Source organism: Syngnathus scovelli, chromosome 1 (genome assembly GCF_024217435.2).
Source record: "Syngnathus scovelli strain Florida chromosome 1, RoL_Ssco_1.2, whole genome shotgun sequence".
Taxonomy (NCBI): Eukaryota; Metazoa; Chordata; class Actinopteri; order Syngnathiformes; family Syngnathidae; genus Syngnathus; species Syngnathus scovelli.
The window spans coordinates 310,602-361,268 of NC_090847.1; the positions used below are offsets into that span (position 1 = coordinate 310,602).

At 48.9% G+C, this 50,667-nt stretch overlaps 1 protein-coding gene and 2 long non-coding RNA genes across 3 annotated transcripts; all 3 read left to right on the forward strand.

Moving 5' to 3' along the window:
- Positions 1–20,689: 20,689 nt before the first annotated feature.
- On the forward strand, positions 20,690–23,036 carry LOC125989924 (uncharacterized). The gene is made up of 4 exons (XR_007488751.2): positions 20,690–20,832; positions 21,010–21,180; positions 21,326–21,403; positions 22,931–23,036. It is a non-coding gene; the product is annotated as an uncharacterized lncRNA (long non-coding RNA).
- Positions 23,037–36,878: 13,842 nt separating this feature from the next.
- Positions 36,879–38,152, forward strand: LOC125989811 (janus kinase and microtubule-interacting protein 3-like). Its single transcript, XM_049756155.2, has 2 exons — positions 36,879–37,313; positions 37,393–38,152. The coding sequence occupies exons 1-2, from the start codon at positions 37,086–37,088 to the stop codon at positions 37,507–37,509; spliced, it is 345 nt and encodes a 114-aa protein (XP_049612112.1). The 5' UTR covers positions 36,879–37,085; the 3' UTR covers positions 37,510–38,152.
- An 852-nt stretch (positions 38,153–39,004) lies between these two features.
- On the forward strand, positions 39,005–41,351 carry LOC125989930 (uncharacterized). The gene is made up of 4 exons (XR_007488753.2): positions 39,005–39,147; positions 39,325–39,495; positions 39,641–39,718; positions 41,246–41,351. It is a non-coding gene; the product is annotated as an uncharacterized lncRNA (long non-coding RNA).
- Positions 41,352–50,667: the final 9,316 nt, after the last annotated feature.

Below are 50,667 nucleotides of genomic sequence, written 5' to 3' on the forward strand. Positions count from 1 at the left end.
GCGAAGGTTTCATCTGAAAATCGCTGAGCTCAGCGCAGTCATCAGGAAACTGGAGGATCGAAACGCCCTGCTTTCTGAAGAGCGCAATGAACTGGTAATTTATTGACGGCACGCTTGAAGGTTTGCGCTACGTTTGATGCGCGCCATCCAGCGAGGCACCCATTGCGCTTGCTTATTAGTTGAGCGGCGCGGCGAGTCGGTTGCCTGGTAGATGTCTTTTATTGGGAGCCAAAGCCACGATTCCGTTCAAACCGATGCAAAAGGAATGGATACGTTCTGGCCCGCGTGTTGTGCGTCTTTCGCATCCCGCACTTCATGCTTGCAGCTTAAGCGACTGAGAGAAACAGAAAGCCAGTTTCTGCCACTCCTGTACAAAAACAAACGCCTGAGCAGGAAGAATGAAGAACTCTCACTGGTGCTGTGTCGCCTTGAAAACAAAGTGCGCTTTGTCACCCAGGAGAACGAGGAGATGGCAAGCTTGGTAAGTCGACGCGGACAACGGCGGCGTGCCAACAGAGTCCACTGCATTTGTGTTCCACAGAGAAGGCCTAGTTCGCTCAATGACCTGGAGCGCGGTTGCGGCCAGCAGGACGGTGAAATGGAGTTCCTTCAAGTTGTGGAGCAGCGGCACATCATCGACGACTTGTCCAAGGTCTTCAGGCAGGTGACTCGGTGCACGTACGGCAGCGCCGCGCTCGCTCGCTGTCGCCAGGAAACCTTTTCCGTCCAAAGCTTGGCCGGCGGCCGCCATCCAAAAAATTGGCCCCTTAAACTCCGACCTTTCAAGCAGGAGCATTGTGCGCACGCGTTTGAACACGCTTTAGACTTGTTTTGCCGTTTTCAGCAGCTCAAAGCTCCCGTTTTGTCAGCGCCTTTGCCACTCGCTGTGCGCTGAAAACGACGGACTCGCCCGGCTGCTCAGCCCGTCAACCATGAGCCGCGAGCGCGACGTCATTGTCCGTAGGCAGCTAGTGGCAAAATGCACCCTGTTAGAGTTGCGCTCGCTCCAACTTATTTTGCAAGAACCACACGGGAGACAAGTAAGTTCTTTTGGACACCTGCAGGTGGAGAGTCCATCCGTTGTACGAATGAAGTCTGACTCTCGGCTCCCGCACGAGCATTTTTATTAAGAGAAACAGGGTGGGTGTAAGAGTGGATTGAATAGAGAAAGCCCTTGACCTCTAGTCAAAACATAGCAAGGGATGTTTTACGACTTTGTGTAGGAAGGGATAAGCGATAGGGATAAATAAGGGATAAATAATATTATTTATTACAGGTTGCAGTCAAAGTCAAAGCAACATAATCATACGATAAAGATAATCTGGAAAACCCTGACACACCCTGTAGTTGTCACTTTTGGAAAAGACGAGCGTCCCTCCAATCATCGCCGGTGACGGGTTTTTCAGGCTCTGGAGACAGGAGCTCATGTCAGAAATGTCATCGTGAGTCGCGTTTGTTTCTGCGCCGGAGCCGTTCGTTCCCTTTGCATCCAAAGAATCTCAAAGGCGGATTATTTGTGTCGACAGGAGAGAGATTTGCTGCTACGATACCGACATCGAGAATCTCTGAGGAGGAACAAAGCGTGAGGTCCTGCAAGGTGAGTCTGTTTGTTTGCGGCTGCTTGGTGTTGCGCAAGATGAAATGGCCTTTTTCTCGCTATCGTTCCTCTCGTCGATTCATCGTGAGGTGTCGCTTCAGTTTGTTCAGAGAGATGTTTGCTTCCGCGCCCGCAGGTCATCGAAACATTTTACGGCTACGACGAAGACGTGTTGGTGGACTCGGACGGATCGTCCTTGTCTTTTCACACCGACAGAACCCCCGACACGGAACCCGAAGAGGTAGCCCGCCATTTCTGCCAGCGTATTGGCGCCAAACATTCCTCTTCAGCCTGGAATCGGACTCGTCTTTGCGTCGCGGGTGCTTTGTCGCCGGTCTGACTGATTCTGGTACTAGTGCTGTGTTGCATTGGTGTGTGCATGAGGAGGCGGAGCTTCGCTACCGCCAGCTGACGCAAGAATATCAAGCGCTGCAACGAGCCTACGCTCTGCTAGCCCAGACCAGCGGAGGGGACTACGACGCCGAGAAGGAGATCAAGGTGGCGCCCCTTCCCGCAACCCCCGGCCGGGTCGCAGCCTCCCCGTTCTCACCCAGCCTCGGGTGTTCTCTGGTCTGAAAGGAGGAGGAGGAGCCTCCCTCCTCCTCCTTTCAGACCAGAGAAAAGCTGATGGTAGTGTCAAACGCACCTCTTTCAATAATCACTCTTCCCTTAAATATCTACGAAAGTTATTTAATTCTCTAACATGTTCGGAGTTACTTTTTACGCGGCCCGTCAAAAGGGGAAACGGGCCTGCGCCCTTCAAATAATTAAATTACTTTCAGTTCTACACCAAACCGATAATCCGATTCAAACACTTCCGTTAATTTATTCAGACGAAGCAAACTTTCAAACGGATTGAAATTCACTCGTGTCTCAAATAACTACGAAAGTTATTCAATTCTCTAAAATTGTCTGATGTTACTTTTATTTATTACGGTCCTATGTTATACCATAATAACCCCCCGCACATTAATCAAATTGTCAAATCAACCCCGAACCATCGATTGTACATTCAGTACAAATCAGCGCACAACAAAGTAGATGAATATACACAACACATTTATTGAAGAAACATGAAATAGAATTACAAATCTTAATCACTCCAGAAACCGAACAATTTCACCCACTGATACCCGTGTTAATAAAATCATTCAATCCCAGAACAATTCGATTGCAAAACACAGTTCATGAAAGAGGGAATCAATTTTTAGCCAAGCAAAGAAATCAAGAAGTAAAAATCACATTTGTGCTTCTCCAAACAATTTATGTCACGCCACTATTCTCATAGTGACGGGTCCCTTGATCGAATTGACTAACAATATTGCTTTAAGCTGTTACAGAATACATTTTTAGCCAAGCAAAGAAATCAAAAAGTAAAAATCACATTTGTGCGTCCATGCGTGACTCACAATCCGACACCGTGTTCCTGTTTTATTTCTATTTTAACTTGCTTAGCTTATTTTGGCCCCTTTTTTGGTCTCATGTTTTGGTCTGGCGCCATCTTTTGGACAAATTTGGAATTTCAGCTCTGCCAATTTATTCCTGTGAACAATCCATATTTTACCATTTGCACCATCTCTTCCCCCCATGTTACATGACAGTAGAAATGGGTCACTATCAAAGCAGAGTAGCAGATCTGGAGTCAGCGCTGAAGCAACAAGGACAGGTAAGCTTATCAATGAGCACACCTTTTTCTCAGACAAAATAGCTACATTCTTCAGTCACTCATTCGTCTGGCATTACTGGACCAACAACCCCCCCCCCCCCCCCCCCCCTGAACGTGGCTGGGAAAATGTGGAGAAAAGCAAATGTCATTTTCCAGTCAACCAAAGAATTTGTGGATGAAAATGACACAACATTCCAAAGCTGTCCACGCGTTTGTCTCTTCTAGAATGTCAAGTGGGTGGAGGAGAAGCAGCTGCTGCGTCAGAGCAATCAGCAGTTGGCCGAAAAGGTGACGGAAAGAAAGGCGCTGGGCGGAGTCGCTTGGCGTCACACCCGTCCGGAAGCCCCGCAGATGAGGTCTGACTGTCTTTTCAGGTCAGGCGGATGGAGGCGGAAGAAGCGCGTCTGAAAGAGCACATCCAGGATATCCGAGACCAAAACGAACTGCTTGAGTTCCGCATCCTGGAGCTGGAGGTGGGAAGACTCGCACAAGCGTTTTGAGGCCAGAGATGTGACGGACGGACGGACGGACGGACGGATGCATGCCTCTGCCTTTCAGGAGAGGGAGTGGCGCTCCCCCGTCTTGAAGTTTCTGCAAGTCCGTTTCCCAGACGGCCTCAGCCCTTTGCAGATCTACTGCGAGGCCGACGGCGTGAGCGTACGTAAGGCGTCCCTCGCAACCCTAACCTTAACCTGAGGTCCCAGAACACCTTACATTGCTCCTTGCGCCTTTCCCCAGGACATCGTCATCAGTGATCTGATGAAGAAGCTGGACATCCTGGGCGATAACGCCGTAAGTGTATGTCGAACTCCTTATGTTCGCACTCCACGAGACTCGGCGGCTCAAATGTGACTTTTGGAAGGCTTTGCGCTGAAAGAACCTTGTTGACGCTGTGCCTTTGGGCTCTTGCAGAATCTCACCAACGAGGAGCAGGTGGTCGTGATTCACGCCAGGACCCTTCCCACCCTAGCCGAGAAGGTAACGCGCACGTCCACGCACGCTCTCGCATTCTGCTTATGTGACAGCAGCCTTTCCTCAGTGGTTAGAATACATCAAAGTGACCAAGTCAGCACTTCAACAGAAGATGTTGGACATTGAAAGTGAGAAGGTAGACAGACACGCGACATCAGCCAAGGGGAACTCGGGGCAATGTGCCCCAACAATTCTGACCTTGAGCTGTGCTAGGATATGTTCTGCAACCAGAAGGGCTACCTGGATGAAGAGTTGGACTTCAGGAAGCGTTCCATGGACCAGGCTCATAAGGTAAGCCGCCCTCAAATCTCCCGCCGGACTACTGATGGACGAGGATTGCGGCCCAGAGGATCATGGAGCTGGAGGCCATGTTGTACGAGGCGCTACCGCAGCGGGACTGCCCCGCCACGGACGGCGAAAAAGCCAGCCACGCTGGCGTGAATGACGTGCTGACGGCGGATCAGAGACAAGAGCTTAGGAGCGCCGTGGACCAATGGAAGCGAGCCCTGATGTGGGAGTTGAGGGAGCGCGACGCTTGCATCCTCCAAGAGAGAATGGATCTGCTGCACAGCGCGCAACAGGTAAGGGCCCAAAGCCAGCCCGGCACTTACTTGCACGCTTACTGGCTTTTGAAGGCTACTTTCCATTTGTCCGTCCTAGAGGAACAAAGAGCTGAAAGAATTCATCGAAGCTCACAAGAGACAAATCAAACAATTGGAGGAGAAGTTTCTGTTTCTCTTTCTAGTCTTCTCCTTGGCCTTCATTCTGTGGCCCTAACACCAGCTGGTGAGTGAGCTCCAGCGGCACCGCACTCGACACCTCCGATACACTGCCAGCCGGTCTCAGACGTTGGCAGACGCTCCGATGCCGACGTATACCCCCCGCCACGGTGACAGAGGCACCGCGTCACACCGGCGCTCATCCAATCAGAAGGCAGGAAAGGCAAATTCACATGCAGGGCACTCTTGAACCAGAAGAGAGCGCCACAAAAAACGGTTGTTGCCCCAAACGCGCACTAAAAAGGGTCAGAATAACAAGAGTCCCACCGGCCAGCCGGGGCCACCCGTCCATCCATTTCTTCAGGGGGGGAAAAAATTGGAGTCACCGGTGAGTACATTTTGCATTTAGCTCTGCTTTTCTGCTTCTGTCTTCAAGTGTGTGGCATCCTGCGACCAAAGATTCAGCCAACCCCAAAGCGGTTGACCTCAACGTCCCACCACCATTCCTACCAGAGCAGGTGACGTGATGCTTTGGACATCCTTCCGTCTCAGATGCCCAAAAGTACTCTTTGCCACATCTGCGGCAATACGGTGTCTTTTCAAAGGTGCAAATAAATCCAGCGTGGGCGGAACACGCACGTCTTCGGTTTTTCCCGCTTTGTTTGTGTGACAGCTGTTGTGAAAATTTTACACAAATAAAGTTGTATAGTACAGGTTTGGCCAAGCCGCAACTCCCGAACCGCATGCGGCTCTTTTATGTTCATATCAACATTTGTGTGTGTGTGTGTAGGTGTGTGTGTGTGTGTGTGTGGGGGGGGGGGGGGGGGGGTTGTGCGTGTTGGCTTCACTTGAGTTCAATTTAGTATTTTCGTCAAAAGCGCATGTGGTGAAATTCCACAAAGTAGGATGGGCAAACACATTCCAGTAAACTATTAGTGTCAATTGGGCTCTCGAAATGGCAGGGAAAAGATGCACAGCAAAACGAAAATATGTAGATGAACACAGGACGTTTTTATCAGAGTGGGAAAGTTTCTATTTTTTGTTGAACGTGATGGCAAACCATTCTGCCTGATACGTCAGACCTCAGCGCATTTCAAAGATTCAAATCTTCAGCGACATGCACTTCAGCTCACTCCATGCTAACATTGATCAGGCGTCGAACCCGCAACATCATGCTTAAGAGGTGGACATGCTAACCAGTGCGCCATTATGTCAACGCATAACAACTGTAAGAACTTCCGCCGGAATTCAAATCCGCGGGGAGAGTTAACTTGTTTAAAAGGGAGTGGGCAGAAGAATTATTTAATTTATTTAAATCTATTTGGAGTGTGCGCCATTATGTCAATGCATAACAACTGTAAGTCTACTAAACAAAACAGCGGTTGCTATATGACGTCTGCCACGTCGTGGTCACGTGACGCGGACGTGACGTCGACGCCTACTTTACATCCCACCGATCACAGGACCCCTCGGCTGCATAACCGCGCCCCCTTCCCAACCAATCGGATTTGCTATACGCGAAAACGACGCCAATGGGCGGGCTCTTCCGCCAGAATTTAAATCCGTGGGCGTGGCTCGCAACAGGAAGTAGGAAAATGGCGATGTTGACAAAGACACAGCGGATGGTAACATACGACTAACGAGAGAAATATTTTTATTTTCTGCTTGCAACTGGACCGTCCAGAGCGTACACGGTAAGTACAACTCATCGTTTTTAAAAAGAAGTACTTTTGTTGCCCTGAAAAGCGAGTGAGTGTGGCGTTTGGGGGGAACGTCGAATTTCGACGATTCTTTCTGGTCAACGGTTGTAAATGATTGCGTTGATTAAAAAAGAAAACTTGATGTAACTCTACTTTTAACTGCCGTTTCAGATAAACGGGTATTACGTCGCAGTCATGTGCCGCGGATATGACGTAATTGGCTGAACTTCCACCAAAATTCAAATCTGTTGGCGCGATGGCCGTGAGCCACTGAGCAACGACGACTATCAACAGAAATATCTTTATTTTCTGCTTGCAACTGGACCGTCTACAGCGTACACGGTAAGTAACACTCATTGTGTTTAAAGAGATTTACGTTTGTATTAGCAACGTGTAGCTGAGGCGCTAGCAGAAGTGTAGCCGCGTTGCGTTGTACGTGTGAATATTGGTCCAGGCGAAATGTTAATGTTTAATTTCATTCCTTTAGGTTCCACGGTGTTTGTTGGCTGCAAGTTTTCCACTGCAAGAAGAGGCTCGTATCATTGACCAGGAGCGAGCTACAACGGTGAGTAGCCATAACATTTATGTTAAACACTTCCTATTTCATGTCTAACAGTACTTGATTTAACAAATAACCATAAATAAATACAGTGTGGGCACTGAAGTTAACATATGTGATTATACTGGCTAATCTGTCACCGAGTATATTGTTGCAAAGTAATATAAGATCCAAAGTTGTAATTCAGAATAGTTTTCAAAAGAAGGCCATTAGAATTATATACAAGTCTGATTACCCTGAACATAACAACAAGCTATTAATTAAATCACAAATTCTTCAATTCAAAGATTTGGTAGATTATCAGAATAATAATGTCTAACAGTAATTGATTTAACACATCACGATAAGTAGATTGAGTGTGGGCACTCTCAAGTTAACATATGTGATTATACTGCCTAATCTGTTACAGAGTATGTTGTTGCCAAGTAATGTAGAATAGATCCAAAGTAGTAATCCAGAATAGTTTTGAAAAGGCCATTAGAATAATAAACAAATCTGATTACCTTGAACATAATAGTTAAGTGTTGAATATGTCCTATGAAGTCAAAATTTGGCACCATCATGTGGTGAAATTTGGAATTGCATCACATCCAATTTTGCCTGGGAACAAACAGATTAAATAAATCTTAGACTTAAATAAGCCACTCCTTCTCAAACAAGTAAACTCTGCCCATTTTGCGCAGTAGATGGTCTGTTAATATCTAGTATTTAGACAAAGTCATAATTTAAATTGCTTTTAACCTTCATTCATCGCTTCAACCAACATTACTCGCTCTTATTACCAACTTGTATCGATTTAACTGAGCGTTTAATACTTCCTATCAGGTCTCAAGTCAAGATTTGGCAAAATACAATTTCAGCAAATCCAATTTTGCCAGGCAACAAAAAGAGATTAAATAAACTAAATAAGTCTTCTTCCCATTAAATAAATCAGAAAAGTCTGTCTTGCAACCAGTCCTCTTCAAACAAGTAAAGTCTGCCCGTTTTGTGCCGTAGATTTTGTGTCTATGCCTAGTATTTATACAAAATCATAATTTAAACGACTTCATTCCTTCATTCACTTTGGAAATTTGGAATTGCAGCAAATCGAATTTTGCCAGGGAACAAAAATAGATCAATTAAACTAAATAAGTCTTCTTCCCATTAAATAAATTAAAAAAGTCTGTCTTGTAACCAGTCCTTTTCAAACAAGTAAAGTCTGCCCATTTTGTGCCGTAGATTTTGTGTTTATGCCTAGTATTTATACAAAATCATAATTTAAAGGATTTCATTCCTTCATTCACTTTGGAAATTTGGAATTGCAGCACGTCAAATTTTGCCTGGGAAGAAAAGTAGATTAAATAAATTTAATAAGTCTTACTACTTCCCAATAAATAAATTAAATACGTCTTACTTGTTCCCACTCCTTTTCAAAAAAGTAGTTTAAAACGAGGGCCCTTCACTCAACCTTTAACCTCAACACCGCACGTCACATTGTGTTGTATCTGTGAATGTTGGTTGTGGCCAAATGATAGTTTTCTTTCATTCGTTTAGGTTCCACGGTGTTTGTTGGCTATATGTTTTCCACTGTCAGAAGGATGAAAATACAAAGTACAACGCTTGGACGTGGGCGACGACGTCACCGGTGAGTCCTTCCTTCCTATTTATTTACCTTCTAGGTGCTAGGTGCCGCACTGAACAACATTATGCCGCACTGAACAACATTATGCCGCACTGAACAACACCATGCCGCACTGAACAACACCATGCCGCACTGAACAACATTATGCCGCACTGAACACCATGCCGCACTGAACAACACCATCCCGCACTGAACAACACCATCCCGCACTGAACAACACCATCCCGCACTGAACAACACCATGCCGCACTGAACAACACCATGCCGCACTGAACAACACCATGCCGCACTGAACAACACCATGCCGCACTGAACAACACCATGCCGCACTGAACAACACCATGCTGCACTGAACAACACCATGCCGCACTGAACAACACCATGCCGCACTGAACAACACCATCCCGCACTGAACAACATTATGCCGCACTGAACAACATTATGCCGCACTGAACAACATTATGCCGCACTGAACAACATTATGCCGCACTGAACAACATTATGCCGCACTGAAAAACACCATGCCGCACTGAACAACACCATGCCGCACTGAACAACACCATGCCGCACTGAACAACACCATGCCGCACTGAACAACACCATGCCGCACTGAACAACACCATGCCGCACTGAACAACACCATGCCGCACTGAACAACACCATGCCGCACTGAACAACACCATGCCGCACTGAACAACACCATGCCGCACTGAACAACACCATCCCGCACTAAACAACACCATGCCGCACTGAACAACATTATGCCGCACTGAACAACATTATGCCGCACTGAACAACATTATGCCGCACTGAACAACATCATGTCGCACTGAACAACACCATGCCGCACTGAACAACACCATGCCGCACTGAACAACACCATCCCGCACTGAACAACACCATGCCGCACTGAACTACACCATGCCGCACTGAACAACACCATGCCGCACTGAACAACACCATGCCGCACTGAACAACACCATGCCGCACTGAACAACACCATGCCGCACTGAACAACACCATGCCGCACTGAACAACACCATGCCGCACTGAACAACACCATGCCGCACTGAACAACACCATGCCGCACTGAACAACACCATGCCGCACTGAACAACACCATGCCGCACTGAACAACACCATGCCGCACTGAACAACACCATGCCGCACTGAACAACACCATGCAGCACTGAACAACACCATGCAGCACTGAACAACATTATACCGCACTGAACAACATTATGCCGCACTGAACAACATTATGCCGCACTGAACAACACCATGCCGCACTGAACAACATTATGCCGCACTGAACAACATTATGCCGCACTGAACACCATGCCGCACTGAACAACACCATCCCGCACTGAACAACACCATCCCGCACTGAACAACACCATGCCGCACTGAACAACACCATGCCGCACTGAACAACACCATGCCGCACTGAACAACACCATGCCGCACTGAACAACACCATGCCGCACTGAACAACACCATGCCGCACTGAACAACACCATGCCGCACTGAACAACACCATGCCGCACTGAACAACACCATCCCGCACTGAACAACATTATGCCGCACTGAACAACATTATGCCGCACTGAACAACATTATGCCGCACTGAACAACATTATGCCACACTGAACAACATTATGCCGCACTGAACAACATTATGCCGCACTGAACAACACCATGCCGCACTGAACAACACCATGCCGCACTGAACAACACCATGCCGCACTGAACAACACCATGCCGCACTGAACAACACCATGCCGCACTGAACAACACCATGCCGCACTGAACAACACCATGCCGCACTGAACAGCACCATGCCGCACTGAACAGCACCATGCCGCACTGAACAGCACCATGCCGCACTGAACAACACCATGCCGCACTGAACAACACCATGCCGCACTGAACAACACCATGCCGCACTGAACAACATTACGCCGCACTGAACAACACCATGCCGCACTTAACAACACCATGCCGCACTGAACAACACCATGCCGCACTGAACAACACCATGCCGCACTGAACAACACCATGCTGCACTGAACAACACGACGCCGCACTGAACAACACGACGCCGCACTGAACAACACCATGCCGCACTGAACAACACCATGCCGCACTGAACAACACCATGCCGCACTGAACAACACCATGCCGCACTGAACAACACCATGCCGCACTGAACAACACCATGCCGCACTGAACAACACCATCCCGCACTGAACAACACCATGCCGCACTGAACAACATTATGCCGCACTGAACAACATTATGCCGCACTGAACAACATTATGCCGCACTGAACAACATCATGTCGCACTGAACAACACCATGCCGCACTGAACAACACCATGCCGCACTGAACAACACCATCCCGCACTGAACAACACCATGCCGCACTGAACTACACCATGCCGCACTGAACAACACCATGCCGCACTGAACTACACCATGCCGCACTGAACTACACCATGCCGCACTGAACTACACCATGCCGCACTGAACAACACCATGCCGCACTGAACAACACCATGCCGCACTGAACAACACCATGCCGCACTGAACAACACCATGCCGCACTGAACAACACCATGCCGCACTGAACAACACCATGCCGCACTGAACAACACCATGCCGCACTGAACAACACCATCCCGCACTGAACAACACCATCCCGCACTGAACAACACCATGCCGCACTGAACAACATTATGCCCCACTGAACAACATTATGCCCCACTGAACAACAATATACCGCACTGAACAACATTATGCCGCACTGAACAACACCATGCCGCACTGAACAACATTATGCCGCACTGAACAACATTATGCCGCACTGAACACCATGCTGCACTGAACAACACCATGCCGCACTGAACAACACCATGCCGCACTGAACAACACCATGCCGCACTGAACAACACCATGCCGCACTGAACAACACCATGCCGCACTGAACAACACCATGCCGCACTGAACAACACCATGCCGCACTGAACAACACCATGCCGCACTGAACAACACCATGCCGCACTGAACAACACCATGCCGCACTGAACAACACCATGCCGCACTGAACAACACCATGCCGCACTGAACAACACCATGCCGCACTGAACAACACCATGCCGCACTGAACAACACCATGCCGCACTGAACAACACCATGCCGCACTGAACAACACCATGCCGCACTGAACAACACCATGCCGCACTGAACAACACCATCCCGCACTGAACAACATTATGCCGCACTGAACAACATTATGCCGCACTGAACAACATTATGCCGCACTGAACAACATCATGTCGCACTGAACAACACCATGCCGCACTGAACAACACCATGCCCCACTGAACAACATTACGCCGCACTGAACAATATTATGCCGCACTGAACAACACCATGCCGCACTGAACAACACCATGCCGCACTGAACAACACCATGCCGCACTGAACAACACCATGCCGCACTGAACAACACCATCCCGCACTGAACAACACCATGCCGCACTGAACAACACCATGCCGCACTGAACAACACCATGCCGCACTTAACAACACCATGCCGCACTTAACAACACCATGCCGCACTTAACAACACCATGCCGCACTTAACAACACCATGCCGCACTTAACAACACCATGCCGCACTTAACAACACCATGCCGCACTGAACAACAACATGCCGCACTGAACAACATGCCGCACTGAACAACAACATGCCGCACTGAACAACAACGCCGCACAGAACAACACGACGCCGCACAGAATAACGCAATACCGCACAGAACAACACCATGCCGCACAAACAGTTTTAGATAATATTACGTCGCAGTCATGCGACGCGGACATGACGTCAATAGGCGGAACTCATGCCAAAATTATAATCCGTGGGCGTGGCTTGCAACAGGAAGTAGGAAAGCGGCAATGCTGGCAAACAAGACACAGCGGTTAGTAACACGACGACTAACAAGACAAATATTTTTGTTTTCAGCTTGCAACTTGACCGTCTAGAGCGTACAAGGTAATTACAACTCATTGTTTTGAAAAATATGTTTTTTTGTTGGCCTGAAAAGCGAGGCAGTGTGGCATTTGGGAGGAACGTCGAACTCGGCGTCTGCTTCCAGCCACAGACGCCAAATTTCGACGATTATTTCGACTGGTCAACGTTTGTAAATTATTGCGTTGATTAAAAACTTTATTTAACTCTACTCTTAACTTTGCCGTTTCAGATATGCGGGTATTACACCGCGGAAATGACGTCAATAGGCTGAACTCTGGCCAAAATTCAAATCTGTGGGCGCAATGGCCTTGAGCGAGACAACGGATACAAACACGACGATTATCAACAGAAATATCTTTATTTTCTGCTTGCAAGTGGACCGTCTAGAGCGTACACGGTAAGTACAACTCATTGTGTTTTAAAAGATTTATGTTTGTGTAGTTTGCGTTGCGTTGTATCTGTGAATGTTGGTTGAGGCTAAATGTTAATGTTTAATTTCCTTCCTTTAGGTTCCACGGGTCAACGGCCTGATGTGGCGCAATGTCTGCTCAGGTGAGGAGCGGGGGCGCTTTGCTGGCGGAAGTGGAGGAGACGCGGCGGTGTCGGGAGACCGAGCGGTGTCGCCTCCACCAGGAGCGCGGAAGAAGCCCTGGCAGCGGCCCAGCAGGCCTGGCAGTCCCGAGCGGCCGAGCTCCGATCGGCTCATCACCAGCATCGGGAGGAGCTGAGCCGAACCAAGAGAGACTGCGAGAGGGAGATCCGCCGACTGGTAGGACTGATCAGATGCGCGGTGCGTGGCTATGTTCCCAATTTCGTTGTATACCTGCAGTGCAATGACACCTAAGGCATTCTATTCTATTCTATTTCACAAGAAGAAAACGTCCGGTTGCTCGCTTCGCTTTTGTCACAGCAATGGTGTTCTAGTCGATTCAAGATAAAAATTGGCCGGTTGCTCTCTTTGTTTTTGTCACAATTCTGGCAAATGAGTTTGCCCGCCTGCCTGAGCGCTCCCCGTTTGTACATCCAGATGGATGAGATCAAGCTGAAAGACAGAGCGGTTAGTGTTTTGGATAAATCCCTGGGGCCGGCCACGTCCACCGCCTTCAGCTGCAGACTCAGGCTGCCGAGCAGCAGATCGCTGCCCTGAGGGATTCCCAAAGGGCGGGCCTAAACTACCCTGGAAGTGGGGTCAACGGCGCTACTAGCAATCCTCTTCATAGCGTAAGCCACCTCATCACACACTTGCAGTACGCATGACTTAGTTCGTTGCTGGAGGAAGGTAGCACAAAAACAGTTTTGAACTTTGAACGAGTGGTTGTGTGTGTGTGTTGCGGGGCGTTTTCAGTCTCAGGAGGATCGGGACACGCGAAGGTTTCATCTGAAAATCGCTGAGCTCAGCGCAGTCATCAGGAAACTGGAGGATCGAAACGCCCTGCTTTCTGAAGAGCGCAATGAACTGGTAATTTATTGACGGCACGCTTGAAGGTTTGCGCTACGTTTGATGCGCGCCATCCAGCGAGGCACCCATTGCGCTTGCTTATTAGTTGAGCGGCGCGGCGAGTCGGTTGCCTGGTAGATGTCTTTTATTGGGAGCCAAAGCCACGATTCCGTTCAAACCGATGCAAAAGGAATGGATACGTTCTGGCCCGCGTGTTGTGCGTCTTTCGCATCCCGCACTTGCAGCTTAAGCGACTGAGAGAAACAGAAAGCCAGTTTCTGCCACTCCTGTACAAAAACAAACGCCTGAGCAGGAAGAATGAAGAACTCTCACTGGTGCTGTGTCGCCTTGAAAACAAAGTGCGCTTTGTCACCCAGGAGAACGAGGAGATGGCAAGCTTGGTAAGTCGACGCGGACAACGGCGGCGTGCCAACAGAGTCCACTGCATTTGTGTTCCACAGAGAAGGCCTAGTTCGCTCAATGACCTGGAGCGCGGTTGCGGCCAGCAGGACGGTGAAATGGAGTTCCTTCAAGTTGTGGAGCAGCGGCACATCATCGACGACTTGTCCAAGGTCTTCAGGCAGGTGACTCGGTGCACGTACGGCAGCGCCGCGCTCGCTCGCTGTCGCCAGGAAACCTTTTCCGTCCAAAGCTTGGCCGGCGGCCGCCATCCAAAAAATTGGCCCCTTAAACTCCGACCTTTCAAGCAGGAGCATTGTGCGCACGCGTTTGAACACGCTTTAGACTTGTTTTGCCGTTTTCAGCAGCTCAAAGCTCCCGTTTTGTCAGCGCCTTTGCCACTCGCTGTGCGCTGAAAACGACGGACTCGCCCGGCTGCTCAGCCCGTCAACCATGAGCCGCGAGCGCGACGTCATTGTCCGTAGGCAGCTAGTGGCAAAATGCACCCTGTTAGAGTTGCGCTCGCTCCAACTTATTTTGCAAGAACCACACGGGAGACAAGTAAGTTCTTTTGGACACCTGCAGGTGGAGAGTCCATCCGTTGTACGAATGAAGTCTGACTCTCGGCTCCCGCACGAGCATTTTTATTAAGAGAAACAGGGTGGGTGTAAGAGTGGATTGAATAGAGAAAGCCCTTGACCTCTAGTCAAAACATAGCAAGGGATGTTTTACGACTTTGTGTAGGAAGGGATAAGCGATAGGGATAAATAAGGGATAAATAATATTATTTATTACAGGTTGCAGTCAAAGTCAAAGCAACATAATCATACGATAAAGATAATCTGGAAAACCCTGACACACCCTGTAGTTGTCACTTTTGGAAAAGACGAGCGTCCCTCCAATCATCGCCGGTGACGGGTTTTTCAGGCTCTGGAGACAGGAGCTCATGTCAGAAATGTCATCGTGAGTCGCGTTTGTTTCTGCGCCGGAGCCGTTCGTTCCCTTTGCATCCAAAGAATCTCAAAGGCGGATTATTTGTGTCGACAGGAGAGAGATTTGCTGCTACGATACCGACGTCGAGAATCTCTGAGGAGGAACAAAGCGTGAGGTCCTGCAAGGTGAGTCTGTTTGTTTGCGGCTGCTTGGTGTTGCGCAAGATGAAATGGCCTTTTTCTCGCTATCGTTCCTCTCGTCGATTCATCGTGAGGTGTCGCTTCAGTTTGTTCAGAGAGATGTTTGCTTCCGCGCCCGCAGGTCATCGAAACATTTTACGGCTACGACGAAGACGTGTTGGTGGACTCGGACGGATCGTCCTTGTCTTTTCACACCGACAGAACCCCCGACACGGAACCCGAAGAGGTAGCCCGCCATTTCTGCCAGCGTATTGGCGCCAAACATTCCTCTTCAGCCTGGAATCGGACTCGTCTTTGCGTCGCGGGTGCTTTGTCGCCGGTCTGACTGATTCTGGTACTAGTGCTGTGTTGCATTGGTGTGTGCATGAGGAGGCGGAGCTTCGCTACCGCCAGCTGACGCAAGAATATCAAGCGCTGCAACGAGCCTACGCTCTGCTAGCCCAGACCAGCGGAGGGGACTACGACGCCGAGAAGGAGATCAAGGTGGCGCCCCTTCCCGCAACCCCCGGCCGGGTCGCAGCCTCCCCGTTCTCACCCAGCCTCGGGTGTTCTCTGGTCTGAAAGGAGGAGGAGGAGCCTCCCTCCTCCTCCTTTCAGACCAGAGAAAAGCTGATGGTAGTGTCAAACGCACCTCTTTCAATAATCACTCTTCCCTTAAATATCTACGAAAGTTATTTAATTCTCTAACATGTTCGGAGTTACTTTTTACGCGGCCCGTCAAAAGGGGAAACGGGCCTGCGCCCTTCAAATAATTAAATTACTTTCAGTTCTACACCAAACCGATAATCCGATTCAAACACTTCCGTTAATTTATTCAGACGAAGCAAACTTTCAAACGGATTGAAATTCACTCGTGTCTCAAATAACTACGAAAGTTATTCAATTCTCTAAAATTGTCTGATGTTACTTTTATTTATTACGGTCCTATGTTATACCATAATAACCCCCTGCACATTAATCAAATTGTCAAATCAACCCCGAACCATCGATTGTACATTCAGTACAAATCAGCGCACAACAAAGTAGATGAATATACACAACACATTTATTGAAGAAACATGAAATAGAATTACAAATCTTAATCACTCCAGAAACCGAACAATTTCACCCACTGATACCCGTGTTAATAAAATCATTCAATCCCAGAACAATTCGATTGCAAAACACAGTTCATGAAAGAGGGAATCAATTTTTAGCCAAGCAAAGAAATCAAGAAGTAAAAATCACATTTGTGCTTCTCCAAACAATTTATGTCACGCCACTATTCTCATAGTGACGGGTCCCTTGATCGAATTGACTAACAATATTGCTTTAAGCTGTTACAGAATACATTTTTAGCCAAGCAAAGAAATCAAAAAGTAAAAATCACATTTGTGCGTCCATGCGTGACTCACAATCCGACACCGTGTTCCTGTTTTATTTCTATTTTAACTTGCTTAGCTTATTTTGGCCCCTTTTTTGGTCTCATGTTTTGGTCTGGCGCCATCTTTTGGACAAATTTGGAATTTCAGCTCTGCCAATTTATTCCTGTGAACAATCCATATTTTACCATTTGCACCATCTCTTCCCCCCATGTTACATGACAGTAGAAATGGGTCACTATCAAAGCAGAGTAGCAGATCTGGAGTCAGCGCTGAAGCAACAAGGACAGGTAAGCTTATCAATGAGCACACCTTTTTCTCAGACCAACAACCCCCCCCCCCCCCCCCCCCCTGAACGTGGCTGGGAAAATGTGGAGAAAAGCAAATGTCATTTTCCAGTCAACCAAAGAATTTGTGGATGAAAATGACACAACATTCCAAAGCTGTCCACGCGTTTGTCTCTTCTAGAATGTCAAGTGGGTGGAGGAGAAGCAGCTGCTGCGTCAGAGCAATCAGCAGTTGGCCGAAAAGGTGACGGAAAGAAAGGCGCTGGGCGGAGTCGCTTGGCGTCACACCCGTCCGGAAGCCCCGCAGATGAGGTCTGACTGTCTTTTCAGGTCAGGCGGATGGAGGCGGAAGAAGCGCGTCTGAAAGAGCACATCCAGGATATCCGAGACCAAAACGAACTGCTTGAGTTCCGCATCCTGGAGCTGGAGGTGGGAAGACTCGCACAAGCGTTTTGAGGCCAGAGATGTGACGGACGGACGGACGGACGGACGGACGGATGCATGCCTCTGCCTTTCAGGAGAGGGAGTGGCGCTCCCCCGTCTTGAAGTTTCTGCAAGTCCGTTTCCCAGACGGCCTCAGCCCTTTGCAGATCTACTGCGAGGCCGACGGCGTGAGCGTACGTAAGGCGTCCCTCGCAACCCTAACCTTAACCTGAGGTCCCAGAACACCTTACATTGCTCCTTGCGCCTTTCCCCAGGACATCGTCATCAGTGATCTGATGAAGAAGCTGGACATCCTGGGCGATAACGCCGTAAGTGTATGTCGAACTCCTTATGTTCGCACTCCACGAGACTCGGCGGCTCAAATGTGACTTTTGGAAGGCTTTGCGCTGAAAGAACCTTGTTGACGCTGTGCCTTTGGGCTCTTGCAGAATCTCACCAACGAGGAGCAGGTGGTCGTGATTCACGCCAGGACCCTTCCCACCCTAGCCGAGAAGGTAACGCGCACGTCCACGCACGCTCTCGCATTCTGCTTATGTGACAGCAGCCTTTCCTCAGTGGTTAGAATACATCAAAGTGACCAAGTCAGCACTTCAACAGAAGATGTTGGACATTGAAAGTGAGAAGGTAGACAGACACGCGACATCAGCCAAGGGGAACTCGGGGCAATGTGCCCCAACAATTCTGACCTTGAGCTGTGCTAGGATATGTTCTGCAACCAGAAGGGCTACCTGGATGAAGAGTTGGACTTCAGGAAGCGTTCCATGGACCAGGCTCATAAGGTAAGCCGCCCTCAAATCTCCCGCCGGACTACTGATGGACGAGGATTGCGGCCCAGAGGATCATGGAGCTGGAGGCCATGTTGTACGAGGCGCTACCGCAGCGGGACTGCCCCGCCACGGACGGCGAAAAAGCCAGCCACGCTGGCGTGAATGACGTGCTGACGGCGGATCAGAGACAAGAGCTTAGGAGCGCCGTGGACCAATGGAAGCGAGCCCTGATGTGGGAGTTGAGGGAGCGCGACGCTTGCATCCTCCAAGAGAGAATGGATCTGCTGCACAGCGCGCAACAGGTAAGGGCCCAAAGCCAGCCCGGCACTTACTTGCACGCTTACTGGCTTTTGAAGGCTACTTTCCATTTGTCCGTCCTAGAGGAACAAAGAGCTGAAAGAATTCATCGAAGCTCACAAGAGACAAATCAAACAATTGGAGGAGAAGTTTCTGTTTCTCTTTCTAGTCTTCTCCTTGGCCTTCATTCTGTGGCCCTAACACCAGCTGGTGAGTGAGCTCCAGCGGCACCGCACTCGACACCTCCGATACACTGCCAGCCGGTCTCAGACGTTGGCAGACGCTCCGATGCCGACGTATACCCCCCGCCACGGTGACAGAGGCACCGCGTCACACCGGCGCTCATCCAATCAGAAGGCAGGAAAGGCAAATTCACATGCAGGGCACTCTTGAACCAGAAGAGAGCGCCACAAAAAACGGTTGTTGCCCCAAACGCGCACTAAAAAGGGTCAGAATAACAAGAGTCCCACCGGCCAGCCGGGGCCACCCGTCCATCCATTTCTTCAGGGGGGGAAAAAATTGGAGTCACCGGTGAGTACATTTTGCATTTAGCTCTGCTTTTCTGCTTCTGTCTTCAAGTGTGTGGCATCCTGCGACCAAAGATTCAGCCAACCCCAAAGCGGTTGACCTCAACGTCCCACCACCATTCCTACCAGAGCAGGTGACGTGATGCTTTGGACATCCTTCCGTCTCAGATGCCCAAAAGTACTCTTTGCCACATCTGCGGCAATACGGTGTCTTTTCAAAGGTGCAAATAAATCCAGCGTGGGCGGAACACGCACGTCTTCGGTTTTTCCCGCTTTGTTTGTGTGACAGCTGTTGTGAAAATTTTACACAAATAAAGTTGTATAGTACAGGTTTGGCCAAGCCGCAACTCCCGAACCGCATGCGGCTCTTTTATGTTCATATCAACATTTGTGTGTGTGTGTGTAGGTGTGTGTGTGTGTGTGTGGGGGGGGGGGGGGGGGGGGTTGTGCGTGTTGGCTTCACTTGAGTTCAATTTAGTATTTTCGTCAAAAGCGCATGTGGTGAAATTCCACAAAGTAGGATGGGCAAACACATTCCAGTAAACTATTAGTGTCAATTGGGCTCTCGAAATGGCAGGGAAAAGATGCACAGCAAAACGAAAATATGTAGATGAACACAGGACGTTTTTATCAGAGTGGGAAAGTTTCTATTTTTTGTTGAACGTGATGGCAAACCATTCTGCCTGATACGTCAGACCTCAGCGCATTTCAAAGATTCAAATCTTCAGCGCCATGCACTTCAGCTCACTCCATGCTAACATTGATCAGGCGTCGAACCCGCAACATCATGCTTAAGAGGTGGACATGCTAACCAGTGCGCCATTATGTCAACGCATAACAACTGTAAGAACTTCCGCCGGAATTCAAATCCGCGGGGAGAGTTAACTTGTTTAAAAGGGAGTGGGCAGAAGAATTATTTAATTTATTTAAATCTATTTGGAGTGTGCGCCATTATGTCAATGCATAACAACTGTAAGTCTACTAAACAAAACAGCGGTTGCTATATGACGTCTGCCACGTCGTGGTCACGTGACGCGGACGTGACGTCGACGCCTACTTTACATCCCACCGATCACAGGACCCCTCGGCTGCATAACCGCGCCCCCTTCCCAACCAATCGGATTTGCTATACGCGAAAACGACGCCAATGGGCGGGCTCTTCCGCCAGAATTTAAATCCGTGGGCGTGGCTCGCAACAGGAAGTAGGAAAATGGCGATGTTGACAAAGACACAGCGGATGGTAACATACGACTAACGAGAGAAATATTTTTATTTTCTGCTTGCAACTGGACCGTCCAGAGCGTACACGGTAAGTACAACTCATCGTTTTTAAAAAGAAGTACTTTTGTTGCCCTGAAAAGCGAGTGAGTGTGGCGTTTGGGGGGAACGTCGAATTTCGACGATTCTTTCTGGTCAACGGTTGTAAATGATTGCGTTGATTAAAAAAGAAAACTTGATGTAACTCTACTTTTAACTGCCGTTTCAGATAAGCGGGTATTACGTCGCAGTCATGTGCCGCGGATATGACGTAATTGGCTGACCTTCCACCAAAATTCAAATCTGTTGGCGCGATGGCCGTGAGCCACTGAGCAACGACGAATATCAACAGAAATATCTTTATTTTCTGCTTGCAACTGGACCGTCTACAGCGTACACGGTAAGTAACACTCATTGTGTTTAAAGAGATTTACGTTTGTAATAGCAACGTGTAGCTGAGGCGCTAGCAGAAGTGTAGCCGCGTTGCGTTGTACGTGTGAATATTGGTCCAGGCGAAATGTTAATGTTTAATTTCATTCCTTTAGGTTCCACGGTGTTTGTTGGCTGCAAGTTTTCCACTGCAAGAAGAGGCTCGTATCATTGACCAGGAGCGAGCTACAACGGTGAGTAGCCATAACATTTATGTTAAACACTTCCTATTTCATGTCTAACAGTACTTGATTTAACAAATAACCATAAATAAATACAGTGTGGGCACTGAAGTTAACATATGTGATTATACTGCCTAATCTGTCACCGAGTATATTGTTGCAAAGTAATATAAGATCCAAAGTTGTAATTCAGAATAGTTTTCAAAAGAAGGCCATTAGAATTATATACAAGTCTGATTACCCTGAACATAACAACAAGCTATTAATTAAATCACAAATTCTTCAATTCAAAGATTTGGTAGATTATCAGAATAATAATGTCTAACAGTAATTGATTTAACACATCACGATAAGTAGATTGAGTGTGGGCACTCTCAAGTTAACATATGTGATTATACTGCCTAATCTGTTACAGAGTATGTTGTTGCCAAGTAATGTAGAATAGATCCAAAGTAGTAATCCAGAATAGTTTTGAAAAGGCCATTAGAATAATAAACAAATCTGATTACCTTGAACATAATAGTTAAGTGTTGAATATGTCCTATGAAGTCAAAATTTGGCACCATCATGTGGTGAAATTTGGAATTGCATCACATCCAATTTTGCCTGGGAACAAACAGATTAAATAAATCTTAGACTTAAATAAGCCACTCCTTCTCAAACAAGTAAACTCTGCCCATTTTGCGCAGTAGATGTTCTGTTAATATCTAGTATTTATACAAAGTCATAATTTAAATTGCTTTTAACCTTCATTCATCGCTTCAACCAACATTACTCGCTCTTATTACCAACTTGTATCGATTTAACTGAGCGTTTAATACTTCCTATCAGGTCTCAAGTCAAGATTTGGCAAAATACAATTTCAGCAAATCCAATTTTGCCAGGCAACAAAAAGAGATTAAATAAACTAAATAAGTCTTCTTCCCATTAAATAAATCAGAAAAGTCTGTCTTGCAACCAGTCCTCTTCAAACAAGTAAAGTCTGCCCGTTTTGTGCCGTAGATTTTGTGTCTATGCCTAGTATTTATACAAAATCATAATTTAAACGACTTCATTCCTTCATTCACTTTGGAAATTTGGAATTGCAGCAAATCGAATTTTGCCAGGGAACAAAAATAGATCAATTAAACTAAATAAGTCTTCTTCCCATTAAATAAATTAAAAAAGTCTGTCTTGTAACCAGTCCTTTTCAAACAAGTAAAGTCTGCCCATTTTGTGCCGTAGATTTTGTGTTTATGCCTAGTATTTATACAAAATCATAATTTAAAGGATTTCATTCCTTCATTCACTTTGGAAATTTGGAATTGCAGCACGTCAAATTTTGCCTGGGAAGAAAAGTAGATTAAATAAATTTAATAAATCTTACTACTTCCCAATAAATAAATTAAATACGTCTTACTTGTTCCCACTCCTTTTCAAAAAAGTAGTTTAAAACGAGGGCCCTTCACTCAACCTTTAACCTCAACACCGCACGTCACATTGTGTTGTATCTGTGAATGTTGGTTGTGGCCAAATGATAGTTTTCTTTCATTCGTTTAGGTTCCACGGTGTTTGTTGGCTATATGTTTTCCACTGTCAGAAGGATGAAAATACAAAGTACAACGCTTGGACGTGGGCGACGACGTCACCGGTGAGTCCTTCCTTCCTATTTATTTACCTTCTAGGTGCTAGGTGCCGCACTGAACAACATTATGCCGCACTGAACAACACCATGCCGCACTGAACAACACCATGCCGCACTGAACAACACCATGCCGCACTGAACAACACCATCCCGCACTGAACAACATTATGCCGCACTGAACAACATTATGCCGCACTGAACAACATTATGCCGCACTGAACAACATTATGCCGCACTGAACAACATTATGCCGCACTGAAAAACACCATGCCGCACTGAACAACACCATGCCGCACTGAACAACACCATGCCGCACTGAACAACACCATGCCGCACTGAACAACACCATGCCGCACTGAACAACACCATGCCGCACTGAACAACACCATGCCGCACTGAACAACACCATGCCGCACTGAACAACACCATGCCGCACTGAACAGCACCATGCCGCACTGAACAGCACCATGCTGCACTGAACAACACCATGCCGCACTGAACAACACCATGCCGCACTGAACAACACCATGCCGCACTGAACAACACCATGCCGCACTGAACAGCATTACGCCGCACTGAACAACACCATGCCGCACTTAACACCATGCCGCACTGAACAACACCATGCCGCACTGAACAACACCATTCCGCACTGAACAACACCATGCTGCACTGAACAACACGACGCCGCACTGAACAACACCATGCCGCACTGAACAACACCATGCCGCACTGAACAACACCATGCCGCACTGAACAACACCATGCCGCACTGAACAACACCATGCCGCACTGAACAACACCATGCCGCACTGAACAACACCATGCCGCACTGAACAACACCATGCCGCACTGAACAACACCATGCCGCACTGAACAACACCATGCCGCACTGAACAACATTATGCCGCACTGAACAACACCATGCCGCACTGAACAACACCATGCCGCACTGAACAACACCATCCCGCACTGAACAACACCATCCCGCACTGAACACCATCCCGCACTGAACAACACCATGCCGCACTGAACAAATCCATGCCGCACTGAACAACACCATGCCGAACAACACCATGCCGCACTGAACAACACCATGCCGCACTGAACAACACCATCCCGCACTGAACAACACCATCCCGCACTGAACAACACCATCCCGCACTGAACAACACCATTCCGCACTGAACAACACCATGCCGCACTGAACAACACCATGCCGCACTGAACAACACCATGCCAAACTGAACAACACCATCCCGCACTGAACAACACCATCCCGCACTGAACAACACCATCCCGCACTGAACAACACCATCCCGCACTGAACACCATTCCGCACTGAACAACACCATGCCGCACTGAACTACACCATGCCGCACTGAACTACACCATGCCGCACTGAACAACATTATGCCCCACTGAACAACAATATACCGCACTGAACAACATTATGCCGCACTGAACAACATTATGCCGCACTGAACAACACCATGCCGCACTGAACAACATTATGCCGCACTGAACAACATTATGCCGCACTGAACACCATGCCGCACTGAACAACACCATCCCGCACTGAACAACACCATGCCGCACTGAACAACACCATGCCGCACTGAACAACACCATGCCGCACTGAACAACACCATGCCGCACTGAACAACACCATGCCGCACTGAACAACACCATGCCGCACTGAACAACACCATGCCGCACTGAACAACACCATCCCGCACTAAACAACACCATGCCGCACTGAACAACATTATGCCGCACTGAACAACATTATGCCGCACTGAACAACATTATGCCGCACTGAACAACATCATGTCGCACTGAACAACACCATGCCGCACTGAACTACACCATGCCGCACTGAACAACACCATCCCGCACTGAACAACACCATGCCGCACTGAACTACACCATGCCGCACTGAACAACACCATGCCGCACTGAACAACACCATGCCGCACTGAACAACACCATGCCGCACTGAACAACACCATGCCGCACTGAACAACACCATGCCGCACTGAACAACACCATGCCGCACTGAACAACACCATGCCGCACTGAACAACACCATGCCGCACTGAACAACACCATGCCGCACTGAACAACACCATGCCGCACTGAACAACACCATGCCGCACTGAACAACACCATGCCGCACTGAACAACACCATGCCGCACTGAACAACACCATCCCGCACTGAACAACACCATGCAGCACTGAACAACACCATGCAGCACTGAACAACATTATACCGCACTGAACAACATTATGCCGCACTGAACAACATTATGCCGCACTGAACAACACCATGCCGCACTGAACAACATTATGCCGCACTGAACAACATTATGCCGCACTGAACACCATGCCGCACTGAACAACACCATCCCGCACTGAACAACACCATCCCGCACTGAACAACACCATGCCGCACTGAACAACACCATGCCGCACTGAACAACACCATGCCGCACTGAACAACACCATGCCGCACTGAACAACACCATGCCGCACTGAACAACACCATGCCGCACTGAACAACACCATGCCGCACTGAACAACACCATCCCGCACTGAACAACATTATGCCGCACTGAACAACTTTATGCCGCACTGAACAACATTATGCCGCACTGAACAACATTATGCCGCACTGAACAACATTATGCCGCACTGAAAAACACCATGCCGCACTGAACAACACCATGCCGCACTGAACAACACCATGCCGCACTGAACAACACCATGCCGCACTGAACAACACCATGCCGCACTGAACAGCACCATGCCGCACTGAACAGCACCATGCCGCACTGAACAACACCATGCCGCACTGAACAACACCATGCCGCACTGAACAACACCATGCCGCACTGAACAACACCATGCCCCACTGAACAACATTACGCCGCACTGAACAACACCATGCCGCACTTAACAACACCATGCCGCACTGAACAACACCATGCCGCACTGAACAACACCATTCCGCACTGAACAACACCATGCTGCACTGAACAACACGACACCGCACTGAACAACACGACGCCGCACTGAACAACACCATGCCGCACTGAACAACACCATGCCGCACTGAACAACACCATGCCGCACTGAACAACACCATGCCGCACTGAACAACACCATGCCGCACTGAACAACACCATGCCGCACTGAACAACACCATGCCGCACTGAACAACACCATGCCGCACTGAACAACATTATGCCGCACTGAACAACATTATGCCGCACTGAACAACATTATGCCGCACTGAACAACATCATGTCGCACTGAACAACACCATGTCGCACTGAACAACACCATGCCGCACTGAACAACACCATCCCGCACTGAACAACACCATGCCGCACTGAACTACACCATGCCGCACTGAACTACACCATGCCGCACTGAACTACACCATGCCGCACTGAACAACACCATGCCGCACTGAACAACACCATGCCGCACTGAACAACACCATGCCGCACTGAACAACACCATGCCGCACTGAACAACACCATGCCGCACTGAACAACACCATCCCGCACTGAACAACACCATGCCGCACTGAACAACATTATGCCCCACTGAACAACAATATACCGCACTGAACAACAATATACCGCACTGAACAACATTATGCCGCACTGAACAACACCATGCCGCACTGAACAACATTATGCCGCACTGAACAACATTATGCCGCACTGAACACCATGCCGCACTGAACACCATGCCGCACTGAACAACACCATGCCGCACTGAACAACACCATGCCGCACTGAACAACACCATGCCGCACTGAACAACACCATGCCGCACTGAACAACACCATCCCGCACTAAACAACACCATGCCGCACTGAACAACACCATGCCGCACTGAACAACACCATCCCGCACTGAACAACACCATGCCGCACTGAACAACACCATGCCACACTGAACAACACCATGCCGCACTGAACAACACCATGCCGCACTGAACAACACCATGCCGCACTGAACAACACCATGCCGCACTGAACAACACCATCCCGCACTGAACAACACCATCCCGCACTGAACAACATTATGCCGCACTGAACAACATTATGCCGCACTGAACAACATTATGCCGCACTGAACAACATCATGTCGCACTGAACAACACCATGCCGCACTGAACAACACCATGCCCCACTGAACAACATTACGCCGCACTGAACAATATTATGCCGCACTGAACAACACCATGCCGCACTGAACAACACCATGCCGCACTGAACAACACCATGCCGCACTGAACAACACCATGCCGCACTGAACAACACCATGCCGCACTGAACAACACCATGCCGCACTGAACAACAACATGCCGCACTGAACAACAACATGCCGCACTGAACAACACGACGCCGCACTGAACAACACTACGCCGCACAGAACAACACGACGCCGCACAGAATAACACAATACCGCACAGAACAACACCATGCCGCACAAACAGTTTTAGATAATATTACGTCGCAGTCATGCGACGCGGACATGACGTCAATAGGCGGAACTCATGGCAAAATTATAATCCGTGGGCGTGGCTTGCAACAGGAAGTAGGAAAGCGGCAATGCTGGCAAACAAGACACAGCGGTTAGTAACACGACGACTAACAAGACAAATATTTTTGTTTTCAGCTTGCAACTTGACCGTCTAGAGCGTACAAGGTAATTACAACTCATTGTTTTGAAAAATATGTTTTTTTGTTGGCCTGAAAAGCGAGGCAGTGTGGCATTTGGGAGGAACGTCGAACTCGGCGTCTGCTTCCAGCCACAGACGCCAAATTTCGACGATTATTTCGACTGGTCAACGTTTGTAAATTATTGCGTTGATTAAAAACTTTATTTAACTCTACTCTTAACTTTGCCGTTTCAGATATGCGGGTATTACACCGCGGAAATGACGTCAATAGGCTGAACTCTGGCCAAAATTCAAATCTGTGGGCGCAATGGCCTTGAGCGAGACAACGGATACAAACACGACGATTATCAACAGAAATATCTTTATTTTCTGCTTGCAAGTGGACCGTCTAGAGCGTACACGGTAAGTACAACTCATTGTGTTTTAAAAGATTTATGTTTGTGTAGTTTGCGTTGCGTTGTATCTGTGAATGTTGGTTGAGGCTAAATGTTAATGTTTAATTTCCTTCCTTTAGGTTCCACGGTGTTTGTTGGCTGTATGTTTTCCACTGCAAGAAGAGGCTCGTATCATTGACCAGCAGGAGCTACAATGGTGAGTACCCCTTTCGTCGTCCATTTATGTTAAACACTTCCTGTTTCATGTCTAACAGTACTCGATTTAACAAATAACCATAAATAAATACAGTGTGGGCAGTCAAGTTAACATATGTGATTATCCTGCCTAATATGTTTATCACAAATATGTCACTAATATGTTTATTTGTTTATCACAACACCTTTGGACCTTCAGCAATCGATTATTTCCCTTCATCTACATAGAGACAGAACAATGGTGTCTTAAACATCTCATTCATTTCACCAAATAACTTCACGCAGGTGGATAACGGCCGTCTCGGTCACGCTATGTTGCGTGATGCAGTTTTGAAGAACCAAATGCATTTATTCAATGAATAAGTCAAGCTAGATCTATGTTTATGATGTTGTACGTTACGGTACCGATTGAAGTTGAGTCCGAAGCCAGTGGAAAACAGCGCTGCGTTTGTGCTCTCCAGGTACAAATGTTGTGATCTCTGACTGACGACCGGGCGAGACTCGAGTAAGAGATGTCCAAACGAGCTCCGGCAGGGCGGGTCAAGGCGGAGCGAACGGACGCCTTTCAGGCCGCCAATGACGAGCTGAGAGCCAAACTGATGGACGTCCAGTTAGAACTTCAGCAGGAGAAGAACAAGGTGAAAACCTCAACAGACAGACACTGCCTTCCTCCCTGCCTGCTTCCCTGCCTGCCTCCCTGCCTGCCTCCCTGCCTGCCTGCCTCCCTGCTTGCCTCCCTCCCGCCCTCCCTCCCTCCCAGTTTCCCCGATGTAGATTTGACATGCGTGTGCCATGACTGTGTCAGCCTACGTCAACAAATGCACCGAGGACGTCAGCACCACTAAGAATATCATCACCCGGGGCAACCAACGACCCTGGATGACTGAGGAGGTACGTCAAACGCTACGAGCGCGGAACTCTGCCTTCAAGTCTGGCGACAAGGAGACACTGAGGACAGCGAGAGCCAACTTGAACCGTGCCATCAGGGTAGCGAAGCGAGACCACAGTCGAAAAATTCAGGATCGTTTCCACGACGCCAACAACACCAGGAGTATGTGGCAAGGCATACGGGCGATTACAGACTACAACTCACCCTCCCCCCCCGGTGGGTGAAGTTGATGCTGACTTTCTAAATGGTCTAAATAACTTCTTTGGGAGGTTCGAGGCACTAAACGGCACTCCAGCAGTTAAAACTGTCCCCCATCAGGAAGAGGAGGTACTCTGCCTTGACTCCGCCGATGTGTTGAAGACCCTGAGGAGAGTCAACCCCCGTAAGGCCCCTGGCCCCGACAACATTCCTGGGCGTGTGTTCAGGGAATGTGCAAGTCAGCTGGCTGGGGTCATCACAGACATTTTTAAGACCTCGCTGGGCCAAGCCACAGTGCCAGCGTGCTTTAAGACTGCCTCCATCATTCCGGTGCCGAAGAAACCTCAAATCACCTCATTTAATGATTACCGGCCTGTTGCACTGACTCCGGTCATGATGAAGTGCTTCGAACGGCTGCTTAAAGATCACATCGTTTCCAGACTCCCCCCATTATTTGACCCGTTCCAGTTTGCCGACCGGCAAAACCGCTCCACTCAGGACGCCATCTCCTCCGTTCTTCACCTGAGCCTGGCTCACCTGGAGGAGAAGAACACCCATGTTCGGATGCTGTTCCTGGACTTCAGCTCAGCGTTTAACACCATCATCCCACAGCATCTAGTAGGAAAATTGGAACACCTGGGCTTCAACACCCCCCTTCGCAACTGGCTGCTAGACTTCCTCACCAACAGACCTCAGTCAGTCCGGGTCGGACAGAACACCTCTGATGTCATCACCCTCAGCACAGGCTCCCCTCAGGGCTGCGTCCTGAGCCCCCTGCTGTTCACCCTGATGACACACGACTGCGTCCCCAGGTTCACCACCAATCACATCGTGAAGTTCGCAGACGACACAACGGCGGTGGGGCTCATCAGAGACAACAACGACCTGGACTACAGAGAGGAGGTGGAGCAGCTGGTGGGCTGGTGCAGAGACAACAGCCTGATCCTGAATGTGGAGAAGATGAAGGAGATCATCGTCGACTTCAGAAAAAACCAGCCTCACCACGCTCCACTGATCATCAACAGCTCAGCTGTGGAGGTGGTCAGCAGCACCAAATTCCTGGGGGTCCACATCACAGAAGACCTCACCTGGACTATGAACACTACGGCACTGATCAAGAGGGCACAGAAGCGCTTGTACTTCCTGCGGAGGATGAGGAGAGCCCACCTGCCCCCACCCATCATGAGGACGTTCTACAGGAGCACCATAGAGAGCATTCTGACAAGCTGACTCTCTGTGTGGTGTGGAGGCTGCACCGCCTCCGATTGGAAGAACGTGAGGAGAGTGGTGAGGACAGCAGAGAGGATCATAGGGGCTCCTCTTCCCTCCATTCAGGACATTTCATCTCAGCGCTGCATGTCCCGTGCCCGTAACATCATCAATGACCCATCACACCCCCACCATGGACTGTTCTCCCTGCTGCCCTCTGGGAAGAGGTTTCGCACAATCCGCTGCAGGTCCACCAGGTTCTGCAACAGCTTTTTCCCTGCTGTCATCAGACTGTTGAACATTAGAACTGTTGAGCTCTAAACTGAACTCTGCATCACACATTCACAGAACTGTACTTTATGACACTACGGACCTCTATCTTGCACTATCTCGCACTACCAACTTTACTGAACTTGTGTAAACCCTTTAAATAGAAGTTTAATACATGGTTTAGCATTCCTCTGCACACTCTTGAATACTGTTTTGCCTACTTGCACTATTGCATAATTAGCACTGCTGCACTTTATACTTATTTGTAATATATATATATATACAGTATATGTATATATATATTTTCATAGGATATGTTACTTCTATTCAACTGCAATATCACTACTTTGTTGTAAGCCGTGTGCAACGAAATTTCGTTTTGTATGCACCATGTGCAGACAAGATGACAATAAAGTTTGTCTAAGTCATGTCAGGTCAGCTGTCTGGAGAGAGAGAGAAGTCAGGACCTGCGGGCGGAGCACCACCGTGCCACCGCCGCCATGACGGAACTCAAAAGCAAACTCCATGAGGAGAAGCAGAAAGAGTTAGCCGTTACCAGGGAGACATTACTGCGGCAGCATGAAATGGAGCTGATGAGAGTGATCAAAATCAAAGATGGAGAGATCCAGCGACTGAATGCCTTGGTCCTCAGCCTGAGGGACGGCTCCATGGACAAGGTGATCCGCTCAATCCGTGTCTGACTATCCGCACGCCACGTCGGGCTCCGATGCGGCCGCTACCGTATTGTGTAGCTTGTCCTCAGTAAGCGTCGCGGCGCTCCGTTGCGGTCTCAACGGCCCGATGTGGCGCAATGTCTGCTCAGGTGAGGAGCGGGGGCGCTTTGCTGGCGGAAGTGGAGGAGACGCGGCGGTGTCGGGAGACCGAGCGGTGTCGCCTCCACCAGGAGCGCGGAAGAAGCCCTGGCAGCGGCCCAGCAGGCCTGGCAGTCCCGAGCGGCCGAGCTCCGATCGGCTCATCACTTGCATCGGGAGGAGCTGAGCCGAACCAAGAGAGACTGCGAGAGGGAGATCCGCCGACTGGTAGGACTGATCAGATGCGCGGTGCGTGGCTATGTTCCCAATTTCGTTGTATACCTGCAGTGCAATGACACCTAAGGCATTCTATTCTATTCTATTTCACAAGAAGAAAACGTCCGGTTGCTCGCTTCGCTTTTGTCACAGCAATGGTGTTCTAGTCGATTCAAGATAAAAATTGGCCGGTTGCTCTCTTTGTTTTTGTCACAATTCTGGCAAATGAGTTTGCCCGCCTGCCTGAGCGCTCCCCGTTTGTACATCCAGATGGATGAGATCAAGCTGAAAGACAGAGCGGTTAGTGTTTTGGATAAATCCCTGGGGCCGGCCACGTCCACCGCCTTCAGCTGCAGACTCAGGCTGCCGAGCAGCAGATCGCTGCCCTGAGGGATTCCCAAAGGGCGGGCCTAAACTACCCTGGAAGTGGGGTCAACGGCGCTACTAGCAATCCTCTTCATAGCGTAAGCCACCTCATCACACACTTGCAGTACGCATGACTTAGTTCGTTGCTGGAGGAAGGTAGCACAAAAACAGTTTTGAACTTTGAACGAGTGGTTGTGTGTGTGTGTTGCGGGGCGTTTTCAGTCTCAGGAGGATCGGGACACGCGAAGGTTTCATCTGAAAATCGCTGAGCTCAGCGCAGTCATCAGGAAACTGGAGGATCGAAACGCCCTGCTTTCTGAAGAGCGCAATGAACTGGTAATTTATTGACGGCACGCTTGAAGGTTTGCGCTACGTTTGATGCGCGCCATCCAGCGAGGCACCCATTGCGCTTGCTTATTAGTTGAGCGGCGCGGCGAGTCGGTTGCCTGGTAGATGTCTTTTATTGGGAGCCAAAGCCACGATTCCGTTCAAACCGATGCAAAAGGAATGGATACGTTCTGGCCCGCGTGTTGTGCGTCTTTCGCATCCCGCACTTCATGCTTGCAGCTTAAGCGACTGAGAGAAACAGAAAGCCAGTTTCTGCCACTCCTGTACAAAAACAAACGCCTGAGCAGGAAGAATGAAGAACTCTCACTGGTGCTGTGTCGCCTTGAAAACAAAGTGCGCTTTGTCACCCAGGAGAACGAGGAGATGGCAAGCTTGGTAAGTCGACGCGGACAACGGCGGCGTGCCAACAGAGTCCACTGCATTTGTGTTCCACAGAGAAGGCCTAGTTCGCTCAATGACCTGGAGCGCGGTTGCGGCCAGCAGGACGGTGAAATGGAGTTCCTTCAAGTTGTGGAGCAGCGGCACATCATCGACGACTTGTCCAAGGTCTTCAGGCAGGTGACTCGGTGCACGTACGACAGCGCCGCGCTCGCTCGCTGTCGCCAGGAAACCTTTTCCGTCCAAAGCTTGGCCGGCGGCCGCCATCCAAAAAATTGGCCCCTTAAACTCCGACCTTTCAAGCAGGAGCATTGTGCGCACGCGTTTGAACACGCTTTAGACTTGTTTTGCCGTTTTCAGCAGCTCAAAGCTCCCGTTTTGTCAGCGCCTTTGCCACTCGCTGTGCGCTGAAAACGACGGACTCGCCCGGCTGCTCAGCCCGTCAACCATGAGCCGCGAGCGCGACGTCATTGTCCGTAGGCAGCTAGTGGCAAAATGCACCCTGTTAGAGTTGCGCTCGCTCCAACTTATTTTGCAAGAATCACACGGGAGACAAGTAAGTTCTTTTGGACACCTGCAGGTGGAGAGTCCATCCGTTGTACGAATGAAGTCTGACTCTCGGCTCCCGCACGAGCATTTTTATTAAGAGAAACAGGGTGGGTGTAAGAGTGGATTGAATAGAGAAAGCCCTTGACCTCTAGTCAAAACATAGCAAGGGATGTTTTACGACTTTGTGTAGGAAGGGATAAGCGATAGGGATAAATAAGGGATAAATAATATTATTTATTACAGGTTGCAGTCAAAGTCAAAGCAACATAATCATACGATAAAGATAATCTGGAAAACCCTGACACACCCTGTAGTTGTCACTTTTGGAAAAGACGAGCGTCCCTCCAATCATCGCCGGTGACGGGTTTTTCAGGCTCTGGAGACAGGAGCTCATGTCAGAAATGTCATCGTGAGTCGCGTTTGTTTCTGCGCCGGAGCCGTTCGTTCCCTTTGCATCCAAAGAATCTCAAAGGCGGATTATTTGTGTCGACAGGAGAGAGATTTGCTGCTACGATACCGACGTCGAGAATCTCTGAGGAGGAACAAAGCGTGAGGTCCTGCAAGGTGAGTCTGTTTGTTTGCGGCTGCTTGGTGTTGCGCAAGATGAAATGGCCTTTTTCTCGCTATCGTTCCTCTCGTCGATTCATCGTGAGGTGTCGCTTCAGTTTGTTCAGAGAGATGTTTGCTTCCGCGCCCGCAGGTCATCGAAACATTTTACGGCTACGACGAAGACGTGTTGGTGGACTCGGACGGATCGTCCTTGTCTTTTCACACCGACAGAACCCCCGACACGGAACCCGAAGAGGTAGCCCGCCATTTCTGCCAGCGTATTGGCGCCAAACATTCCTCTTCAGCCTGGAATCGGACTCGTCTTTGCGTCGCGGGTGCTTTGTCGCCGGTCTGACTGATTCTGGTACTAGTGCTGTGTTGCATTGGTGTGTGCATGAGGAGGCGGAGCTTCGCTACCGCCAGCTGACGCAAGAATATCAAGCGCTGCAACGAGCCTACGCTCTGCTAGCCCAGACCAGCGGAGGGGACTACGACGCCGAGAAGGAGATCAAGGTGGCGCCCCTTCCCGCAACCCCCGGCCGGGTCGCAGCCTCCCCGTTCTCACCCAGCCTCGGGTGTTCTCTGGTCTGAAAGGAGGAGGAGGAGCCTCCCTCCTCCTCCTTTCAGACCAGAGAAAAGCTGATGGTAGTGTCAAACGCACCTCTTTCAATAATCACTCTTCCCTTAAATATCTACGAAAGTTATTTAATTCTCTAACATGTTCGGAGTTACTTTTTACGCGGCCCGTCAAAAGGGGAAACGGGCCTGCGCCCTTCAAATAATTAAATTACTTTCAGTTCTACACCAAACCGATAATCCGATTCAAACACTTCCGTTAATTTATTCAGACGAAGCAAACTTTCAAACGGATTGAAATTCACTCGTGTCTCAAATAACTACGAAAGTTATTCAATTCTCTAAAATTGTCTGATGTTACTTTTATTTATTACGGTCCTATGTTATACCATAATAACCCCCTGCACATTAATCAAATTGTCAAATCAACCCCGAACCATCGATTGTACATTCAGTACAAATCAGCGCACAACAAAGTAGATGAATATACACAACACATTTATTGAAGAAACATGAAATAGAATTACAAATCTTAATCACTCCAGAAACCGAACAATTTCACCCACTGATACCCGTGTTAATAAAATCATTCAATCCCAGAACAATTCGATTGCAAAACACAGTTCATGAAAGAGGGAATCAATTTTTAGCCAAGCAAAGAAATCAAGAAGTAAAAATCACATTTGTGCTTCTCCAAACAATTTATGTCACGCCACTATTCTCATAGTGACGGGTCCCTTGATCGAATTGACTAACAATATTGCTTTAAGCTGTTACAGAATACATTTTTAGCCAAGCAAAGAAATCAAAAAGTAAAAATCACATTTGTGCGTCCATGCGTGACTCACAATCCGACACCGTGTTCCTGTTTTATTTCTATTTTAACTTGCTTAGCTTATTTTGGCCCCTTTTTTGGTCTCATGTTTTGGTCTGGCGCCATCTTTTGGACAAATTTGGAATTTCAGCTCTGCCAATTTATTCCTGTGAACAATCCATATTTTACCATTTGCACCATCTCTTCCCCCCATGTTACATGACAGTAGAAATGGGTCACTATCAAAGCAGAGTAGCAGATCTGGAGTCAGCGCTGAAGCAACAAGGACAGGTAAGCTTATCAATGAGCACACCTTTTTCTCAGACAAAATAGCTACATTCTTCAGTCACTCATTCGTCTGGCATTACTGGACCAACACCCCCCCCCCTGAACGTGGCTGGGAAAATGTGGAGAAAAGCAAATGTCATTTTCCAGTCAACCAAAGAATTTGTGGATGAAAATGACACAACATTCCAAAGCTGTCCACGCGTTTGTCTCTTCTAGAATGTCAAGTGGGTGGAGGAGAAGCAGCTGCTGCGTCAGAGCAATCAGCAGTTGGCCGAAAAGGTGACGGAAAGAAAGGCGCTGGGCGGAGTCGCTTGGCGTCACACCCGTCCGGAAGCCCCGCAGATGAGGTCTGACTGTCTTTTCAGGTCAGGCGGATGGAGGCGGAAGAAGCGCGTCTGAAAGAGCACATCCAGGATATCCGAGACCAAAACGAACTGCTTGAGTTCCGCATCCTGGAGCTGGAGGTGGGAAGACTCGCACAAGCGTTTTGAGGCCAGAGATGTGACGGACGGACGGACGGACGGACGGATGCATGCCTCTGCCTTTCAGGAGAGGGAGTGGCGCTCCCCCGTCTTGAAGTTTCTGCAAGTCCGTTTCCCAGACGGCCTCAGCCCTTTGCAGATCTACTGCGAGGCCGACGGCGTGAGCGTACGTAAGGCGTCCCTCGCAACCCTAACCTTAACCTGAGGTCCCAGAACACCTTACATTGCTCCTTGCGCCTTTCCCCAGGACATCGTCATCAGTGATCTGATGAAGAAGCTGGACATCCTGGGCGATAACGCCGTAAGTGTATGTCGAACTCCTTATGTTCGCACTCCACGAGACTCGGCGGCTCAAATGTGACTTTTGGAAGGCTTTGCGCTGAAAGAACCTTGTTGACGCTGTGCCTTTGGGCTCTTGCAGAATCTCACCAACGAGGAGCAGGTGGTCGTGATTCACGCCAGGACCCTTCCCACCCTAGCCGAGAAGGTAACGCGCACGTCCACGCACGCTCTCGCATTCTGCTTATGTGACAGCAGCCTTTCCTCAGTGGTTAGAATACATCAAAGTGACCAAGTCAGCACTTCAACAGAAGATGTTGGACATTGAAAGTGAGAAGGTAGACAGACACGCGACATCAGCCAAGGGGAACTCGGGGCAATGTGCCCCAACAATTCTGACCTTGAGCTGTGCTAGGATATGTTCTGCAACCAGAAGGGCTACCTGGATGAAGAGTTGGACTTCAGGAAGCGTTCCATGGACCAGGCTCATAAGGTAAGCCGCCCTCAAATCTCCCGCCGGACTACTGATGGACGAGGATTGCGGCCCAGAGGATCATGGAGCTGGAGGCCATGTTGTACGAGGCGCTACCGCAGCGGGACTGCCCCGCCACGGACGGCGAAAAAGCCAGCCACGCTGGCGTGAATGACGTGCTGACGGCGGATCAGAGACAAGAGCTTAGGAGCGCCGTGGACCAATGGAAGCGAGCCCTGATGTGGGAGTTGAGGGAGCGCGACGCTTGCATCCTCCAAGAGAGAATGGATCTGCTGCACAGCGCGCAACAGGTAAGGGCCCAAAGCCAGCCCGGCACTTACTTGCACGCTTACTGGCTTTTGAAGGCTACTTTCCATTTGTCCGTCCTAGAGGAACAAAGAGCTGAAAGAATTCATCGAAGCTCACAAGAGACAAATCAAACAATTGGAGGAGAAGTTTCTGTTTCTCTTTCTAGTCTTCTCCTTGGCCTTCATTCTGTGGCCCTAACACCAGCTGGTGAGTGAGCTCCAGCGGCACCGCACTCGACCCCTCCGATACACTGCCAGCCGGTCTCAGACGTTGGCAGACGCTCCGATGCCGACGTATACCCCCCGCCACGGTGACAGAGGCACCGCGTCACACCGGCGCTCATCCAATCAGAAGGCAGGAAAGGCAAATTCACATGCAGGGCACTCTTGAACCAGAAGAGAGCGCCACAAAAAACGGTTGTTGCCCCAAACGCGCACTAAAAAGGGTCAGAATAACAAGAGTCCCACCGGCCAGCCGGGGCCACCCGTCCATCCATTTCTTCAGGGGGGGAAAAAATTGGAGTCACCGGTGAGTACATTTTGCATTTAGCTCTGCTTTTCTGCTTCTGTCTTCAAGTGTGTGGCATCCTGCGACCAAAGATTCAGCCAACCCCAAAGCGGTTGACCTCAACGTCCCACCACCATTCCTACCAGAGCAGGTGACGTGATGCTTTGGACATCCTTCCGTCTCAGATGCCCAAAAGTACTCTTTGCCACATCTGCGGCAATACGGTGTCTTTTCAAAGGTGCAAATAAATCCAGCGTGGGCGGAACACGCACGTCTTCGGTTTTTCCCGCTTTGTTTGTGTGACAGCTGTTGTGAAAATTTTACACAAATAAAGTTGTATAGTACAGGTTTGGCCAAGCCGCAACTCCCGAACCGCATGCGGCTCTTTTATGTTCATATCAACATTTGTGTGTGTGTGTGTAGGTGTGTGTGTGTGTGTGTGGGGGGGGGGGGGGGGGGGGGGGTTGTGCGTGTTGGCTTCACTTGAGTTCAATTTAGTATTTTCGTCAAAAGCGCATGTGGTGAAATTCCACAAAGTAGGATGGGCAAACACATTCCAGTAAACTATTAGTGTCAATTGGGCTCTCGAAATGGCAGGGAAAAGATGCACAGCAAAACGAAAATATGTAGATGAACACAGGACGTTTTTATCAGAGTGGGAAAGTTTCTATTTTTTGTTGAACGTGATGGCAAACCATTCTGCCTGATACGTCAGACCTCAGCGCATTTCAAAGATTCAAATCTTCAGCGCCATGCACTTCAGCTCACTCCATGCTAACATTGATCAGGCGTCGAACCCGCAACATCATGCTTAAGAGGTGGACATGCTAACCAGTGCGCCATTATGTCAACGCATAACAACTGTAAGAACTTCCGCCGGAATTCAAATCCGCGGGGAGAGTTAACTTGTTTAAAAGGGAGTGGGCAGAAGAATTATTTAATTTATTTAAATCTATTTGGAGTGTGCGCCATTATGTCAATGCATAACAACTGTAAGTCTACTAAACAAAACAGCGGTTGCTATATGACGTCTGCCACGTCGTGGTCACGTGACGCGGACGTGACGTCGACGCCTACTTTACATCCCACCGATCACAGGACCCCTCGGCTGCATAACCGCGCCCCCTTCCCAACCAATCGGATTTGCTATACGCGAAAACGACGCCAATGGGCGGGCTCTTCCGCCAGAATTTAAATCCGTGGGCGTGGCTCGCAACAGGAAGTAGGAAAATGGCGATGTTGACAAAGACACAGCGGATGGTAACATACGACTAACGAGAGAAATATTTTTATTTTCTGCTTGCAACTGGACCGTCCAGAGCGTACACGGTAAGTACAACTCATCGTTTTTAAAAAGAAGTACTTTTGTTGCCCTGAAAAGCGAGTGAGTGTGGCGTTTGGGGGGAACGTCGAATTTCGACGATTCTTTCTGGTCAACGGTTGTAAATGATTGCGTTGATTAAAAAAGAAAACTTGATGTAACTCTACTTTTAACTGCCGTTTCAGATAAGCGGGTATTACGTCGCAGTCATGTGCCGCGGATATGACGTAATTGGCTGACCTTCCACCAAAATTCAAATCTGTTGGCGCGATGGCCGTGAGCCACTGAGCAACGACGAATATCAACAGAAATATCTTTATTTTCTGCTTGCAACTGGACCGTCTACAGCGTACACGGTAAGTAACACTCATTGTGTTTAAAGAGATTTACGTTTGTAATAGCAACGTGTAGCTGAGGCGCTAGCAGAAGTGTAGCCGCGTTGCGTTGTACGTGTGAATATTGGTCCAGGCGAAATGTTAATGTTTAATTTCATTCCTTTAGGTTCCACGGTGTTTGTTGGCTGCAAGTTTTCCACTGCAAGAAGAGGCTCGTATCATTGACCAGGAGCGAGCTACAACGGTGAGTAGCCATAACATTTATGTTAAACACTTCCTATTTCATGTCTAACAGTACTTGATTTAACAAATAACCATAAATAAATACAGTGTGGGCACTGAAGTTAACATATGTGATTATACTGCCTAATCTGTCACCGAGTATATTGTTGCAAAGTAATATAAGATCCAAAGTTGTAATTCAGAATAGTTTTCAAAAGAAGGCCATTAGAATTATATACAAGTCTGATTACCCTGAACATAACAACAAGCTATTAATTAAATCACAAATTCTTCAATTCAAAGATTTGGTAGATTATCAGAATAATAATGTCTAACAGTAATTGATTTAACACATCACGATAAGTAGATTGAGTGTGGGCACTCTCAAGTTAACATATGTGATTATACTGCCTAATCTGTTACAGAGTATGTTGTTGCCAAGTAATGTAGAATAGATCCAAAGTAGTAATCCAGAATAGTTTTGAAAAGGCCATTAGAATAATAAACAAATCTGATTACCTTGAACATAATAGTTAAGTGTTGAATATGTCCTATGAAGTCAAAATTTGGCACCATCATGTGGTGAAATTTGGAATTGCATCACATCCAATTTTGCCTGGGAACAAACAGATTAAATAAATCTTAGACTTAAATAAGCCACTCCTTCTCAAACAAGTAAACTCTGCCCATTTTGCGCAGTAGATGGTCTGTTAATATCTAGTATTTAGACAAAGTCATAATTTAAATTGCTTTTAACCTTCATTCATCGCTTCAACCAACATTACTCGCTCTTATTACCAACTTGTATCGATTTAACTGAGCGTTTAATACTTCCTATCAGGTCTCAAGTCAAGATTTGGCAAAATACAATTTCAGCAAATCCAATTTTGCCAGGCAACAAAAAGAGATTAAATAAACTAAATAAGTCTTCTTCCCATTAAATAAATCAGAAAAGTCTGTCTTGCAACCAGTCCTCTTCAAACAAGTAAAGTCTGCCCGTTTTGTGCCGTAGATTTTGTGTCTATGCCTAGTATTTATACAAAATCATAATTTAAACGACTTCATTCCTTCATTCACTTTGGAAATTTGGAATTGCAGCAAATCGAATTTTGCCAGGGAACAAAAATAGATCAATTAAACTAAATAAGTCTTCTTCCCATTAAATAAATTAAAAAAGTCTGTCTTGTAACCAGTCCTTTTCAAACAAGTAAAGTCTGCCCATTTTGTGCCGTAGATTTTGTGTTTATGCCTAGTATTTATACAAAATCATAATTTAAAGGATTTCATTCCTTCATTCACTTTGGAAATTTGGAATTGCAGCACGTCAAATTTTGCCTGGGAAGAAAAGTAGATTAAATAAATTTAATAAGTCTTACTACTTCCCAATAAATAAATTAAATACGTCTTACTTGTTCCCACTCCTTTTCAAAAAAGTAGTTTAAAACGAGGGCCCTTCACTCAACCTTTAACCTCAACACCGCACGTCACATTGTGTTGTATCTGTGAATGTTGGTTGTGGCCAAATGATAGTTTTCTTTCATTCGTTTAGGTTCCACGGTGTTTGTTGGCTATATGTTTTCCACTGTCAGAAGGATGAAAATACAAAGTACAACGCTTGGACGTGGGCGACGACGTCACCGGTGAGTCCTTCCTTCCTATTTATTTACCTTCTAGGTGCTAGGTGCCGCACTGAACAACATTATGCCGCACTGAACAACATTATGCCGCACTGAACAACACCATGCCGCACTGAACAACACCATGCCGCACTGAACAACATTATGCCGCACTGAACACCATGCCGCACTGAACAACACCATCCCGCACTGAACAACACCATCCCGCACTGAACAACACCATCCCGCACTGAACAACACCATGCCGCACTGAACAACACCATGCCGCACTGAACAACACCATGCCGCACTGAACAACACCATGCCGCACTGAACAACACCATGCCGCACTGAACAACACCATGCCGCACTGAACAACACCATGCCGCACTGAACAACACCATCCCGCACTGAACAACATTATGCCGCACTGAACAACATTATGCCGCACTGAACAACATTATGCCGCACTGAACAACATTATGCCGCACTGAACAACATTATGCCGCACTGAAAAACACCATGCCGCACTGAACAACACCATGCCGCACTGAACAACACCATGCCGCACTGAACAACACCATGCCGCACTGAACAACACCATGCCGCACTGAACAACACCATGCCGCACTGAACAACACCATGCCGCACTGAACAACACCATGCCGCACTGAACAGCACCATGCCGCACTGAACAGCACCATGCTGCACTGAACAACACCATGCCGCACTGAACAACACCATGCCGCACTGAACAACACCATGCCGCACTGAACAACACCATGCCGCACTGAACAACATTACGCCGCACTGAACAACACCATGCCGCACTTAACACCATGCCGCACTGAACAACACCATGCCGCACTGAACAACACCATTCCGCACTGAACAACACCATGCTGCACTGAACAACACGACGCCGCACTGAACAACACCATGCCGCACTGAACAACACCATGCCGCACTGAACAACACCATGCCGCACTGAACAACACCATGCCGCACTGAACAACACCATGCCGCACTGAACAACACCATGCCGCACTGAACAACACCATGCCGCACTGAACAACACCATGCCGCACTGAACAACACCATGCCGCACTGAACAACACCATGCCGCACTGAACAACATTATGCCGCACTGAACAACACCATGCCGCACTGAACAACACCATGCCGCACTGAACAACACCATCCCGCACTGAACAACACCATCCCGCACTGAACACCATCCCGCACTGAACAACACCATGCCGCACTGAACAAATCCATGCCGCACTGAACAACACCATGCCGAACAACACCATGCCGCACTGAACAACACCATGCCGCACTGAACAACACCATCCCGCACTGAACAACACCATCCCGCACTGAACAACACCATCCCGCACTGAACAACACCATTCCGCACTGAACAACACCATGCCGCACTGAACAACACCATGCCGCACTGAACAACACCATGCCAAACTGAACAACACCATCCCGCACTGAACAACACCATCCCGCACTGAACAACACCATCCCGCACTGAACAACACCATCCCGCACTGAACAACACCATTCCGCACTGAACAACACCATGCCGCACTGAACTACACCATGCCGCACTGAACTACACCATGCCGCACTGAACAACATTATGCCCCACTGAACAACAATATACCGCACTGAACAACATTATGCCGCACTGAACAACATTATGCCGCACTGAACAACACCATGCCGCACTGAACAACATTATGCCGCACTGAACAACATTATGCCGCACTGAACACCATGCCGCACTGAACAACACCATCCCGCACTGAACAACACCATGCCGCACTGAACAACACCATGCCGCACTGAACAACACCATGCCGCACTGAACAACACCATGCCGCACTGAACAACACCATGCCGCACTGAACAACACCATGCCGCACTGAACAACACCATGCCGCACTGAACAACACCATCCCGCACTAAACAACACCATGCCGCACTGAACAACATTATGCCGCACTGAACAACATTATGCCGCACTGAACAACATTATGCCGCACTGAACAACATCATGTCGCACTGAACAACACCATGCCGCACTGAACTACACCATGCCGCACTGAACAACACCATCCCGCACTGAACAACACCATGCCGCACTGAACTACACCATGCCGCACTGAACAACACCATGCCGCACTGAACAACACCATGCCGCACTGAACAACACCATGCCGCACTGAACAACACCATGCCGCACTGAACAACACCATGCCGCACTGAACAACACCATGCCGCACTGAACAACACCATGCCGCACTGAACAACACCATGCCGCACTGAACAACACCATGCCGCACTGAACAACACCATGCCGCACTGAACAACACCATGCCGCACTGAACAACACCATGCCGCACTGAACAACACCATGCCGCACTGAACAACACCATCCCGCACTGAACAACACCATGCAGCACTGAACAACATTATACCGCACTGAACAACATTATGCCGCACTGAACAACATTATGCCGCACTGAACAACACCATGCCGCACTGAACAACATTATGCCGCACTGAACAACATTATGCCGCACTGAACACCATGCCGCACTGAACAACACCATCCCGCACTGAACAACACCATCCCGCACTGAACAACACCATGCCGCACTGAACAACACCATGCCGCACTGAACAACACCATGCCGCACTGAACAACACCATGCCGCACTGAACAACACCATGCCGCACTGAACAACACCATGCCGCACTGAACAACACCATCCCGCACTGAACAACATTATGCCGCACTGAACAACTTTATGCCGCACTGAACAACATTATGCCGCACTGAACAACATTATGCCGCACTGAACAACATTATGCCGCACTGAAAAACACCATGCCGCACTGAACAACACCATGCCGCACTGAACAACACCATGCCGCACTGAACAACACCATGCCGCACTGAACAACACCATGCCGCACTGAACAGCACCATGCCGCACTGAACAGCACCATGCCGCACTGAACAACACCATGCCGCACTGAACAACACCATGCCGCACTGAACAACACCATGCCGCACTGAACAACACCATGCCCCACTGAACAACATTACGCCGCACTGAACAACACCATGCCGCACTTAACAACACCATGCCGCACTGAACAACACCATGCCGCACTGAACAACACCATTCCGCACTGAACAACACCATGCTGCACTGAACAACACGACACCACACTGAACAACACGACGCCGCACTGAACAACACCATGCCGCACTGAACAACACCATGCCGCACTGAACAACACCATGCCGCACTGAACAACACCATGCCGCACTGAACAACACCATGCCGCACTGAACAACACCATGCCGCACTGAACAACACCATGCCGCACTGAACAACACCATGCCGCACTGAACAACATTATGCCGCACTGAACAACATTATGCCGCACTGAACAACATTATGCCGCACTGAACAACATCATGTCGCACTGAACAACACCATGTCGCACTGAACAACACCATGCCGCACTGAACAACACCATCCCGCACTGAACAACACCATGCCGCACTGAACTACACCATGCCGCACTGAACTACACCATGCCGCACTGAACTACACCATGCCGCACTGAACAACACCATGCCGCACTGAACAACACCATGCCGCACTGAACAACACCATGCCGCACTGAACAACACCATGCCGCACTGAACAACACCATGCCGCACTGAACAACACCATCCCGCACTGAACAACACCATGCCGCACTGAACAACATTATGCCCCACTGAACAACAATATACCGCACTGAACAACAATATACCGCACTGAACAACATTATGCCGCACTGAACAACACCATGCCGCACTGAACAACATTATGCCGCACTGAACAACATTATGCCGCACTGAACACCATGCCGCACTGAACACCATGCCGCACTGAACAACACCATGCCGCACTGAACAACACCATGCCGCACTGAACAACACCATGCCGCACTGAACAACACCATGCCGCACTGAACAACACCATCCCGCACTAAACAACACCATGCCGCACTGAACAACACCATGCCGCACTGAACAACACCATCCCGCACTGAACAACACCATGCCGCACTGAACAACACCATGCCACACTGAACAACACCATGCCGCACTGAACAACACCATGCCGCACTGAACAACACCATGCCGCACTGAACAACACCATGCCGCACTGAACAACACCATCCCGCACTGAACAACACCATCCCGCACTGAACAACATTATGCCGCACTGAACAACATTATGCCGCACTGAACAACATTATGCCGCACTGAACAACATCATGTCGCACTGAACAACACCATGCCGCACTGAACAACACCATGCCCCACTGAACAACATTACGCCGCACTGAACAATATTATGCCGCACTGAACAACACCATGCCGCACTGAACAACACCATGCCGCACTGAACAACACCATGCCGCACTGAACAACACCATGCCGCACTGAACAACACCATGCCGCACTGAACAACACCATGCCGCACTGAACAACAACATGCCGCACTGAACAACAACATGCCGCACTGAACAACACGACGCCGCACTGAACAACACTACGCCGCACAGAACAACACGACGCCGCACAGAATAACACAATACCGCACAGAACAACACCATGCCGCACAAACAGTTTTAGATAATATTACGTCGCAGTCATGCGACGCGGACATGACGTCAATAGGCGGAACTCATGGCAAAATTATAATCCGTGGGCGTGGCTTGCAACAGGAAGTAGGAAAGCGGCAATGCTGGCAAACAAGACACAGCGGTTAGTAACACGACGACTAACAAGACAAATATTTTTGTTTTCAGCTTGCAACTTGACCGTCTAGAGCGTACAAGGTAATTACAACTCATTGTTTTGAAAAATATGTTTTTTTGTTGGCCTGAAAAGCGAGGCAGTGTGGCATTTGGGAGGAACGTCGAACTCGGCGTCTGCTTCCAGCCACAGACGCCAAATTTCGACGATTATTTCGACTGGTCAACGTTTGTAAATTATTGCGTTGATTAAAAACTTTATTTAACTCTACTCTTAACTTTGCCGTTTCAGATATGCGGGTATTACACCGCGGAAATGACGTCAATAGGCTGAACTCTGGCCAAAATTCAAATCTGTGGGCGCAATGGCCTTGAGCGAGACAACGGATACAAACACGACGATTATCAACAGAAATATCTTTATTTTCTGCTTGCAAGTGGACCGTCTAGAGCGTACACGGTAAGTACAACTCATTGTGTTTTAAAAGATTTATGTTTGTGTAGTTTGCGTTGCGTTGTATCTGTGAATGTTGGTTGAGGCTAAATGTTAATGTTTAATTTCCTTCCTTTAGGTTCCACGGTGTTTGTTGGCTGTATGTTTTCCACTGCAAGAAGAGGCTCGTATCATTGACCAGCAGGAGCTACAATGGTGAGTACCCCTTTCGTCGTCCATTTATGTTAAACACTTCCTGTTTCATGTCTAACAGTACTCGATTTAACAAATAACCATAAATAAATACAGTGTGGGCAGTCAAGTTAACATATGTGATTATCCTGCCTAATATGTTTATCACAAATATGTCACTAATATGTTTATTTGTTTATCACAACACCTTTGGACCTTCAGCAATCGATTATTTCCCTTCATCTACATAGAGACAGAACAATGGTGTCTTAAACATCTCATTCATTTCACCAAATAACTTCACGCAGGTGGATAACGGCCGTCTCGGTCACGCTATGTTGCGTGATGCAGTTTTGAAGAACCAAATGCATTTATTCAATGAATAAGTCAAGCTAGATCTATGTTTATGATGTTGTACGTTACGGTACCGATTGAAGTTGAGTCCGAAGCCAGTGGAAAACAGCGCTGCGTTTGTGCTCTCCAGGTACAAATGTTGTGATCTCTGACTGACGACCGGGCGAGACTCGAGTAAGAGATGTCCAAACGAGCTCCGGCAGGGCGGGTCAAGGCGGAGCGAACGGACGCCTTTCAGGCCGCCAATGACGAGCTGAGAGCCAAACTGATGGACGTCCAGTTAGAACTTCAGCAGGAGAAGAACAAGGTGAAAACCTCAACAGACAGACACTGCCTTCCTCCCTGCCTGCTTCCCTGCCTGCCTCCCTGCCTGCCTCCCTGCCTGCCTGCCTCCCTGCTTGCCTCCCTCCCGCCCTCCCTCCCTCCCAGTTTCCCCGATGTAGATTTGACATGCGTGTGCCATGACTGTGTCAGCCTACGTCAACAAATGCACCGAGGACGTCAGCACCACTAAGAATATCATCACCCGGGGCAACCAACGACCCTGGATGACTGAGGAGGTACGTCAAACGCTACGAGCGCGGAACTCTGCCTTCAAGTCTGGCGACAAGGAGACACTGAGGACAGCGAGAGCCAACTTGAACCGTGCCATCAGGGTAGCGAAGCGAGACCACAGTCGAAAAATTCAGGATCGTTTCCACGACGCCAACAACACCAGGAGTATGTGGCAAGGCATACGGGCGATTACAGACTACAACTCACCCTCCCCCCCCGGTGGGTGAAGTTGATGCTGACTTTCTAAATGGTCTAAATAACTTCTTTGGGAGGTTCGAGGCACTAAACGGCACTCCAGCAGTTAAAACTGTCCCCCATCAGGAAGAGGAGGTACTCTGCCTTGACTCCGCCGATGTGTTGAAGACCCTGAGGAGAGTCAACCCCCGTAAGGCCCCTGGCCCCGACAACATTCCTGGGCGTGTGTTCAGGGAATGTGCAAGTCAGCTGGCTGGGGTCATCACAGACATTTTTAAGACCTCGCTGGGCCAAGCCACAGTGCCAGCGTGCTTTAAGACTGCCTCCATCATTCCGGTGCCGAAGAAACCTCAAATCACCTCATTTAATGATTACCGGCCTGTTGCACTGACTCCGGTCATGATGAAGTGCTTCGAACGGCTGCTTAAAGATCACATCGTTTCCAGACTCCCCCCATTATTTGACCCGTTCCAGTTTGCCGACCGGCAAAACCGCTCCACTCAGGACGCCATCTCCTCCGTTCTTCACCTGAGCCTGGCTCACCTGGAGGAGAAGAACACCCATGTTCGGATGCTGTTCCTGGACTTCAGCTCAGCGTTTAACACCATCATCCCACAGCATCTAGTAGGAAAATTGGAACACCTGGGCTTCAACACCCCCCTTCGCAACTGGCTGCTAGACTTCCTCACCAACAGACCTCAGTCAGTCCGGGTCGGACAGAACACCTCTGATGTCATCACCCTCAGCACAGGCTCCCCTCAGGGCTGCGTCCTGAGCCCCCTGCTGTTCACCCTGATGACACACGACTGCGTCCCCAGGTTCACCACCAATCACATCGTGAAGTTCGCAGACGACACAACGGCGGTGGGGCTCATCAGAGACAACAACGACCTGGACTACAGAGAGGAGGTGGAGCAGCTGGTGGGCTGGTGCAGAGACAACAGCCTGATCCTGAATGTGGAGAAGATGAAGGAGATCATCGTCGACTTCAGAAAAAACCAGCCTCACCACGCTCCACTGATCATCAACAGCTCAGCTGTGGAGGTGGTCAGCAGCACCAAATTCCTGGGGGTCCACATCACAGAAGACCTCACCTGGACTATGAACACTACGGCACTGATCAAGAGGGCACAGAAGCGCTTGTACTTCCTGCGGAGGATGAGGAGAGCCCACCTGCCCCCACCCATCATGAGGACGTTCTACAGGAGCACCATAGAGAGCATTCTGACAAGCTGACTCTCTGTGTGGTGTGGAGGCTGCACCGCCTCCGATTGGAAGAACGTGAGGAGAGTGGTGAGGACAGCAGAGAGGATCATAGGGGCTCCTCTTCCCTCCATTCAGGACATTTCATCTCAGCGCTGCATGTCCCGTGCCCGTAACATCATCAATGACCCATCACACCCCCACCATGGACTGTTCTCCCTGCTGCCCTCTGGGAAGAGGTTTCGCACAATCCGCTGCAGGTCCACCAGGTTCTGCAACAGCTTTTTCCCTGCTGTCATCAGACTGTTGAACATTAGAACTGTTGAGCTCTAAACTGAACTCTGCATCACACATTCACAGAACTGTACTTTATGACACTACGGACCTCTATCTTGCACTATCTCGCACTACCAACTTTACTGAACTTGTGTAAACCCTTTAAATAGAAGTTTAATACATGGTTTAGCATTCCTCTGCACACTCTTGAATACTGTTTTGCCTACTTGCACTATTGCATAATTAGCACTGCTGCACTTTATACTTATTTGTAATATATATATATATACAGTATATGTATATATATATTTTCATAGGATATGTTACTTCTATTCAACTGCAATATCACTACTTTGTTGTAAGCCGTGTGCAACGAAATTTCGTTTTGTATGCACCATGTGCAGACAAGATGACAATAAAGTTTGTCTAAGTCATGTCAGGTCAGCTGTCTGGAGAGAGAGAGAAGTCAGGACCTGCGGGCGGAGCACCACCGTGCCACCGCCGCCATGACGGAACTCAAAAGCAAACTCCATGAGGAGAAGCAGAAAGAGTTAGCCGTTACCAGGGAGACATTACTGCGGCAGCATGAAATGGAGCTGATGAGAGTGATCAAAATCAAAGATGGAGAGATCCAGCGACTGAATGCCTTGGTCCTCAGCCTGAGGGACGGCTCCATGGACAAGGTGATCCGCTCAATCCGTGTCTGACTATCCGCACGCCACGTCGGGCTCCGATGCGGCCGCTACCGTATTGTGTAGCTTGTCCTCAGTAAGCGTCGCGGCGCTCCGTTGCGGTCTCAACGGCCCGATGTGGCGCAATGTCTGCTCAGGTGAGGAGCGGGGGCGCTTTGCTGGCGGAAGTGGAGGAGACGCGGCGGTGTCGGGAGACCGAGCGGTGTCGCCTCCACCAGGAGCGCGGAAGAAGCCCTGGCAGCGGCCCAGCAGGCCTGGCAGTCCCGAGCGGCCGAGCTCCGATCGGCTCATCACCAGCATCGGGAGGAGCTGAGCCGAACCAAGAGAGACTGCGAGAGGGAGATCCGCCGACTGGTAGGACTGATCAGATGCGCGGTGCGTGGCTATGTTCCCAATTTCGTTGTATACCTGCAGTGCAATGACACCTAAGGCATTCTATTCTATTCTATTTCACAAGAAGAAAACGTCCGGTTGCTCGCTTCGCTTTTGTCACAGCAATGGTGTTCTAGTCGATTCAAGATAAAAATTGGCCGGTTGCTCTCTTTGTTTTTGTCACAATTCTGGCAAATGAGTTTGCCCGCCTGCCTGAGCGCTCCCCGTTTGTACATCCAGA

Bases quoted from the DNA above. Each gene is read 5' to 3' on its own strand.
- LOC125989811 (XM_049756155.2), top strand. From the start codon at position 37,086: ATGGAGCTGGAGGCCATGTTGTACGAGGCGCTACCGCAGCGGGACTGC. The intron at 37,314-37,392 runs GTAAGGGCCCAA...TGTCCGTCCTAG, and splicing joins TGCTGCACAGCGCGCAACAG to AGGAACAAAGAGCTGAAAGA.